The following is a 72089-nucleotide window of genomic DNA, read 5'->3' as shown; positions in this document are numbered from 1 at the left end:
CATTTGATCTTAGGTATATGTGTGAAATTAAGTTGTTAGTTTGTTTCAGGAAGAAGCTCCTTAGTCTGGTGAGTTGGAAAATGTAGGAGGCAAGACTTTGTGGGTTGGAGTGCAGGCAGATCTCACAGGATGATGTAAGTTGATTTAGAAATTCTGAATCTGTCTGTAAGTGAGGAAAGAAAGTTTTGAGAAATTGTAGTAAAGTTTGAGAATTGGGGTGAAACAACTTGTGGAGATAGAGGAGGAGGTCATTAGTGGGAGGTTGATTTGTTTCCTTTACTGTAGTAATAATAGGAGTAGAAATAAGTAGGGGGTGAGAGGAGGTGTTAGGAGATGAGTGTTGGACAGCAGCCAGAGTGTTGGAGAGCAGCCGTGCATGCTGCACGGTCAGCTCGGTTGCTACCCTTTGATATAGGTGAGTGGTTAGATTGATGTGAATGTCAATGGACAAGGCCTATAACTTTAGGCAATTTAGAAGTTTCTAGTAGTTTGATAATAAAGTGAGAGTTAAGAATAGGATTACCTTTGGTGTTACATAAGTCTCTCTCTTTTCACATAGCTGCATGGGATAATATGTGGAATGCATACTTAGAGTCAGTATAGATAGTGAGAGACTCATCTAATGCTAGGGTGAAGGCTCTGGTTAGTGTTATTAGTTCTGCTTGTTGGTTAGTGGTGGAAGTTAGTTGGTTAGTTAGGGAAGAGAGTGTGCCTCGATGATCTCACTGAAGGACACAATTGCATAGCCTGCTCTACGAGCTTTCTCATACATAAAGGAATTGCCATTTGAAAATCAGAGATTAGTATTAGGAAGAGGTCCTTCTTGTATGTTGGAGAGGCAAGGGAGAAGAGTGTTTAGTATTATAAGGCAATCGTGAATGGGTGATGAGTCAGAGGGAGTAGGCAAGAGGGATGCAGGATTTAGTGTGGGACATGTGTTAAAAGATAATGACGGGTCAGATAAGAGAGAGGTTTGAAGGTTAAGAATGTGGCATGGTGGCAGGGTTTGAAGATTTTTGTATGTCAAAAGATCAGATAGAGAATGAGGAGATAAGACTATAGCAGGGGAACCGAAAGTGACTTTCTTCAATTCTTGTATTAGAGTAACTGCAGCTGCCAATGCCTTGAGACAAGGGGCTCAATCTCGAATAGTGTGATCTAATTGTTTGGAGAGATAGGCAACTGGAGTAAAGGTGGGGCCTAGCTGATGTCCAAGTACATTGAGAGTAAACCCACGGTTTTCTGTGACATATAGGAGGAAGTGGCGAGAAAGATCAGGAAGGTGGAGGGCTGAAACTTCTAATAAAGCATGCTGTAGAGATTTAAAGGAAGTGGAAATGGAGGTTAGGAGAGGCTCATGAGGGTTACCTTGAGTAGCATTATATAAAGGAGCAGCTAGGAGAGAAAAGTTGGGAATTCATGCTCTGAGGTATTCAGTTAATTCTAAAAAGGTGAGGAGTTCTTGTTTTGTGGTGGGTAGAGGAAAGTCGTGAAGGCTTTTTTTGTCTATGGCAATAGCTTTGAAGCCTGGGGACAAAAGAACACCAAGATAAGTGACTCAAGCTTTCCCGGAATGTTCATTTGAGGAGTGGAAGCTGTGGGCTGGGCCATGGCAAGGTCAATGTGAATAGGGAACTCCAGCATTGAGAAACAGGTGAATCACCAGGAATGTAAGCTACCCAGTTCATGATTAGGGAAAACTCGCTTCCATAGGGGCACTCACCAAGTCTGGATGAGGCCAGGGTTGAGTGCTGGTTAGATCGCCTTGGCGGTTTGACACAAGCTGATGTGGTGAGCACCGGGTGTGCAAGAAGAAGACAGGGAGCCCCCAGGAATTAAAACCCCATGGAAGGGGTGGAAACTACTCTTGGGAGTGTTCCCTACTTATAGCCCACTTCTGACACTAGATGAAAGGGGGGCACTCGACTGGCAGAGCTCTCATAGACCACCAAGGCTTGTATGAAAGGTCTGTATTGATGAGGAATGCTGTAGAGCAACTGCAAGGAAGAGAGAAATGAGAGAGAGAAGAGAGAGGAGAGAGAGAGAGGAGAAAGGGAGAGGAGAGCTCGAGGGAGAGAGAGAAGAGAGAAAAGAGATAGAGAGAGAGATCAAAAGAGAGGCATACCTTTATATAAGTTCAGTTAGGGGAAGTCTTAGAATGGTGATGGGATGGTAGAATAGCCAATAAGGAGTTACTGCTTTGGCAGGAAGAGCCTTTAGGGGCAGGTCATAAGTTTGAAATTTTTGCTGGGTAATTGGAACAGGGAGATGAGGTAATGTTTTGCGACTGGGAGATAAGGAGATGTCTAGTAGGCCACTCCCTGTGCTTGGAAAGGAGCTGTAACTTTAAGAGTGAAACAACTAGTCTTGGTCTGTTAAAGGCAGTAAGGGACTTTTCTGGGGCAATTACCTAACATTAGGTGATTGTTGATGCTCCCTTGTTTCATGCGAGACACTCAGGAATCACTGGAGGCTTAAAGGAACAAATACCAAAAGAGAAAATAGTTCACGAAATGTAAAGAGAAAGAATTTATATTTTCTTTTAGTTGATTTGTTGTTTTTTTTTTTTTTTTAGACAGACTTTGTTGCCCTCGGTAGAGTGTTGTGGTGTCACAGATCACAACAGCCTCCAACTCCTGGGCTTAGGCAATTCTCTTGCCTCAGCCTCCCGAGTAGCTGGGACTACAGGCGCCCACCACAGTTCCCGGTGATATTTTGTTGCAGTTTGGCCAGGGCTGAGCTCAAACCCACCTCCCTCGGTACATGGGGCCAACCCACTACTCACTGAGTCACAGGCACTGCCCTGATTTGTTGGGATTTTTAATGGTTTGCAAAAAGAGAAATCTTTTGAGGTGAGGGAGCTGGAGGCAAGAGAAAGGAGGCAGGCTGAGAGATTTTAGTCCTTACTGTAAAACTGTGAATTTATATGCGTATATTTGTCTACATATATGTACACACACTTTTGGAGAATTGAAAATGATAATGTATATTCAAAGAGACTGAGTTCCAAGGTTCATGTCTACCATCCCCACACTCTGGGAGGCTGAGATGGGTGGATTGCTTGAGCTCAGGCGTTGGAGATTAGCCTGAGTAAGAGCAAGATCCTGTTTCTACTGAGAATAGATAAGTTAGCATGGTATTGTGGTGGTGGTGAGCCTATAGTCCCAGACACTTGGGAGGCTGAGGCATGAGGATTGCTTGACCCCAGGAGTTAGAAGTTGCTGTGAACTATGACATTCCTGAAGTCTAGACTGGGTTAATGGAGTGAGACACTGTTTTCAAAATACATATTTAAATAATAAAAATACTTATCATCCTTTTATTTTTGCATCTCCATTTTTTTTTTTGTAATTTCAGATTAATATGAGGGTAGAAATGATTAGCTTATATTGTTTGCGTTTGTGTGGTGAATTCCTTTTAGTAGATGTGTCCTTCACCTAAGAGGTGTGCCATATACCCTTTCCTGTGCCCCTTAGGTGAGAGCACACCAATCTCCCTCTTACCTCTCCTCTGATTTTTTTTTTTTTTTTTGAGACAGAGTCTTACTTGTTCACCCTATGTAGATTGCCGTGGCATCTTAGCTCACAGCCACCTCAAACTCTTGGGTTCAAGCGATCCTCTTGCCTCAGCCTCCCAAGTAACTTGGAATTCAGGCCCCAGCCACAATGCCCAGCTATTATTTTTTATTTTTAGTGACAGGGTCTCACTCTTGCTCAGTCTAGTCTTGAACTCCTGAGCTCAGGCAGCCCACCCACTTTGGCATCCCAAGTGCTGGGATTCACAGGTGTGAGCCACTGCACCATCCCCTCCCCTCTAATTTTTGTATTATTTTACTATAAAGACCAGCTATTCTTACAATTAGTAATTTATAACAATAAATTTGAGTTGAATTTTGGTTTTCTAACTTAGGCATTAAAAGCTCTAGAACCCTTTCAGCCTAGTTCCCTCCTGTATATTTTAACACTCTACAGGGAGGCTTACATTTCTCCTGCATTTTCCAAAAGTATGGTACACTGAGTCTAAATGTACCACTCTTGTTTCCTCAGTCTAACTCTTCTAGGTTGTTAGGCCTAGACTAAGGTGGAAAAATACCAGTTAACTCCTGGCAAATTTCTGGACCACAAGCCCTCAACAAAATGGAGTAAGTCTGGTTCACTTCCAAGATAGATGTGAAAGTACTGACTGACTTCTTAGTTGACTAACTCCCTGAGAAACATACCAGGAGGTACCAAATGTCCGCAGACTGACCTTTAAGAAATACCAAGTGGAGGGCGGTGCCCATGGCTCAATGGGTAGGGCGCCAGCCACATACACCCAGGCTGGCAGTTTGAACCCAGCCCAGGCCAGCTAAACAACAATGACAACTACAACAACAGCAACAAAAATAGCTGGTCATTATGGCAGGCACCTGTAAGTCCTAGCTATTAGGGAGGCTGAGGCAAGAGAATCGCTTGAGCCCAAGAGTTTGAGTTTGCTGTGAGCTGTGGTGCTACAGCACTCTACTGAGGGCAACATACTGAGACCTTGTCTCAAGAAAAAAAAAAAAATCAATCAATAAACAAAAAGAAATACCAGGTGGGGAAAGTATTGAAACAAAGACATATGACTATCTGCAAAATTGTGCTTCTGTACAATGCTTGCTAATCTACCTGGGTGCACCTGGGCAGCCTGTGTGCCAACCAGGATGCACACCTACAAACTCCCCTTAAAAATCTGACCCTTAAGCACTCGGGGTTGCTCCCTGAACCCCTGTGTTGGGTGTGAGCCAGTCATCCACCGGTTCTTCAATAAAGGGAGTCTGCTGTGAATTCAGCTTGTTTGGCAGTGTGGTCTTTGTGGAACTTCTGGCATAACATTTGTGGAACTCCTGTGCATAAGAAAGTCTTGCAGTAAAATCCTACATTTTCAGTTTCTTACTCTTTTTTCCAAATGCTAACTTTCCATCCAACTCACATTATCACTTTCTTTTTCTTTATTTCTCATTTCAAACACATTTTTTTGTTATTTGTCATTTCTTTCTTTTTTTTTTTTTTGACACAGAGCCTCAAGCTGTTGCCCTGGGTAGAGTGCTATGGCATCACAGCTCACAGCAACCTCCAACTCCTGGGCTTAAGTGATTCTCCTGCCTCAGCCTCCCAAGTAGCTGGGAGGGCAGGGCCCTGAGACAATGCCTGGCTACTTTTTTCATTATAGCCATCATTGTTGTTTGGTGGGCCCAGGTTGGATTCGAACCCTCCAGCTCAGGTGTATGTGGCTGGCACCTTAGCTGCTTGAGCCACAGGTGCCGAGCCTACTTGTCATTTCTTTATATAATAGTGGGTGATTGTTTTCTAAATTTTTTTTTTTTTTGAGACAGAGTCTCACTATGTTGCACTTGGTACAGTGCTATGGGGTCACAGCTCACAGCAACCTCCAGCTCTTGGGCTTAGGCGATTCTCTTGCCTCAGCCTCCCAAGGAACTGGGACTATAGATGTCCACCACAGCACCCGGCTATTTTTTGTTGCAGTTTGGCTGGACCTGGGTTTGAACCTGCCACACTTGGTATATAGGGCCGGCGCCCTACTCACTGAGCCACAGGCGCCACCCTAAAAGGCATCTTTAAAAGTCACTGACTATCACTGAGACTTTGGGAAATCATTCTCATGGTTCTCCCCATGGGCATGGTGTTTGGAAATAAACCATTCTCTTATTAAGCTACTATAACTGTGAGTTGGTCTTTTCAGTGAACCAACCTAAAGGAAAAGAGCAAATTTCACCATGATCCCTTCAGCAGTAAGGTTTGAGATATGTTACTGTCTGAGGATGATTTCAAATGGAAGCCCAGGGCTTAGCTTTGCAATGATACCAAGAAGAAGAAAAAGATGAAGTGCGGATTGCTTCATGGCTGCATATAAATTTCCATATGAAAGTGTGGTAGATCAATTGAATTGTGAATATTCCCAAATATCAGTTCCTTTGACACAGACTGGACAATCTGTGACAGTAGGTAACTTTGTCCTGTTTTGTATCATCTGGAATTTGGAGTTTAATGCTAAATCCTATGGACAGGGACTTGTAAACTTGTAGAGATGGTTGCAGATGATTGTTTACTAAATGGTTTCCTTTCGTGGAATAAATAATTAAATGACATCATTATTGTCTCACAAAATAGGTAATTTGGTTTTCATGTTGCCATAAGAAATGAAAAGTATCTTATGGGGCGGTGCCTGTGGCTCAGTGAGTAGGGCGACGGCCCCTAATGCCGAGGGTGGTGGGTTCAAACCCAGCCCCGGCCAAACTGCAACAAAAAAATAGCCTGCTGTTGTGGCGGGCGCCTGTAGTCCCAGCTGCTCCGTAGGCTGAGGCAAGAGAATCGCGTAAGCCTAAGAGTTAGAGATTGCTGTGAGCCGTGTGACTCCACGGCACTCTACCCGAGGGCGGTATAGTGAGACTCTGTCTCTACAAAAAAACAAACAAACAAACAAAAAACAAACAGAAAAGTGTCTTATAATTTCCTTCTATCACATAAACATCTACACTGAGTTTGCAGAATTTTGGTGGATTTCTCAAACACTTGATATTTTTCTCATCTATGAGTAAGTGAACAAACATGACTGGGGGAACCAAAAGTCTGAGTCTAGCGACTAAGACAAGGTCAATCTTGGTGTTCCACAAGATGATCATTGAGGGCCCAGGAATTCTTCCCTGCAGATTTTCAGACTGTTCACAGAAGCTATGGAAGAGCCCTTTATAGGGACAGATGTGTAGAGCCCTGAAAGCTGAGGATCCACAAGCAGATGTGGTTGAGGGAAGTGGAGGGTGATGATATGCACTTCCTGAGGTGTAGGTGGTATTGTTCTAGTGGTGCTTCTAAACATTGTGCAATAGAATAAAATTAAAATTCCATCTTATTGTCCAATAAAATGAATTCTTCATTATTGTAGGAAGTATTGCTTGGGGAAAGCAGGAAGTATAAGATCTGCAAGTATCACACACAAGGGCTTTCTTTGACAGAGAGGAGCACACAAGTGTGGAAAGAAGGTGGGTGATGAGGGCAGAATGGAGAATGGGGAAACAATCTGCCAGGTCAGGAGAGGTTTCTTCCTTCAGTCAGACAGTTCCTAAGAGGAGCAAAAGAGGGACTAGATATTGAAGTCAGGCTTAGAATTGGCCAAAGGTCAGCTTCCTGGGGGAACAAGAGTGACTTCAGCAAAATTTGATGAAGAAGTATTTAGTTCTGACTGGTGAAGAAAGAACTGTTCAGGTAATTGATTACGAGCAAGAAAGGGGAATTTGCAGAGCCTGTGCCTGGCCTTGTCATAGGTAAAATAGGGAGTGTCACCTGAGTCACTATGGGAAGTTTTATTTTTTACAGTGAGCTGCTCTTGAAAACACAGACCCTGGGAAATTTTTGTAATCAGAGCTCCTTCCCAGGTTGAATTATGCACCCCTATCTCTCTCACCATTATCCCCTGGTGCTATACATGTTTTCTGTCTATTTTTTTTCTTTCATTTTCTTTTATTATTTTTTCTTTGTGAGACAGAGTCTCACTCTGTCACCCTGGGTTTTACTATTTTAAGTTGCACACAAACTTTATGGACATCCTGTATAACCAAAGGTGCTGTCAGGTCTTCTTATTGAGGACTAATTATGGTGATTTAATTCATCTTTGCAATCTCTTAGGTTGTTTGAGATGAACTTCACATTCTGGTTTAATATGACAGTTTTTTCTGTCTACAATTATGGTGGGTTTTTCTGGAGTTGAAAATGACTCTGTTTTTAATTACATAATATTTTTACATGCCATCCAGAGTTATCACATATGACATAAACATAGATGATGCCGAGCCAGGCGCAGTGGCTCACGCCTGTAATCCTACACTTTGGGGGGCCGAGCCAGGTGGATTGCCTGAGCTCACGACCAGCCTCAGCCACAGCGAGGCCCTGTCTCTAAAAATAGTTGGGTGTTGTGGTGGGCCCCTATAGTCCGAGCTACTTCGGAGGCTGAGGGAAGAGAATTGCTTTAAGCCCAAGACTTTGAGGTTGCTCTGAGCTATGAGGCCATAATATCCTATCGAAGGCGACAAAGTGAGGCTCTGTCTCCTAAAAAAAAAAAACCCACAAAATATGATGCCCACTGAGTGTAACTCCAGAGGGCGCTGTCCATCTCAACCTTCCAGTCTACAACGCAAAATGTAGAGCAGAGTGCATTTTGTCCCAAATAATGAAGCGGCAATGGTCTCTGCCATTTTCCAGTCTCCCTTCTTGAGCAGTTGTAGTACATGGTGTCCCAAAAGTTGCCCCTACAGTCACCATACACAGGGAAAAAGAGAAATCATAGCTCTGTGAACTTTTATTTACAACAACAAAAGAAATTTTTTTTTTTTTTGAGACAGAGTCTCACTTTGTTACCCTCCATAGAGTGCTGTTGCATCACAGCTCACAGCAACCTTCAGCTCTTGAGCTTAGGTGATTCTCTTGCCTCAGATTCCCAAGAAGCTGGGACTACAGGTGCCCATCACAACGCCTGGCTATTTTTTTGTTGCAGTTTGGCCAGGGCCAAACTTGAACCTACCAACCTCGGTATATGGAGCCAGTGCCCTACTCAATGAGCCACAGGTACCACCCTATTTACAACAAAATTTTATAAAACATTTACAAACTATTCTCTATATATTGCCATCTCTTTGTAAAATTTTATAATGAGTATTTTGGAAAGGTATATTTAGCTACAACTTTTCCTATGTATGATGACTTTGGGGATAACCTATAGAGTTTTAGAATCTACTTTTATAGGGCAGCAATCAGCCATTACCTGTCTCTCATCTTTCAATTATCCTGATATCTTTAAACCTAAAACTGATCCAAAGACTATGTGGCTAGAAGCTCTACCTGGGTGACAGATGTGATTGAGTATACCTGAGACTGTCCTCATTCCTATTTTTCTGTTTCCATAATTCTCATGCATGTACACAGGGCACTGGCTGCACCCCTCGATGTGCCAGACCCAAATCTGCGGGTCCAAATTCTGAGTCCAGGTCCTTAGACACCGCTTCTCTCACCTCTGGAGAATTTAAAGTGCCAGCAAACTGTGCCATGCATCAAGATTGTGATTGGTGGTGTACTTTGCACCAGAGATATTTGTGTTGTTACAAAGTGTTGAGCAGAGGGGACCCTGTGCTGTGTTTGCTTTCTCCACCTGAGTGCTGCTACAGTCTAAAAGGAGGAACAGCAGCAACAGGGGGAATTGTTAAACAAGCCACTTCATAGACTCATTCAAAACCTGCAAAATTTTAACTGAACCCAAGATTGACTATTCCTTCATGAAAAGTCATAGTCACAATGCAAGAGTTGGTGGAAGAAAAAGCAGTGTATTCAAGAGCAACATGGGGGGGTGGCTGACTAATGTTGGAAAGACCATCTGATGTTCCTCAGCTGACCAGAAGGTGGTGAAAGGGGAAAAGAGCTTGGGGAAACTATGTGTAGGAGTTTTCTATGTGTAGGTCTAAATGTTTCATTGAAATGGTTTCTTGCCATCTGTCAGTCCAGCTGACATGAGCTAGACCAAAACTGAAATGGGGATTAACTTCTTACTATGGTTCATCCTTAATTCCTATGGGGGGCTTGACACCCGTAGCACAGTGGTTACTGCACCACCTACATGCACTGAGGCTGGCAGGCAGTTTGAACTCAGCCCGGGCCAGCTAAACAACAATGACAACTGCAACAAAAAATAGCCGGGCATTGTTGTGGGCACTTGTAGTCCTAGCTACTTGGGAGGCTGAGGCAAGAAAATCACTTCAGCCCAAGATTTGGAGGTTGCTGTGATTTGTGATGCCATGGCACTCTACGGAGAGCAACATTGTGAGACTTTGCCTGAAAAAAAATTCTGATGGTGATTCTGCAATCATCGTTCTATAGTTAATGGCTCAAAACAATTGGTGAAATTTTTGTTTCTTTTTTTGAGACAGTCTCACTTTTTCACCCTCTGTAGCTTGGTGTGGCATCACAGCTCACAAGAACTTCAAACTCCTGGGTTCAAGCCAACTTCCTGCCTCAGCCTCAAGAGTAGCTTATAATAGAGGTGCCCACCAAAACACCTGCTTATTTTTAGAGACAGGGTCTCACTCTTGCTCAGGCAGGTCTGGAACTCCTGAGCTCAGGGGATCTACCTGCCTCAACCTCCGTGAGCACTGGGACTATAGGTGTGAGCCATGGGCCCAGCCTTCTTCCTGAGATTCTTAAGTAAGGAAATAAATAGGCATTGTTTATATAAAGTGATTATTTGCTTGAAAGTAGATAGGTGCTGCTGTTGCAGAATCAGATACTTAGAATGGACATAATGGGAAATAACTTGTATGCATATTAAACCTTGAGAGGTGATGCTTAACTAAGTAGTCCTCAGCCCAGGCTTCCAGTCAGGATTTCATGGCCAGTTTGAAGCAGCACCTCATCAGTGACTCTGCCTTCCCACAGATTCTATGAGTCTGGGTTGTGTCATCCTGTGGTTTTCATTAAGCATCCGCATGTGATGCTAAGGTTAGGCAAGCATCAAGCATGAGGGTTTCCAGGTACATTTAAGTCAGTGGAGTATATTTATTTTTTCCAGAAAGAGGTCACAGGGCCCATATTTTCATTTCCATAGCAGAAATTGCTGGCAGGGGAGGGCACTGAAGGGCAAGAAATAAGAAATGTATACTTTGGTCTTTATGTGGAACCTCCTTCTCCCTGACTTCTATGATAAAGAACGGAAAAGGGCGAAATATTTTCTGTACTTCAAGGTCCCTCTGCCTGTGGATATGGTTGGTGGTAGTAGAGAGGGGGTTAGGATGATGTCTTTAAAGGCATATCATCAAGATGCAGGAGTAATATGTCCAGATAATCTCCCCCCGAGAAGGAAGTCAAGGCAAGGAGGAGAAAGAGAAAGAAATGATTGCTCCTTGGGTAAATGTGTCCAAGGTCCAAGACTGGGCCCACTTTTTCTCCTACAGTATCTTGTTCTTAGAATTTGGAAACCTTTACATCTTTTGTGATGTTCCTGCCTAATGGGTTTGTTTCAAATACAAGTTTATTTCTTATAACAGTCAAAGAGTTCCAAAAATTCTTCTCCTCTACATATATGGCCGAGTCTTTTTGTTCTCTTTATCCAGGTTTCATATGCCCTAAAAAATTCTGACCTTAAATTAATGTCCTGAAATAGTGAACATGTTCCTTTTCTCTCTGTTGAAAGTAGAAAAATGTGGATGCCCAAGATTCCCATTGTGGATGAGGCAGGGTCATTGGATATTAGCAAAGAAGGGGAATGTGTGCAGTTTAGCTTCCACCTGGAAGTTCCATCAGTTCTACATAGAATAAGATGAAGCACATGCACTTGTACAGAAGACGGCATTAACTGCCTGAAGTAACTCAATGTTCTGGGCACCAGAATAATTAGGAAAGCCTTGCATTTGGCTCAGCATCTGTAGCTCAAGTGACATATAACAGAGCTAGTAGTTTCGAATCCAGCCCAGGCCTGCCAAACAACAATGACAACTACAACCAAAAAAAGAAAATATATAGCCGGGTGTTGTGGCGGGTGCCTGTAGTCCCAGCTACTTGGGAGGCTGAGGCAAAACAATCGCTTAAGCCCAGGAGTTGGAAGTTCCTGTGAGTTATGATGCCACAGCAATCTACCCAGGGTGAGAGCTTAAGGCTCTGTCTCAAAAAAAGAAAAGAAAAAGAAAAAGAAAAGCCCGGCTTTCCAGAATGCTAAAAAGGACATATTTTAAAACACAATTAGAGATTAGAAAATATGCCAGGTATCTGTATCTGGAACTTTACCAAAAACAAGTTTTTTGTGTTTTTTTAACCTTTTTTTTTTTATTATGATTATGATTTACTTTTTCTGCCCTATCACAGCAGTAATATTGTTGGCACTTGTGAATGTGTGTCATCTTTGTTTATTGGTTCAGAAATCAACTGGGATAAATCCAGTGCTACAGTTCACTGCATGTTTGACAAAATATTATCATGGGATAGAAGCATTGTCATTCCTGTTGAGCTTGTTGGAAATTTAGATATTGAGGCTTGGCACATGTAGCTCAAGTGGCTAAGGCGCCAGAAACATACACCAGAGTTGATGGGTTGGAATCCATCCTGGGCCCTCCAAACAACAATGACAACTCCAACCAAAAAATAGCTGAGCCTTGTGGTGGGTGACTCTAATCCCTGCTACTGGGGAGGCTGAGGCAAAAGAATTGCTTAAACCCAAGAGTTTGAGGTTGCTGTGGGCTGTGACGCCATGGCACTCTATCCAGGATGACAGCTTGAGACTCTGACTAAAAAAAAAATTTAGAAATTGAATCTTCACCCCATATCTTCTGAATAAATTTCTACATTTTTTCAAGATCTCCAGTTCTTTAGTATACACATTAAAACTTTAGAGGTACCATTTAACTCACCGTGACATTTTTTTTTTTGAGATGGAGTCTCACTATGTGGCCTTCAATAGAGTGCAGTGGCATCACAGCTCACAGCAACCTCAAACTCTTGAGCTCAAGGGATTGTCTTGCCTCAGCCTTCCAAGTAGCTGGAACTTCAGGTACTTACCACAGTGCCTGGCTATTTTTTTTGTAGATATGATTATTGTTTAGCTGGCCCCTGCCTGGTTTGAACCCACCAGCCTTGGTGTATGTGGCTGGCACCGTAACCATGGTGCTATGTGTACCAAGTCCTGGATACTTTTTGTTGTAGTTGTCATTGTTGTTTAGCAGGCCCAGGCCAGCTTCGAACCCTCCAGCCCCGGTGTATGTGGCCGGAGCCCTAGCCGCTGAGCTATTCTACTGTCTTGCTGATTTTACTGTCTCTATATATGTTTTCACATTCCATTTTATTCTGTATCCAATTTTCTGTAATTTTAGATTTAAATATTCAGAACTATGTGTTAGAATTTCAATTTATGTAACAATTAATTCAGATAATGAGTAGGCATTCCATATTCATTAAAAGATTCATTTGAAAGTTCTAGTTTACTTTAAGCAAAAAGAAAATCAACAGCATTGTCATCACTTTACTCCACCTATATATTTTAATTTTTCCCAAATGCTTATTTTACAATATGAATTATCGGATTTTACAAAGTTTGTATTTTTTATTTAGAAATGTAAGGCTTTCAATTGTCTCTAAAGAGTGAATTAAACCTTTTCAGTTTTTGTGAAAATAGCAATATATTGATAACATAATAAAATTATCTTTACTGTTTTGAAATGTGTATTTATTAATATTTTTCTAATAAGTACCTCATATTGATAAATTGTACATTTTCCATGAAAGTTTATTGTTATATACTACCTAAAATATTCAATATACTGCTCTCATTCAAGTAAATGTTAACTAATATTAAGAAAAAATATGTGCTTTGGGTTAGTCCACAGTCACAGTGGAACACAATAGTTATCTAAAAGAGAGGGTTTTTTTTTTTTTTTTTGAGACAAGGTCTCACTATGTTAACCTTGTTAGAGTGAAATGGCGTCATAGCTCACTGCAACCTCAAACTCTTAGTCTTAAGCAACTCTCTTGCCTTAGCCTCCCAGGTAGCTGGGACTATGCTTGCCTGCTACAACGCCTGGCTATTTTTTTTTGTTATAGCTGTCATTGTCGTTTAGTAGGCCTAGGCTGAGTTTGAACCCACCAGCCCCAGTGTAGGTGGCTGGGACCCTACCCACTGTGCTACAGGCACAAAACCTAGAAAAGAATTTTTCTTTGAGATGGAGCCTCACTCTGTTGGCTGGGCTAGAATGCTGTAGCATCGTTCCAGCTTCAAACAACTTCCAAACCTGGGTTAAAGCAATCTTCCTGTCTCAGCCTCCCAAATAGTTGGAACCACAGGTGCCCACCACAACTCCTGGATTTTATACTTTTCTTCTTTTAATGGAGAATGGGGTCTTAGTGTTGCTTTGGCTGGTGTCAACCTTGTGAGCTCAAGCAGTCCTACCACCTTGGCCTCGGAAAGTGGTAGGATTACAGGTGTGAGCCACCTCAGGTAACCCAGAAATTTTTAAAAAATGGTTTAGCAATGTTGTACACAGAATTTAATGTCTAATTTTCTCATTCTTGTTTTAAAATTCCATGTTAGTGTGTTTCTTATCATTGTAGACTTTTAAACCTCAATTTATTTTGTGTTTGGTTTCACCTGTGTAGTATAAATTTGGATGAAACTTCCTCAACTCTTACATATATGTTAATATGTGGTTCAATTTAAAATGAATCAGCTATATGTCTTCTACTAACGATTGCTGTATGTTTTTTCTATGACTATTACCCCAAGTTTATTTATGGCTTATCTTGAATATTTCTTTTCCTGGTTGATTGTCAGTGGTTGTTGTGTCCCATCTAAGTTAATAGAATTAGTCTTACTCTTGGTCTGTGTTTATTGATGAATCTATATTTTCCTTTGGAGAGGAAAAACTTTTGTAATTTTCAGGTAATATTTGAGAAACATTATAACTATTTTTTTATCCCATTAAAATTTTAATTTTGGCCAAAACAAAGCTTACCACCTTCAATCTCTCTAAGTGTGTTTCTGTAGTATTAAAGTGTATTTGTTATACGCTTGTTATGCACAAGACCTCTATAATCTTTACATTTTAGAAAAGTAAAACTCAGTACCTTTTCCATAACCTCTGCTCATTTTACCCTCTCTCCAGTCCTTGACAAACTTTGTTCTGCTTTCTGTTTCTGTGAGTTTCACTACTTAAGATCCATCAGATTTAGTGTAACTGTGTAGTGTCACATTGTTCTGCCTTATTTTAGTTAACACAATAGTCTTAAAGTTTGTCCTTGTCCTTGGATGTGGCAAAATGTTGTGTTCCAGTGCTGGATTACACTCCATAGTCTATACATGACACGTATTTTTACATTTGTGTTGCTTATACCTCTTGGCTTTTTTTGCTTTTTTGAGACAGACTCTCACTCTGTCCCCCTGGGTAGAGTCCCCTGGGAGGAATGTGGTGACATCATGACTTATAGGAAACTCAAACTCCTGGCCTCAGGCAATCCTCCTGTCTCAGCCTCTCAAATAGCTGGGACTACAGGCCCACAACACTCTGCTACTTTTTCTACTTTTAGTAGAGATGGAGTCTTGCTCTTTCTCAGGTTGGTCTTGAACTCCTGTGCTCCAGCTATCCTCCTGATACCAGAATTTCATCTTCAGTAAGTCCTTGGTCTCGGTGATTTGAAGAATGAATTCACGGAAACACCAGTGCTCTTGGCAGAGAAACCAACCTAATTGGGGGTGGGGGGTGGGGGAGGTGGGGGGGTGGAAAGCTTGCTCTCTGTCTGTCTGTTTCCTGGGCTCCTTTTTCCAGGGGTCTGTATAGTCACATACGGTCCTCTGTAGTTACACTTAGTGGGACTAGGTGCGTGGGTCCTCATCAGTTACATTTAGCATGCATGGGTCCTCTGTAGTTATATTTAACCAGGACTGGGTAGCAAATGAATGACTACAATCCCTTTCATTCCCAGGCCTAGGAAACGTACACGAAATTGACCAGGCCTAGGATACTGGGGTTCCCTGTTCAGCAGCAAGTGCAAGGGGCAGAGGGAAACCTAAGGTGCTGGTGTCTCCCCAGCAGTTGTCCCACCCCTCCCGCCACTGGAACCTCCTGCAGGGCTCCCCTGCCTACCCTCCAGCCTGCTGGTTCCTCTGCCGCTGCCATTCCACAGATACCACCAGGGCGGAGGCAGCAGGTCCTCCCATCACCTCCCATGAGCTGGCTGGGGTCCACCTGACCTGTATTGCTCCCACCACAGCCCCCCAAAGTGCTAAGATTGCAGGCGTGAGCCACTGCCCCCGGCCACGTCTTGGCTTTTATGAATAATGCTGCGATGGAAGTGAGTGAGAACATGTATCTTCCCTGTTCTGCAGTGGATATTTTGGATATATATATACCCAGACGTGAGATTGTTGGATACCTTTTAATTTTAGTCTTCTGATAAACCTTCCTACATTGTAATAGTGTCTGCAACATTTTTCCTCACCAACATTTCAAAAATTGTTCACTTTCTTTTTATTGCGACAGAGTCTTACATAGTCGCCCTGTGCTCAAGTGATTCTCAGCTTCGCGAGTAGCTGGGACTACAGGCTCCCGCCACCACGCCAGGCTATTTTTTAGAAGCAGGATCTCGCTGTAGCTCAGGCTGGTCTCCAACTCATGAGATCCGGCATCCGCCACGTCGTGAGCCACTGGGCCCAGCCCCCAAAGTGTCCACTTTTTGTATAACCTTGACAAACTTTTTTTAGTGTTCATTGTGAGTATGATGTATCACTTCATTGTGATTTTGCTTTGCATTTCTCCAATAATTAGTACTTTAAGCATCTTTTCAAACACTTGTTGGCCATTTATTTATATTTCTTCTTTGAAAAATGTCAGTGAGGGGCGGCGCCTGTAGCTCAGTGAGTGGGGCACCGGCCCCATATGCCGAGGGTGGCGGGTTCAAGTTCAAACCCAGCCCCGGCCAAACTGCAACAACAAAAAAAATAGCCGGGTGTTGTGGCGGGCGCCCGTAGTCCCAGCTGCTTGGGAGGCTGAGGCAAGAGAATATCGTGAGCCCAAGAGTTAGAGGTTGCTGTGAGCCGTGTGACGTCATGGCACTCTACCCAAGGGCGGTACAGTGAGACTCTGTCTCTACAAAAAAAAAAAAGAAGAAAAAAAAAAGAAAAGAAAAGAAAAGAAAAATGTCAGTGACTTCCTGCTATCCCCAAGGTTTTGCCCCCCCAGAGACTTAGGGTTTTCTGAGCTTACCTGAGCAACAGTGAGATCCAGTCTCCAAAAATAGCCATGCATTGTGGCAGGCACTTAGTAGTCCCAGCTACTCGAGAGGCTGAGCCAAGAGAATCATTTGAGTACAGAGCGACAAAGTGAGACTGTCTCAAAACAAAACAAAAATACATCTCTAGAACATTTTTATTTCTCACAATTGAAATTCAATATAGGCAAAACTGTTACTCATTTTCCCCACTGTCTGGTCCTTTATAAACACTACTCTGTTTTTCTTTTGTTTCTACAAATGTAACTACTTCCATTATTTCATTTTAGTTTATTTTTGAGACAGCATGTCACTTTGTAACCCTTGGTAGAGTGCTGTGACATCATAGCTCCCAGCACTCCTCTTTCTCAGTCTCCCAAGTAGCTGGGCCTAGGCGCCCATCACAACACATGGCTATTTTTAGAGACAGGGTCTCACTCTTGCTTAGGCTGGTCTTGAACTCCTAAGCTCACACAATCCACCAGATTCAGCCTCCTAGAATGGTAGGATCAGAAGCATGAGCCACTGCGCCTGGCCTTAGTTTCGTTATTTTATATAATTTTATTCAAATGTATCTGGTTTGGGGGAGAACCTGTATTATTTTATTTATCATAATGTCAAGATTTATCTTTATTAGAGATGTTAGAAGATTTTATGATTTTTAGAAGCTGAGTAATACTTTATTATTTATATACCCTAAATTATATTTCCCATTTATATTTTGAGGCAGATGTGGATTTCTTTCACCTAATGAATTCCGTGAATAATGCTGCAATAAATATGTTGCAAATAGCTCTTCATTTGACTGTGTACCTGAGGGTTGAATATCTGTCCTACATTTTGTTTCATTATGTATATATTTTTTTTTTTTGAGACAGAACCTGAAGCTGTCACCCTGGGTAGGCATCACAGCTCACAGCAACCTTGAACTCCTGGACTCAAGCAATTCTCCTGCCTCCGCCTCCCAAGTTGTGACAGGCACCTGTCACAACGCCCAGCTATTTTTTGGTTGCAGCCATCATTGTTGTTTGGTGAGTCTGGGCTGGATTTGAACCTACCAGCTCAGGCGTATGTGGCTGATGCCTTAGCCATTTGAGCCACAGGTGCCAAGCCTCATTATGTATTTTATATATATGCAAAATAGTAAAAAGGAATTATATGCCTCTAACAAATAAGCCCTTGTATTATTATTTTGTATTCTTTTCCTTCTCTGGAAAGTTTGCCTTAAGTATATTGTATGAAATAAAAGTTTTTGCCTCAAAATATATTGTGCTCTGGGTGGGCACAGGGATGTACATCTATACTGCTAGCAATCTGGGAGGCTGAGATGAGAGGATGTCTTGAGCTCAGGAGTTGGAGACCAGATTGAGTAAGAGCAACATGCCATCTCTACTAAAAATAGAAGATACAGTTAGCTGACTATCATTACAGACACCATTAGTCTCTGCTTCTCAGAAGGCTGATTCAGGAGGATTGCTTGAACCCTGGAGTTTCAGGTTGCTGTGAGCTAGGCTGATGCCATGGCACTGCAACCTGGGCAACAGGGCGAGATTCTGCCTCAACACATGTGTGTATATATACACATACAGACACACACATATGTACATATACAAGTACATATCTTATTATTATAATCTCCCTTGCTCTGTTTTGATGAATATTTCAATTAAATATCTTTCTCTTCTGCATTTTTTTTTTTTTTGAGACAGAGTCTCACTATGTCGTCCTAGGTAGAGTGCTGTGGTGTCACAGCTCACAGCAACCTCCAACTCTTGGGCTTAAGCAATTCTCTTGCCTCAGCTTCCCAAGTAGCTGGGACTACAGGCACCTGCCACAACTCCTGCCTACTTTTTTTATGTAGTTGTCATTGTTGTTTGGCCAGGTTTAAACCCACTAACCCTGGTGTGTGAGGCCTTTGCCCTAGCCACTGAGCTACAGGCACTGAGCCTCTTTCCTGCAATTTTTTTATTCCATTTTTATCGTTACATGTAAGATGAGTATCATTTAGATCAGGCGTTCTCAAACTGCAGCCCGCAGACCACATAAAGTAGTGTGAATTGTACTTGTTCCTGTTTTGTTTTTTACTTCAAAATAAGATATGTGCAGTGTGCATAGGAATTTGTTCATAGTTTTTTTTTTAAACTATAGTCCAGCCCTCCAATGATCTGAGGGACAGTGAATTGGTCCCCTGTTAAAAAAAAAATTCGTCCCCTGAGGATGCCTGATTTAGATTGTATATAGATGGATCTTGATGTATTTGTTTACTTATTTATTTTTTGTTGTTGTTGCAGTTTGGCTGGGGCTGGGTTCGAACCTGCCACCCTTGGTAATGGGGCTGGCACCCTAATCACTGAGCCACACTGAGTGGCTGAGCCTGATGTTTTTATTTTTAAATCCCTATCTTTATTTAGTGTCTGTCAGTTGATTGTGACATGTTGTGCATGAATATTTACATAATTCTTAAAAGAGAGGACTTACTGTTGATTAACTGTTTTCTTTGATTCTTGCATCTGTTTTCCCCCTTCTGTCTTCATTTGTGTCTCATTGATTTCTGTAGTAACATGCTTTGCTGGTTTTATTATTTGAGTGTGTGATTATAGGTATTTTTAATTGTAGTTACCATGGCACTTACACATTTTCAAAATATATTTTAAATTGGGAACAACAGTTATTATTAGTTTTTAATTTTTATTATTTATTTATTCATTTTTTTCAGAGACAGAGTCTCAGTTTATCACCCTTGATAGAGTGCTGTGGCACCACAGCTCACAGCAACCTCCAACTCCTGGGCTTAGGCAATTCTTTTGCCTCAGCATCCGGAGTAGCAGGGACTACAGGTGCCCACCACAATGTCCAGCTGCAGTTTTTGTTGCAGTTTGGCCAGGGCCAGATTCGAACCTGCCACCCTCAGTATTTGGGGCCGGCACCTTACCAACTGAGCCACAGGCGCTGCCCAGTTTTTAATTTTTAAATGTTCTTTTTTACATCTGTTTTCAATTATTTTATTGATGTCAGCAATTACATCTTCTTATATTGTACATGTAGACCCATTAGGAGAGGGTTAGTGCTAACTTTCTGTTTGAACTCTCAAGTATGATTAAAAGTGTTCCATGCACCATCATTATAACAATACAGAATTTCACGGAGGTGTACTTATCTTTCCCTGAGTTATTTATTGTTGCATTATTTATTTATTTACTTATTTATTTTTGATACAGAGTCTTACTACATCACACTAGGTAGAGTGCTGTGGCATCACACGTTGCTGTGGCAACCTCTAACTCTTGGGCTTAAGCGATTCTCTTCCCTCAGCCTCCCACGTAGCTGGGACTACAGGCACCCGCCACAATTCCTGGCTATTTTTTTTTTTTTTTTTTTGTAGTTGTTGTTGCAGTTGTCATTGATTTTTGACCTGCCCAGGCTGGGTTAGAACCCACCAGCCCCGTTGTAAGTGGCCAGCACATTACCCACTGAGCTACGGGTGCTGAGTCATATTTTTACATAATTTAGTGTTGTTGTCTAGCATCATTTCATTGTCAATGAAAGGGCATTTCATTGTCATTGACATTTCATATGTGCCAGCTTTTAGCACCTGTTTATCATGATAAATATTTATCTTTTCTTCATGTAGAAGGGCAGTTTTGCCGAATATCGTATATGTGCTTTGGAGTTTTTGTTCTTTCAGCACTTTGACTATATCACTCAACTTTCTTTTTTTGATGTGGAAGTTTGTGTTGATTACTCACTGTAATCTCACAGGAGCATGCTTAGAGATGACATGTCTGTTTTCTCTTGGTGCTTTCAACATTCTCTTCTTGTGTGTGACTTTCAAGTCCTTGTTCTTCATCCGTCTTGTTATGGGACTCTTTGTGTTTCTCCTTACTAGAGTATGGTGAGCTTCATGATATTTTATATCTTTTTTCTTACATTTGAGACTGCTCAGTCATTTTCATTGTGTTCTTCAACTTCAGAATTTGTTTATTTATGCTTTTATTTTCTTCAATATCTTCATTTTTGTGATGTTACTTAGTTGTCTGTATCATTCCCATGTGACCCGTTTAGCATTATTCGGATAACGTTAAAGTAATTTTGACATCTTTATATTTTATGGTTGAATGCAGATTATTTCTTTTGTTTGAGTTTAGCACCCTAGAGTTTGTACATGTTAGAGTCTTTCACTGATTTTTGAGAATGAGAAAAGCCACTTTTCACAAACTTTGTGATATGGTTTCATCCTTTAAGATTCTGACACACATTGTACTAAGACAGCAAAGACCATTACATTCTGACAGTGTTCTGCCTGTGGAAGTGTGTGGTTATTTTTTTAGTTGAAGCATTTTTCCACATTTCTTCTTAAGAGCTTGTCATCACTTGCTATACCTGAATCTGTTTGTTGTCTTAGAGTCTCTCTGCTGCTGTAACAATATTTCACCTTTGGTTTCAGCATCTCCTGTCTGTCTTATAGACTATAGCACCATTCCTTTTAGCACCCTTGATCCTGGGAGACAACAACTTTTCTCTGGAAAGGCCTGAAAACAAGAAAGATTAACACTGGCATCACTCTTTTTCTTTTGAGGACAAAGCTGGGATTTGGGAGTTTAGTTCTATTTTCACCATGCTCTATTATGATGGGGTATAAGTCTTTTGTGGGTAAATATGACAAACTTCTTTATGTTCTATTTGTCTCTTTTAGTTATTATTAACATTTACTAAGTTTTTCTTTTATATATTTCATATTATATATATGCACACACACAAACTTATTTATTTGTCTATTTATTTATTTGGAACTGAGTTTCTGTCACCCTGGGTGGAGTGCTATGTTGTCATAGCTCATAGCATCCTCAATATTCTGGGCTAAAGACATCTTCTTGCTTTAGCCTCATGAATTGCTAGGACTACAGCATTCTTTTTTTTTTTTTTTTAAATATGGAATGCTCCATGAATTTGCGTGTCATCCTTGCACAGGGGCCATGCTAATCTTCTCTGTATTGTTCCAATTTTAGTATATGTGCTGCCGAAGCGAGCACGGACTACAGCATTCTTAACTACTACTTGTGGTAGAAATAGGGTCCACACTTGCTCAGATTCATCTCAAACACCTGTGCTTAATGATCCATTTACCTGAGTCTTCCAGAGTTCTAGGATTACAAAAGTGAGCCAATGTACCCAGGCTCTATGTTGTCTCTACAACTTCTTTCCACTCACTTGCTATGCTGCAAATTCCTAGCTGGTTCTTAGAATTCCTCAAAATGCAGTGTATACATGCCATATTTATTTACCTTTAAGATAATAGTGCCTATGTATTGTATTATGCTATCTTCCTAATGTTCTTGGCATGATTTTGTAGATAAAATGTGTAATGTGTATTTACTCAATTCTGACAAAAAGTCAGTGGCTAAAGTTGCTTTTGTTTAAATTTCTTTCAGCTGTATCTAACCATACAGAACAAAAGCATTTGGAAGATTTGGACACAAATATTTTATTCCCAGAGATAATCCTGAGAAGATATTGAGGTTGTGCTCCTGAAAATTTAAACTTAACAAAAGACTGGGCAAGTGTGTCTGAGGGTAAGCAGCAGAAAGTATGTGACAGTGGACTTGACCACTGTTTAATGTCTACTCATACCAAAATCTTCCAATGTAGTAAATGTTTGAAAGTCTTCACACAATTGTCAAATCTTAGTAGACATAAGATGATATATACTGTAGGGAAAACTTTTCACTGTATAAAGTATGGGAAAGCCTGTAACCCATGCTCACATGTTACAAAACATGAGATAATTCATATTGGAGAAAAACAGTACAAATGTAGCAAAGTCTTCAAATCTGCCTCAAGCCTGTCTAAGTATAAGAGATGTCATAATGGAGAGAAACTCTGCAAGTGTGAAAATGGTGGCAAATGTCTTAGCCACAGATCAAAATATTATAACTCTGAGAGCATTGATAGTGGAGGAAAACCCTACAACTATGAAGACTGTGACAAACTTACCAAACAGTACATACACCTTTTTATACATAAAAGAATTCAATCTGGAGAGAAATGCCGCAAATGTCAAGAATGTGGAAAAGGCTTTCACAGTTTTTTAATCCCTTCTGGATATCAAAGAATTCATTCTGGAGAGAAACACTACAAATGTCAACAATGTGGCAAAGCCTTTAGGTGGTACTCAACCCTGTCTGTACATCAAATAATTCATTCTGGAAAGAAACCCTTCAAATATCAAGAATGTGGCAAAGCCTTTTACCATAACTCAGACCTTTCTAGACATCAAATAATTCATTCTGGAGAGAAACCCAACAAATGTCAACAATGTGGCAAAGCCTTTAATGATAATTCAGCCCTTACTAAACATCACAGAATTCATTCTTCTGAGAAACCATACAAATGTCAACAATGTGGCAAAGCCTTTAATCGGTACTCATACCTTCCTAGACATGGAAGAACTCATTCTAGAGAGAAACCCTTCAAATGTCAAGTATGTGGCAAAGCCTTTAACTGACACTCACAGCTTTCTAGACATCAAAGAATTCACTCTGGAGAGAAACCCTACAAGTGTCAACAATGTGGCAAAGCCTTTAACCAGCACTCAAACCTTTCTAGACATCAAAGAATTCATTCTGAAGAGAAAGCCTACAAATGTCAAGAATGTGGCAAAGCCTTTCACCATAACTCAGATCTTTGTGTACATCAAAGAATTCATTCTGGAGAGCAACCTTACAAATGTCAAAAATGTGGCAAAGCCTTTAATCAGTCCTCATACCTTTCTATACATCACAGAATTCATTCTGGAAAGAAACCCTACATATGTCAACAATGTGGCAAAGCCTTTACTGTTAGTTCATCCCTTTCTAAACATCAAAGAATTCATTCTGGAGACAAACCATACAAATGACAAGAACATGGCAAAGCCTTTCACCACTACTCAAACCTTTCTAGACATTAACAAGTTCATTCTGGAGAGAATACCTAGAGATGTTAAGAATGTGGCAAAGATGTTCACTACTACTCATGCCTTTCTGATCATCAAAGATTTCATTCTTGAGATAAACCCTACAAATGCCAAGAAAGTGGCAAAGACTTTAATCAATACTCAGACCTTTCTGTACATAAAAGAATTTATTCTGGAGAGAATGAGTAAATGTTAATAATGTGGCTAAGCCTGAATCAGTATGTGAAACATTTGTACATAAAATAATTCATTCTGGAGAGAAACCTTCTAAATATGAACAGTGTGGCAAACCCTTTACGTCACATTCAAACCTCCCCATAAGTAAAATAAATCATACAGGAGAGAAATCCTTGAAATATGAAGAATGTTGTAGTACCTTTACCTGGTGTTGATAACTTGCTAGGCACAAAAGCATTCAAACTAGGGAGAAATCCCCCAAGTGTGAACAGTGTGGCAATTCCTTTAACTGGAACTCAAATCTTCCCACACATAACAAAATTCACATTGGAAAGAAATCCCACAGATGTGAATAATGTGGCAAAAGTTTCTACTTGTCCCTCAGCCCTTAGTAAACATAAGAGAAATCATCCCAGAGAAATGATGTGACAATATGAAGATGTGGCAAAGCCTAATGCCAGTAGTGACAGTTTTCAGTACATAATAGAATTCATGTTCAAGAGAAACTACAAATGTGAAGAACTTGACAGATGTTTAACTTCTGCTCAAACCATTGTATAAATGAACAATTTATAACAGAGGAATCTCCAACAAATGGGAAGAAAGTTTTGAATCCTATAACCAGGATTCAGTGCATTTCACACATTTCAGTACATAACAGAATACATAGAGAAATTGTACATATGTCAAGAATGTGACAATGTCTTTAAATATTTCTCTGTAGGATTTTCTTTTCTTTTCTTCTCACTTTGTCCTCCTCACTAGAGTGCTGTGCTGTCATAGCTCACAGCAACCTCCAACTCTTGGGCTTAAGCGATTCTCTTGGCTTCAGCCTCCCCAGTAGCTGGGACTACAGGTGCCTGCCAAAATGCCCTGCTATATTTTGTTGTGGTTGTCACTGCAGTTTTTGCTGCCGGGTCTGGGATTGAACCTGCCACTCTTGTTATATAGGGCTGGCGCCCTACCCACTAAGCTACAGGCTCTGCCCTTCTCATGCTTTTCTAATCACAATTCATATGAACAAAATTCTCTACAAATGTCAAATCATGTCTCAAAGCCTTAAAGTTGTGTTTGTCCTGTTAGGTAGGGCTGAGGAAGGACGGGGTAGATACCAGGAGATCCTTTGACATCATAAGAGGAACAAAATGAGCAGAGGGGGCTTCCAAGAATGACAAGCTGGTATTTCAAGAAGGCTTCCAAAAAGTGAAGTGATGTTTGCTCTACAAAAATGAGTCTCTGGCTCAGCGCCTGTAGCTCAAGCAGCTAGGGTGCCAGCCACATACACCAGAGCTGACGGGTTAAAACAGCTGGGGCCTGCCAAACAACAAAGACAACTACAACCAAAAAAAAACAGATTGTTAAGGTCTTGATAACCAGAGAGGGGAGGAAGAGTCAGTGATGGACAACTCAAGCTCAGTCCAAGGTCTACTTTCTGATGCTGGGGTGGCTGTTGGGGAGCTGTCTCTCTGTCACAGTAAACAAACTGATGTTAATAACATTAGAGCCACTCCTCTGCTCTCCCTGGATATTCAGGGCTTCCGTTTCCCTCTCCTATATCTGTCTTAAGAACAGAAGGCAAGGTGCCGCCTGTAGCTCAAGCTTCTCAGGTGTCACCCACCTACATCGGAGCTGGGGAGTTGGAATCCTGCCGGACTAGCCAAACAATGACAACTACAACCGAAAAAAAAGGCCCGCCCCGCGAAACTGCAACAATAAAATAGCCAGACATTGTGGCGGGTGCCTGTAATCCCAGCTACTCTGGAGGCTGAGGCAAGAGAATCGCCTAAGCCCAAGAGCTGGAGGTTGCTGTGGGCTGTGACGCCACAGCGCCCTATCTAGGGTGACAAAAAAAAAAACCAAAACATAAAAAACATAAAACCCCCCAAAAAACAACAACAAAAAAACATTAAAAAACACAAAAAAACCCCAAAACAAACAAACAAAAAACAAAAAGAAAATTATTTGCACATTATTTAATGAGTTCTGATTTATATAAAAAGACAGTCTTCTTCAAATGTTTTGTTTATTTCTATGTCCTCTATTAGGTGTTGTCTTCTGTTTTTTATCAACCTAAGTGTTCTTTGTTACACAGTCAGGGGACACTGGCCATCAATTCCCAAAATATTGTACTCGGCTTCCTCCTAACATTTTAAAATTTGAAGATCTTCTCTCTCAAGGGATGTCACTTCATAAGGGAGATCTCCTTTTTATATTTTCTATCAATTGTCTGTCTAGTAGAGCTACAATTTTAGCTAGAGATTGTATTCTCTTAGTCTTCCTCTGAAAACTGAGCAAAATTATTATTGCCCTGTTATATGCATTACTTTCACTTCTATATATTTGTAGATTTCAGAATCAAGTGCTTTGGAGTATCTGTGTATTTCTATGGTATTTTTATTTTTATTTTCATTTTCTTTTCTTTTTTTTTTTTTTGAGACAGAGCCTCACTATGTTGTCCTCCGTAGAGTACTCTGCTGTCACAGCTCACAGCAACCTCAACTCTTGGGCTTAAGCAATTCTCTTGCCTCAGCCTCCCAAGTAGCTGGGACTACAGGCAGCCGCCACAATGCCTGGCTATTTTTTGGCTGCAATTGTCATTGTTCTGTGACAGGTCTGGCTGGATTCAAACCTGTTGGCCCTGGTGTAGTGGCCAGTGCCCTGGCCACTGAGCTACAGGCTCTGAGCCTCCTGTAGTATTTTTATAAATAGTCATGGTCTATGAACTTTTATCTGCAATAAATATCTACAATTTTGTCACTTGAAGTTTCTATGCTAAATATTGTTTTTATGGAGTGCAATGGGTGGATCATGTCAATTCTATGGTTGTTGAAGTGTAGAATTTCAGTCACAAAAATTAAGAAAATTATTTTTATTTCACATAAAGTAATTATGTAGGCTGGCCTATGTCCTATGCTTGTAATCTGAGACCTCTGGGAGGGTAAAGGTGATGAACTGCATGAGCTTAGAATTTCAAGCCCAACCCCACAATAGGGAGACCCAGTCTCTACTAAAAATAGGAATACTTGTCATAGGTAATGGTGCACACCTATAGTCACACTTAGTAGGGAGGCTGAGATATATGGATAGCTCAAGGCCAAGAATTTGACGTTGCCATGAGCAATGACACCACAACACTCTACTCAGGGTGACAGAGTAAGTCTGTCTCAATAAAAAAAACAAAATACATTATTTATTTTTGTTAGGTATAACAGGATTTTTCATAAGAATTTATGAAATTATTGATATAGTCAGTGTAATATCTACAAACTAAATAACATGATGTGTTATACTTACTTTATAACATGTGATGAGGGTGACTGAAGTTGGTTTTTCCAAGTAAAGGCAAGATGATAAAACTTTTGGAATTATCTTGATTGGTAGTACTTGTGATGGGTTTTATTATATGAATATTTCCACTATTGTGCAAGTATGTGTATGTCTATCATAATGCTTAAATAATGAAAAAAGTATTTTAATATAATTATTGAACTCGGCTGGGCATCCGTAGCTCAGTGGTTAGGGCACCTGGCCACAAGCACGGGGGATGATGGGTTTGATCCAGCCTGGGCCTGCTAAACAAAAATAGCCGGTGTTGTGGTGGGTGCCTGTAGTTCCAGCTACTAGGGAGGCTGAGGTAAGAGAATATCTTGAGCCCAAGAGTTGAAGGTTGCTGTGAGCTATGATACCAGAGTGCACTATAGGGGGGGACAAAGTGAGACTGTCTCAATAAAAATAAATAAATAAATGAAACTATGTAACATATTGCTCATTATCCCTTTTTCATTACAAATTTTATTCCTGCACATTGTAATAGTAAATTTTGAGGTTTGCACCAGGTGTGACAATGGCAGGCAAATGAGTAGCAGATAGTTTGACATTAGAATTGAAAAGAGAGCAGTCTAAATGTCCCTCTGTGTGTGACAGTGAAGTTACTAAAAGTCTTTGTGCAAGATTGTATCTGTCAGTGGTACTGAGAGATGCCATTCTTACCTTCATGACACTAGTGTATTTTCCTAACAATCTGTGAGTTACAGCAGTGTGTCTTCTAGACATTAAAGTGGAAGGAACCCTATGATCTGCCAGGGCCACACCCAGGTGCTGAGTCCTGCCCAGGTGCTGAGCCGGCCCAGCCTTTACCTGCCACTTCTCCTGGCTCCACAGCCCTGGTTACCCAGCTCAGCCCCCAGGTGTCTGCTGCTTGGTGCCGTCCACAGTGGGAGGAGAAGTTGGTGCTGTGCTCATCTGTGCTTTTTTTGGAGCCTCACGGCCCAGCAGTTTAGATTAATTAGTGAGGTTCAGTAATCCCTGGAGTTTGTGGATGTACTTATCTGACTTCTGGTACGTCTCAAAAACCCAGATGTCACACTCAACCTCCTCTGCCAGTCATGATAATCACATGTCGTATGTGATTACGATACACTACCATGCTTTGTAGTGTATTTGGAGAGGTATGTAACTAAAATATTAAGGTTTCCTCTTGGGCCCCCCTTGTTCAGTATATGATTTCTGGAAGATAGATAGGCATCTACCCAGTAGTGGGTGAAGCATCTATCAGTAGACACTTTTTGCTCTCAGCCATCTGCTCACTCTTCAGGCACTGTCTCTCCCACACTTGGACCTGAGCAGAGATGATGATATGGAGTAGAATGTTCCCTTGCTTGTGACAACAAAAAAGTGTGGTTCAGGCCAGTTACATCCCTGAGGGTAGACTGAGAGCCCTCAGAGCTACACTTCAATGTGAGGGCAACTGGCCATATGCTATTCTGAGTACAGCTGTGTTCTACACTTAACACATGGAATGAATTTTAAAGATACATAAAGTAATTAATTAGTATCTTTTTATTGATCAGTTATAAAAACAATAATATTTTGGACATATTAGGTCCATTAAATAATAACAATCAGTTTAACTTATTTCTTTATCTTTTATGTGGCTCCTAGAAAATTTGAAGCAACACACGTGTCTCTCATTTTATTTCTTTTGGACAGACTGAATTAGAGCACTGCATTCCCTTTCAAAGCTCAGGCTGCCCCTCAAAAGACCAGAGTTCAGGAAAATTAAAAAAAAAATTCCAAACTGGGCAGTGCCTGTGGCTCAAAGGAGTAGGGTGTTGGCCCCATATACCGGAGGTGGCAGGTTCAAACTTGGCCCCAGCCAAAAACTGCAAAAAAAACCCCTCAAACTTCAAAATAATTGTTGGTGTCCACAGGATGGTGCCTAAGGTGAAGAAGGAAGCTGCTGTCCCTCCCAAAGCAAAATCCAAAGAAAAGGCATTGAAGGCCAAGAAAGCAGTGCTAAAAGGCAACCACAGCCACATAAAAAAGAATATTCCTACATCATTCACATTTCAGTGGCTGAATAAACTGTGGCCACTCCAAAGGAAGCCCAAATACCCCAGGAAGAGCTGCCCCAGGGGAGACAAGCTTGATCACTATGCCATCATGCACTTCTCCCTGACCACCAAGTCTGCCATAAAGAACAGAGAAGAAAACACCACACTCGTGTTCACTGTGGCTGTCAAAGCCAATAACCACCAGATCAAACAGGCTATGAAGATGTTCTATGACATTGGTGTGGCCAAGGTCACAGGACCATTGCTGAAAAGGCCTGATGGAGAGAAGAGACATATGTTCCACTGGCTCCTGATTATGATGCTTTGGATGTTGCCCATCAAATTTGGATCATGTAAAGGCTAATTATAAATACAGGGTGGAGGTAAAGTTCATGTGCAATTTGAATAGTAAAATATTTTAAATTTAAATAGTAAACAATTGAAATTTAAATGGTGAAGTTTTAAGTTTAAATAGTAAACTATTTAAAATTGTACACAAATTTTATGTCCACCCTGCATATAAATTTTCACCAAAAGGAAATATATATATATAATTTTTAATATGTTGTTTCCATGAGTGGAAAACATGTGTTTACCATGTGTGTATATATGAACACATACGTATGTATTGTTAAAATTAATAAAAGGCTATAATTTGTGTCCAGGACTAAGTACAAATATGTCTCAGGCAGAGCTGCATCCCAGAGAAGGCAGGAAGCCATGTGTAAAAAGAGCCACAGAGAACGTTAGGTAAAGCCCATGTTGTAGCTGAGCCCTTCACCCGGCAGGTGCACCGTGTACCCTACATTGTGCCTGTGAGTTGGAAGCTTAAACACCACTTCCGGCATGAAGCCTCCTGCAATGCCAACCCCCTCACTGGAGACTAGATCTAATTTTACCCTTCTCTGAACTGCCATAGCCTTTGCTTAGAACTCCCAATGTTGTTCATCTGTCTATCAGGTGACTGAAGTTATTTCTGTACATGTTTTTAGCTAAACTCCATGATGTACATTCAAAATGCCTTCAAAGCAGAGTCCAACTCCTTTTTATTTTTTTTTGAGACAGAGCCTCAAGCTGTCGCCCTGGCATCACAGCTCACAGCAACTTCCAACTCCTGGGCTCAAGCGAGTCTCCTGCCTCCGCCTTCCAAGTAGCTGGGACTACAGGTGCCCACCACAACTCCCGCTATATATATATATATTTTTTGGTTGCAGCCATCATTGTTGTTTGGTGGGCCGGGGCTGGATTCGAACCCACCAACTCAGGTGTATGTGGCTGGCGCCTTAGCAGCTTGAGCCACAGGCGCCGAGCCTGCTTTTTTTTTTTTTTTTGTAGAGACAGAGTCTCACTTTATCACCCTAGGTAGAATGGCGTGGCATCACACAGCTCACAGCAACCTCCAGCTCCTGGGCTTAGGCGATTCTCTTGCCTCAGCCTCCTCAGTAGCTGGGACTACAGGCGCCCGCCAAAACGCCGGCTATTTTTCTGTTGCACTTCAGCCGGGGCCAGGTTTGAACCCGCCACCCTCGGTATATGGGACCGGCACCCTACTCCCTGAGCCACAGGCGCAGCCCCTAACTCTTTTTTAAAATAGGTGCTCAAGCCTAGCACAACTGAACACTCAGTGAACAGACTTTCATTCCTTTAGTCGAAATTTGTGAAACAGGTACTCTTTAGCAGGAGTATATTCCAGTGGCCCTGGAATATGGAGATGAATAAAGTCACAGTCCCTGCCCTTAATAGATAAAAGGAAAAGGAAAACATAAAAAGCGCTGTGGTCAAGAAATTGTTAGCACAAGCAAGATGGGGAGCTGGACCAGGTGACAACGCATGGCTGTGTCCCAGGCTTTCCTACCTGTGGTAGGAGCTAGTAGTAGCTCATGGAGGTCGTCTCACTTGCAGACTGCTCTACCTCACTACCTCCACCTAGTGGCCTTGATGGTGCCCTCGGCCTGCCCTTGAAGCTTGGTTGAGGGCTCTTGGAGGAGGAACTTCAGCTCAACGCTGAGCTCAGCCAGCTGCAGTTTTCAGAGCCAGTGGGCATCATCTACAATCCTGTGGAGTATGCGTGGGAGCCACATCGCAGCTATGTGACTCACTACTGCCAGGGCCCAAGCGAGTGCTTTTCCTGGGGATGAACCTGGGACCTTTTGGCTTGGCCCAGACTGGGGTCCGGGACTGGTTGGGCATCATGGGTCCTGTGCTGACTCCTCCCCAAGAGTACCCAAAATGACCGGTGCTGAGACTGAAGTGTCCAGTCAGAAGTGAGCAGTGTCCGATTCTGGGGCTTTTTCAGAACTTCTGTGGACAGCCCGAGGTCTTCTTCTGTCACTGCTTTGTCCACAGTCTGTGTCCACTGCTCTTCCTGACTCCCAGGGTGTGCAACCTCACCCTTGCGGAGCTGCCTGCCAAGCAGTGAGAACAGCTTCTTGGGATCTGTGATGTGGTCCTTTGCTGGCAAGTGCAGCTGCTGGGGGTGTGGCTGGTGGTGGGAGTAGGGCGACTGGCAGAGAAATGGGCAGGGTGGTTTCTCTCAAGGTTAATGCCAGAAGTCCAGGTGGAGGGGCTGCTGTACCCCTCTCCCTGTAACCCACAGGCCAACAAGGGCTGGGAGGCTAAGGAGAGACTAAAGGAGTTGGGGCTGCTGTCCTTACTATCAAAATGAGAACCCCTGGGGCCAGGTATAGGTCATGTTCAAGGTTCTAAGTCATTCTTGGGCAAGCAGATGACAAGACACCTCCTGGACTAGAGCCAAATGGTCTTCTTGGGCCTCCTGGGGGCTGGGAAACATGTTCTCTGAACTGTTGACTGTCTAGCAACCTGTCCTGGAAATTTTGACACTACTCCAGTTAGCCCTCCTGATCCCTGCTTTTTTCACCACCGTTTGAGCATTGCCCCTTTGTGGTATCTCACTCCACAGAGAATCAGAAGGGGGGCTTTGTCTCACTTGCAGACAGCTCTACCTCACCATTTCCTTGGGAAACTATTCAGCGGAGAGTGACCTGAACAGTGACTTCTAAGGTCATATTTGCTGTTTCAGAGGAAATACCTTACCAGGATCCTTACCCATCCTTACAGAAGAGCGTCCTGCTGCTGACCCCTTCTGTCACTATGGTCAGGGAAAAGCATAGGACATGATATTAAGACGGAACTAATTATGGGAAGCTAAGGCTGGACCAGACAGAGAATTCAGTGTTGTGGAATGGGAAAGACAGAAGGCCTGGATTTTCTTTTTCTTTTTCTTTTCTTTTTTCATTTTGAGACAGAGTCTTGCTTTATTGCCTTCAGTAGAGTGCCAAGGCGTCATAGCTCACAGCAACCTCAAAATCTTGGGCTTAAGCCATTCGCTTACCTCAGCCTCCGAAGTAGCTGGGGCTAAAGGTGCCCGCCACAGAACCCAGCTATTTTTTTTTTAGAGAGACTTGCTCGTGCTCTTGCTCAGGCAATCCACCGCCTTGGCCTCCCAAGTGCTAGAATTACAGGTGTGAGCCACTGCGCCTGCCCTGAGAAGACCTGGATATTCATCCCAGCTTTGATGGACTTATGAATTTTATGATGGACAATTGGTTAGCCTCAGGATTCCTCCACACAAGTAGGGGATGCCTACTAGTGGGGTAGATGTGAGAATTAACCGAGATAACTCTGGCTAGCGCCTTGCACGGGCCTGGCTCACGGCTGCTCATTACAGACTCTTCTTGCATTCTTGCCTCTGGTTTGGGGAGTCACTGCACAGCACTACAAGGAGAGACCCTCTGCACTCTGAGGATTTTGCTAGGGAGAGTTTGAGCTTCCCTCTGTGGCCAGGGTGTGTAACAAATTCTTGCCCTGCCAGAGATGGACCATGAACCAGTGACCATGAAAAAACATAGCCTGCAAGTTTTTTTATTTAAGCATTAAAAGCTCCTAAACAGGCTCATGGACTGTAACACAGTGGTTATGGCGCCAGCCGCAAACACCGAGGCTGGCGAGTCCGAACCCGGCCTGAGCCAGCTAAACAACAATGACAAATGCAACAACGAAATAGCCAGGTGTTGTGGCGGGCGCTTGTAGTCCCAGCTACTGGGAGACTGAGGTAGAATAATCGCTTAAGCCCAGGAGTTTGAGGTTGCTGTGAACTGTGACTACGCCCTCTACCGAGGGCGACAGCTTGAAACTGTCTAAAAAAAAAAAAAAAAAAAGCTCCTAAACAAAACAAAACAAACAAAAAAGTAACTGTTAGCATTGTGGCCTCATTCAGACTTTTCTCCGAGGGCAGTGCTGTCACTCAAGGACAGAGAGGTGGGGCCTGAGGTATTAACCAATCAGAGATGCTCCAATATGAACTGTCCAATGAGATGCACAACCGCAAGGAATGAGGCAATTCCTGGGATCTTGAGCCCGGCTGTCTCTAGAGCTGGGCGCAGATCTGGGGTTCCCTGTTCAACTGTTGCTACTTCAGGAGCATCCAGGTGTCTGTGCAACATCCTTTCACCCTGTGACCTGCAGGTACTGGGGCATCCCTGAAGCTGGGAAATGGTGAGTCTAGGAGTCTGGGTGTCCTAGACACCCAGGGGGAGGGGCGTGGTTGGAGCCGGAAGTGGCTGTGGGGGGACTGGGCAATTTCACTTCAGTTTTACGTCTTCAGATTGATGATTGCCACTGGTACCCCTTGGCCCTCAGACTCCTGTGAGCAAAGGGTGGAGCGGGGCGGCAGCTGGGACTCTGTTGCTCCGCCCCTTCCTAGAGTGGTTACTTGGACCCTGGCCCAGAGCTCTCTCTGAGCTGCTGTGAGTCCCTCCCACGTGGGGACAATGGAAGGGTCCTCAGGGAAGAATCCCGATTGAGAGGGTGGGGCTTGTTCCTGGGAGGGGCTGTAGTCAGTTGGGGCCCCAGTCCGGGCATTCTCTTATTAAACAGAAATTGTTACACATAAACAAACTTTCAGTTGCTGTTGTACCCAACTCAGTGGAATTATGGAGAAAACGCCAGCACACTGACTTCAAATTAGGTATGGGGTCCTTTATGGACTAGCCCACCGAGAAGGGTTTTAACACCTCAAATTTCTTGGCACCCGCATGACACGTGAAGGGAATTTTTTTGCCTTTCTTTCAGTTGGGGTGGGGGGGAGGAATGGAATCCTCAGGTGAAGTGAGGCTTTTGCAAGGTTCTACAGGGTTGGGGAAGATTGAAATGCGGTTTTACTAGGGTCTGCTGCAACTCTGGGCTAATCCCGTCTGTGCCGTATTTGTTTGTTTAACAGCCCATTTCTGCAAGGCCTATGTGCTGAAGGGGGTGCTGAAGGGGAGGCGGGGAAGGAGAGTGCAAACTGGGGTCCGTCTGGCCTTTCACTGTGTGTCTGTAGCAGCCTGCGTCCCTCCCAGGTGGTGACGATGGAAGAGTCCTCAGGAAGAATCCCAGTTGGGTGTGTGGGGCTTGTTCATGGGAGGGGCTGTAGTCCCTGGGGCCCCCCAGTTCCTCCATTCTCCTGTTAAATGTAAACTTAGGGCCGGGCTCGGTGGCTCAGGGTGTTGCTGAAGGGAAAGTGGCTCTGTTGCCTGTCGTTATTATTAAACACGGAGACAGGGAGATGGTTCGTGAAAGGTCGTTATTATCGGAAAGACCAGCAATTCCAGAGAACAGTGAGAGTAATTTTTTAAACTTTGTTTTGTCTATGTAGCACATTTAAATAATTTATATGGGGAATAATTTCAAAAGTATACTAAAAATATATTATACTTATCTGATTAACAACATGTAGGCAAGTTAAATATATATAACAATTTAAATAACTAATGAAAAAAATTATCAGAAAAACCCATTAAACATGCTTTTAGCTTGTTCTGTATAGTGCCTGATTATGTCCTCTGTTTTTTTAAAGATTATTATCTTTATTCCCTATTTCTGGTTTGGCCTGTTTGACTGACTTACTGTTTCTATTTTTTCTTAACTTAAAAAAAAAATTATTAATTTTTATTTTCTTTCTTTCTTTCTTTCTTTTTTTTATTTTTTGAGACAGAGTCTCAAGCTGTGGCCCAGGGTAGAGTGACTTTGTCGTCATAGCTCACAGCAACCTCCAACTCCTGGGCCCAGGCGATTCTCTTGCCTCAGCCTCCCAAGCAGCTGGGACTACAGGTGCCCGCCACAATGCCCAGCTGAAATTTCACTTTTTGCATACACATTTGAGCTTTTTACTTTGATATCCAAAAACCTCATTCAGTGGGGTTAGTGGTTAATGGTTCAGTGTTATGTTGTGTTGTTTAGGCATTGCACAAAGTCCGGTGATTAACAATACATTTGGAGGCATTTTCAAGGGCATTCTAAGTTCACAAATAGCTAAAAAAAGATTGTGGGAGTGTCTGTCTCTACCACAGTACCTGTAATCCTAGCGCTCTGGGAGGCTGAGGTGGGTGGATAGCTTGGGCTCAGAAGTTGGAGACCAGCCTGAGCAAGAGGAAGACCTCATTAAGAATAGAAAAATTAGTGGGAGGTCATCTTTCATTAAGAATAGAAAAATTAGTGGGAGGTCATGGAGGACACCTGTAATCCCAGCTATTTGGGAGACTAAGAGAGGAGAATTGCTTGATCCCAGGAGTTTGAAATTGCTGGGAGCTATGACGTCCATGGCACTCTAACCAGAGCAACAGAGTGACACTCTGTCTCCCCCCCCAAATAAAAATAAACTTAGGTACTATTAAAAGGATAAAGAGTTTAATTTAGGCTTGGCAACTGTAGTTCAAGTGGCTAGGGCGCCAGCCACATATACCAGAGCTGGTGGGTTCCAATCCAGCCCGAGCTTGCTAAACAACAATGATAACTACAGCAACAACAATTAAAAAAAAAAAAAAATAGCCGGGCATTCTGGTGGCACCTGTACTCCCAGCTACTTGGGAGGCTGAGACAAGAGAATCGCTTAAGCCCAAGAGTTGGAGGTTGCTGTGAGCTGTGATGCCACCGCACTCTACCCAGAGCGACAGCTTGAGGCTCTGTCTCAAAAAAAAAAAGAGTTTAATTTATTGGAAATAATTGTAAAAATTAATAATTATAAAAACAAATTGTAGCTTAGGCATGATGAGTGCTTTTGAAAATGGAAAGCTTTTTGGAAATCATAGTCCAGAAAAAAACAACAATTAAACCAGAAATCTTTTTACAGCTCTCAGCACATGCTGATGAAAATCATGATTTCTTTTCTGTAGTGGTTCTTCATATATTATGGGAAATGTTGAAGAAACAAGCGATAATGATTAAAATTTTATTTTATTTTATTGTATTTTATTTTTTTGAGACAGAGTCTCAAGCTGTTGCCCTGGGTAGAGTGCAGTGGCATCATAGCTCACGGCAACCTTCAACTCTTGGGCTCAAGTGATTCTCTTGCCTCAGTTTTTCTGTTTTTGATAGAGACAGAGTTTTGCCTTTGCAAGTTTGAGAACCTCTCCCTGTCTCTGCATACTGGCTAACAGTGACAGGCAGCCAGACCCTCTTCCTCCAATAGCAGTCTCTCTCACTAATGCAGAGGCCAAGGTAAAACCTTCTGCTTAATTCTTTGAGGATTTCCTGGATACCATCTCACACATGGAAAATTAATAACTGAAAAGGCATACAAATGTATTAATGTACTACATATGTGGGGAAATCATAGAGAGAAATCATAGAGAGAACAGTCCCTCTAGGGCTGTTCTCCAATTTGTGAGCTCAAGCAGTGCACTCCCCTTGGTCTCCCAGAGTGCTAGGATTACAGGCATGAGTAGCTGCGCCAGGCTGATGATTGAAATTTCTAATAAAAATGACAAATAATGATGCAGAAGTCATTTATTTTTCTTCTCTTTCAAACAATACCCATTGATTTCTTTTAGAATTGCTATTCCAAGCCCATTATTCTAAAATTTTTAATAGTGCCTACTAAAAGATTTAATAGTGCCTGTGGCTCAAGCGGCTAGGGTCCCAGCCACATACACCTGACCTCGTGGGTTCAAATCCAGCCTGGGCCTACCAAATAACAATGACTGCCACAATCAAAAAAATAAAAAATAAAAAAAAATAGCTGGGCATTGTTTTGGATGCCTGTAGTCCCAGTTACTTGGGATGCAGAGGCAGGAGATTTGCTTGACTCCAGGAGTTAGAGGTTGCTGTGAGCTATGATGTTCCTGCACTCTAGACTGGGTTAATGAAGCAAGACACTGGCTTCAAAATATATATTTAAACAATAAAAATACTTATCCTTTTATTTTTGTATCTCCACTTTTTTTTGTAAATTTCAGATTAATATGAGGATAGAAATGATTAACTTATATTGTTTGTGTTTGTGTGGTGAATTCCCCTTAGTAGATGTGCCCTTCACCTAAGAGATGTGCCATATACCTTTTCGTCATGCCCCGTAGATGAGAGCACACCAATCTCTCTCTCTCACCTCCTCTCTGATTTTCTTTTTTTTGAGACAGAGTCTCACTTGTTCACCCTTGGTAGATTGCCGTGGCATCTTATCTCACAGCCACCTCAAACTCTTGGGTTCAAGCGATCCTCTTGCCTCAGCCTCCCAAGTAGCTGGGATTACAGGAGGTGGCCATGATGCCCAGCTATTTTTTCATGACAGGGTCTCACTCTTGCTCAGGCTGGTCTTGAACTCCTTAGCTCAGGCAGCCCACCCACTTTGGCATCCCAAGTGCTTGGATTACAGGTGTGAGCCACTGCACCCACCCCTCCCCTCTAATTTTTGTATTATTGCACTATAAAGACCAACTATTCTTACAGTTACTAATTTATAAAAATAAATTTGAGTTGGATATTGGTTTCCTCACTTAGGAATTAAAAGCTCTAAACCTTTCAGCCTAATTCCCTCTTGTATATTTTAACACTCTACAGGGAAACTTGCATTTTCCCCACATTTTCCAAAAGTATGGCACACTGAGTCTAAATGTACACTCTTGTTTCCTGATCCTAATTCTTCTAGGTTTTTAGACCTAAATGAAGGTGGAAAAATACCAGTTAACTGCTGGCAAATTTCTGGGCTGCAAGCCCTCAACAAAATGGAGTAAGTCTGGTTCACTCCCAAGATAGATAGGAAAGTACTCACTGACTTCTTGGTTGACTAACTCCTGATAAGCAGACTGGGAGGTACCAACTGTCCCCAGAGTGACCTTTAAGAAATAGTAGGTGCGGGGCGGTGCCCAAGGCTCACTGGGTAGGGTGTCAGCCACATACACCCAGCCTGGCTATTTCTAACCTGGCCTAGGCCAGCTAAGCAACAATGACAATTGCAACAACAACAACAAAAATAGCCAGGCATTGTGGCGGGCACCTGTAAGTCCTAGCTTGAGTTTGAGGTTGCTGTGAGCTGTGATGCCATGACACTCTACTGAGGGCAACATAGTGAAACTCTGCCTCAAAAAAAAAAAAAAAAAAAGAATAAATGAATGAATGAATAAATAAATAAATAGAAATACCAGGTGGGGAAAGTACTGAAATAAAGATGTATGACTAACTGCAAAATTCTGCTTCTGTACTATGCTTGCTAACCTACCTGGATACACCTGGGCAGCCTATGTGCCAACCAGGATGGCTGCCTACAAAACCTGCCTTAAAAACCTGACCCTTAAGCACTAGGGGCTGCTCTCTGTACCCCTGTGTTGAGTGTGAGCCAGTCCCCTGCTGTCTCTTCAATAAAGGAACTCTGCTGTGTGAATTTGGCTTGTTTGGCAGTGTGGTCATTGTGGAACTCCTGTCATAACATATGTAGAACTTCTGTGCATAAGAAGGTATTATAGGAAAATCCTAAGTTTTCATTTTCTTTCTCTTTTTTCCGAATGCTAACATTCCGTCCAACTTAGATTATCATTTGTTTTCTTTTTCTTTATTTCTCATGTCAAACAGATGTATTATTTTTGTTATTTGTCATTTCTTTATATAACAGTATATGAATGCCTTTCAGTTTGAGAGCAGTCTCTTAGTATACCCTTCATGGAAACAGCTAAGCCATTGGGACTTTTTATACCAGCCTCAGCTTTCATTTCTGGGACACATTATTGTTAGTCAATGAAGTACTAGTATTTTGGGGAAAATGCACAAATTATTTTTACCTTTTGGATTCTCAGATATTTCAACAGAGGAAAATTATCTCAAAAGATAAGGCTACCAATCCCCAGCAAGGTTGTTTGAAAACCTGCAACACAGGCTTGGTGTCTGTAGCTCAATGGTTAGGGCATCGGCCACATCCTCTGGGGCTGGTGGGTTTGAACCAGCCCAGGCCTGCTAAACAACAACAACAACAACAACAAAAAATAGCTGGGCTTGTGGTGGGCACCTGTAGTCCCAACTACTAGAGAGGCTGAGGCAAGAGAATTGCTTGAGCCCAAGAGTTTGAGGTTGCTGTGAGCTATGACACCACTGCACTCTACCAAAGATGACAAAGTGGGACTCTGTCTCAACCGGAAACAAAAAACCTGCAACACAGCTCACACTTCATATGCATTGAAGGCTAGAGTGCAGTTTCTCCTGGGAGGATGGCCATTGAGCAATTCTGTGAGCAGGCTGAATGTGGACGGATGGCTCAAGGGATAGATAGGGTGACCTTACATGAATGAGGCATGTCTGTATTTCGTCATGAAATATTTGAAAAGCTTTCAGTCATTTCAGTATTTGAAAAGCTTTGTTTCTTTATTTCAGCTGCAATTTTTCATTAAGTGTAAAATGCAATATATCAGGCTCTGCGCCTGTAACTCAAGTGGGTAAGGTGCCAGCCACATACGCCAGAGCTGGTGAGTTCAAATCCAGCCTGGACTCGCCAGACAACAGTGACAACTACAAACAAAAAATAGCCTTGGCACTCTACCCAGGGTGACAGCTTGAGGCTCTGTCTCATGAAAAAAAAAAAAAAAAAGGCAATATACCAATAGAACTTAAAAAATAAGAAAATTTTCCTGAAAATGCAAGATAGAATCAGAGTTCAGGAAAGGGAATTAAATATGTAGAGATATATTCCATTTTATTAAACAAATTGTTTTTTTTTTTCTTCAAGTGAGTGTAGTGAAGGAGCTAAGTAAATTTCACCCCCAAATATGAGTCCTTGGTATAAAGAATATTTTCAGTCAAAAGGTCATTTTTTTTTTTTTTTTTTTTTTTTTTTTTGTAGAGACAGAGTCTCACTTTATGGCCCTCGGTAGAGTGCCGTGGCCTCACACAGCTCACAGCAACCTCCAACTCCTGGGCTTAAGCGATTCTCTTGCCTCAGCCTCCCAAGTAGCTGGGACTACAGGCGCCCGCCACAACGCCCGGCTATTTTTTGGTTGCAGTTCGGCCGGGGCCGGGTTTGAACCCGCCACCCTCGGTATATGGGGCCGGCGCCTTACCAACTGAGCCACAGGCGCCGCCCCAAAAGGTCATTTTTGATGAGAAAGCACTTGCTTTTCCTTTCTAAAACCTGAGTAACCTGATTTAGAATCAGAAAAGGGGCTGCTGTACTCCTTATTACATAGACCTGGCCCTAAGGTCATTTGGAGCTCAAAACCTGTCTCGCAGATTAATCTGCAAATGAGTCTGTTTCCACCCATCAACACACATTCCCCCTAGCAACCAAATGCTGCACCTATACTTTCCCTCACTCTTTCCCCTCCCTTCTAAAAGGCATCTTTAAAAGCTACTGACTATCACTGAGACTTTGGGAAATCATTCTTGTGGTTCCCCCCAGGGGCATAATATTTGGAAATAAACCATTCTGTTACTAATCTACTGTAACTGTGAGTTGATCTTTTCAGCGAATCAGCCTAAGGGGACAGGGCAAGTTTCACCATGATCCCTTTAGTAGTAAGGTTTTGAGGTATATTATTGTGTGAGGGTGATTTCAAATGGAAGCCCAGGGCTTAGCTTTGCAATGATACCAAGAAGAAAAAGACAAAGTTTGGATTGCTTCATGGCTGCATATAAATGAATACATTTCCACGTGAAAGTGTGGTAGATCAATTGGTGAATTGTGAATATTCCCAAATATCAGTTCCTCTCTTACATAGACTGGAGAATCTGTGACAGTAGGTAACTTTGTTCTGTTTCATATTATTTGGAAGTTGGAGTTTAATGCTAAATGCTATGTATGGGGACTTGTAAACTTGCAGAGATAGTATCAGATGATTGTTTACTAACTGATTTGTTTTCATGGAATAATTAAATGACATCAGTTTTGTCTCACAAGATAGGTAGTTTTACTTTTTATGTTGCCATAAGAAATGAAAAGTGTGCGCAGTACCTGTGGCCCAATCAGTAAGGCGCCGGCCCCATATACCGAGTGTGGCGGGTTCAAACCCAGCCCCGGCTGAACTGCAACAAAAAAATAGCCGGGCATTGTGGCGGGTGCCTGTAGTCCCTGCTACTCCAGAGGCTGATGCAAGAGAATTGCTTAAACCCAAGAACTGGAGGTTGCTGTGAGCTGTGTGATGCCACAGCACTCTACCGAGGGCCATAAAGTGAGACTCTGTCTCTACAAAAACAAAACAAACAAAAAAATGAAAAGTGTCTTACAATTTCCTTCTATCATATAAACATCTACACTGAGTTTGCAGAATTTTGTTGGATTTCTCAAATACTTGATTTTCTCATCTACAAGTGAACAAACTTGACTGGGAACCAAAGGTCTGAGTCTAGTGTCTAAAACAAGGTCAATCTTGGTGCTCCACAAGATGATCATTGAGGGCCCAGGAATTCTTCAGGTTTTCAGCCTGTTCGCAGCAGCTATGGAAGAGCCCTTTATAGGGACAGATGTGTAGAGCCCTGAAAGCTGGGGACTCACAAGCAGATGTGATTGATGGAAGTGGAAGGTGATGATACGCGCTTCCCGAGGTGTAATTGGTATTGTTCTAGTGGTGTTTCTAGACATTGTCCAATAGAATAAAATTGAAATTCCATCTTATTGTCCAAAAAAAATGAATTCTTCATTATTGTAGGAAGTATTGCTTGGGTAAAGCATGAAATACAAGATCTGCAAGTATCACACACAAGGGCTTTTGACAGAGAGGAACACACAAGTGTAGAAAGAATGTGGGAGATGAAGGCAGAATGGAGGGTGGAGAAATAATCTGCCAGGTCAGGAGATGTTTCATCCTGCAGTCAGACAGTTCTTAGGAGGGGCATAAAGAGGGGCTAGATATTGAAATCAGAATTAGAATTGGCCAAAGGTCAGCGTCCTCTTCAGCGTCCTGAAGAGTAACTTCAGCAAAATTTAAAGAAGAAGTATTTTGTTCTGATGAAGAAAGAACTGTTCAGGTAATTGTTTATGAGCAAGAAATGGGAATTTACAGAGCATGTGCCTGGCCTTGTCATAGGTAAAATAGGGAGTATCACCTAAGTCATCATGGGAAGTTTTGTCTTTTGCAGTGAGCTGCTCTTGAGAACACAGAGCCTGGGAAATTTTTGTAATCAGAGCTCCTGCCCAGGTTGAATTACATACTCCAATCTCTCTCACCATTATCCCCTGGCCCTATACATGTTTTCTTTCTGTTTTTTTCTTTTTCTTTTCTTTTCTTTTTTTTTTTTAAGTTTTTCTTTGTGAGACAGAATCTCACTCTGTCACCCTGGGTATTACTATTTTAAGTTGTACACAAACTTTATGGATACCCTATATAACCGTTGATGCTGTCAGCTCTTCTTATTGAGGACTAATTATGGTGATTTAATTCATCTTTGCAATCTCTTTGGTTGTTTGAGATGAACATCACATTCTGGTCTAATACGACATTTCTTTTTGTGTCTACAATTATGGTGGGTTCTTCAAGAGTTCGAAATGACTCTGTTTTTAATTATATAGCATTTTTACTCACCATCCAGAATTACCAGATATGACATAAACATATATGATGCCGAGGCAGGCACGGTGGCTCACGCCTGTAATCCTACACTTTGGGGGGCCAAGCCAGGTGGATTGCCTGAGCTCACGGGTTCAAGATCAGCCTCAGCCAGAGCAAGGCCCACTCTCTAAAAATAGTCAGTTGTTGTGATGGGCACCTATAGTCCCAGGAACTTGGGAGGCTGAGGGAAGGGAATCGCTTTGAGCCCAAGAGTTTGAGGTTACTGTAAGGTATGAGGCCACAATACTACTGAGGGTGACAAAGTGAGACTCTTGTCTCTCAAAAAAAAAATAGGTGATGTCCACTGACTGCAGAGGGTGCTGCCCATCTCAACCTTCTAGTCACAATGCATAATTGTAGAACAAAGTGCATTTTGTCCCAAATAGCGAAGCTGCAATGGTCTCTGCCAATTTCCAATGTCCCTTCTTGAGCAGTTACAGTACATGGTGTCCCAAAAGTTGCCCCTACAGTCGCCATACACAGGGAAAAAGGGAAATCGTAACTCCGTGTACTTTTATTTACAGCAAAATTTTATGAAACATTTACAAACTATACTCTATGTATTGCCATCTCTTTGTAAAATTTTGTAATGAGTATTTAGTAAAGGTATTTTTAGCTATAGTTTTTAATATGTATGGTGACATTGGAGATAACCTGTAGAGTTTTAGAATCTACTTTTATAGGGCAGCAATCAGCCATTACCTGTCTCTCGTCTTTCAATTATCCTGGTATCTTTAAACCTAAAACTGTCCCAGAGACTCTGAGGCCAGAAGCTCAACCTCGGTGACAGATGTGCATTGAGTATACCTGAGACTGTCCTCATTCCTATTTTTCTGTTTCCGTAATTCTCATGCATGTACACAGGGCACTGATTGAACCCCTGGATGTGTCAGACCCAAATCTGCAGGTCCAAATTCTGAGTCCAGGTCCTTAGACATGGCTGACTTCTCTCACCTTTGGAGAATTTAAAGTGCCAGCAAACTATGCCATGCATCAAGATTGTGATTGGTGGTCTTCTTTGCACCAGAGATATTTGTGTTGTTACAAAATGTTGACCAGAGGGGACTCTGTGCTGTGTTTGCTTTCTCCACCTGAGCAACAGGGGGAATTGTTAAACAAGCCACTTCATAGACTCACTCAAAACCTGCAAAATTTTTTTTTTTTTTTTTTTTATTGTTGGGGATTCATTGAGGGTACAATAAGCCAGTTAAACTGATTACAATTGTTAGGTAAAGTCCCTCTTGCAATCATGTCTTGCCCCAATAAAGTGTGACACACACTAAGGCCCCACCTCCCTCCCCCCATCCCTCTTTCTGCTTCCCACCCCCATATCCTTAATTGTCATTAATTGTCCTCATATCAAGATTGAGTACATAGGATTCATGCTTCTCCATTCTTGTGATGCTTTACTAAGAATAATGTCTTCCACTTCCATCCAGGTTAATACGAAGGATGTAAAGTCTCCATTTTTTTAATGGCTGAATAGTATTCCATGGTATACATATACCACAGCTTGTTAATCCATTCCTGGGTTGGTGGGCATTTAGGCTGTTTCCACATTTTGGCGATTGTAAATTGAGCTGCAAGAAACAGTCTAGTACAAGTGTCCTTATGATAAAAGGATTTTTTTCCTTCTGGGTAGATGCCCAGTAATGGGATTGCAGGGTCGAATGGGAGGTCTAGCTTGAGTGCTTTGAGGTTTCTCCATACTTCCTTCCAGAAAGGTTGTACTAGTTTGCAGTCCCACCAGCAGTGTAAAAGTGTTCCCTTCTCTCCACAATCACGCCAGCATCTGCAGTTTTGAGATTTTGTGATGTGGGCCATTCTCACTGGGGTTAGATGATATCTCAGCGATGTTTTGATTTGCATTTCTCTAATATATAGAGATGATGAACATTTTTTCATGTGTTTGTTAGCCATTCGTCTGTCGTCTTTAGAGAAAGTTCTATTCATGTCTCTTGCACACTGATATAAGGGATTGTTGGCTTTTTTCATGTGGATTAATTTGAGTTCTCTATAGATCCTGGTTATCAAGCTTTTGTCTGATTAAAAATATGCAAATATCCTTTCCCATTGTGTGGGTTGTCTCTTTGCTTTGGTTATTGTGTCCTTAGCTGTACAGAAGCTTTTCAGTTTAATGAAGTCCCATTTGTTTATTTTTGTTGTTGTTGCAATTGCCCTGGCAGTCTTCTTCATGAAGTCTTTCCCCAGGCCAATATCTTCCAGTGTTTTTCCTATGCTTTCTTTGAGGATTTTTATTGTTTCATGCCTTGAATTTAAGTCCTTTATCCATCTTGAGTCAATTTTTGTGAGTGGGGAAAGGTGTGGGTCCAGTTTCAGTCTTTTACATGTAGACAACCAGTTTTCCCAACACCATTTATTGAATAGGGAGTCTTTCCCAAAAGGTAAGTTCTTGTTTGGTTTATCAAAGATTAAGTGGTTGTAAGAAGTTAGTTTCATTTCTTGGTGTTCAATTGGATTCCAAGTGTCTATGTCTCTGTTTTTGTGCCAGTACCATGCTGTCTTGAGCACTATGGCTTCGTAGTACAGACTAAAATCTGGTATGCTGATGCCCCCAGCTTTATTTTTGTTACTAAGAACTGACTTAGCTATACAGGGTTTTTTCCGGTTCCATACAAAACGCAGAATCATTTTTTCCAAATCTTGAAAGTACGATGTAGGTACTTTGATAGGAATGGCATTGAATAGGTAGATTGCTTTGGGAAGTATAGACATTTTAACAATGTTGATTCTTCCCATCCATGAGCATGGTATGTTCTTCCATTTGTTAATATCCTCTGCTATTTCCTTTCTGAGGATTTCATAGTTTTCTTTACAGAGGTCCTTCACCTCCTTCTTTAGGTATATTCCTAGGTATTTCGTTTTCTTTGAAACTATGGTGAAGGGAGTTGTGTCCTTAATTAGCTTCTCATCTTGACTGTTATTGGTGTATACAAAGGCTACTGACTTGTGGACATTGATTTTATATCCTGAAACATTACTGTATTTTTTGAAGACTTCTAGGAGTCTTGTGGTTGAGTCTTTGGGGTTCTCTAAGTATAAGATCATGTCGTCAGCAAAGAGGGAGAGTTTTACCTCCTCTGCTCCCATTTGGATTCCCTTTATTTCCTTGTCTTGAATTGGCTAGAACTTCCAGCACTATGTTGAATAGTAAAGGTGACAGAGGACAACCTTGTCTGGTTCCAGTTCTAAGAGGAAAAGCTTTGACTTTTACTCCATTCAGTAAAATATTGGCTGTGGTTTTGTCATAGATAGCTTCAATCAGTTTTAGAAATGTGCCACCTATGCCTATACTCTTCAGTGTTCTAATTAGAAAAGGATGCTGGATTTTATCAAATGCTTTTTCAGCATCTATTGAGAGGATCATGTGATCTTTATTTTTGCCTCTGTGAATATGGTGGATAACGTTTATGGACTTGCGTATGTTAAACCAGCCTTGCATCCCTGGGATGAAGCCTACTTGATCATGATGAATGACTTTTTTGATGATAAGCTGTATTCTATTGGCTAGGATTTTGTTGAGAATTTTTGCATCTATATTCATGAGTGAGATTAGTCTGAAATTCTCCTTTGTTTGGGTCTTTTCCTGGTTTTGGTATCAGGGTGATGTTTGCCTCATAGAATGTGTTGGGGAAGATTCCTTCTTCCTCAATTTTTTGGAATAATTTCTGCAGTCCAGGAATAAGCTCTTCCTTGAATGTTTCATAGAATTCTGGAGTGAAGTCATCTGGACCAGGGCATTTTTTGGTTGGAAGATTTTTTATTGTTTCTTTGATCTCAGTGCTTGAAATTGGTCTGTTCAGGAGGTCTATTTCTTCCTGGCTAAGTGTAGTGAGAGGGTGTGATTCCAAATATTGATCCATTTCCTTCACATTATCAAATTTCTGGGCATAGAGTTTCTGGTAGTATTCAGAGATGATCTCTTGTATCTCTGTGGGATCTGTTGTTATTTCCCCTTTATCGTTTCTGATTGAGGTTAGTAGAGATTTTACTTTTCTATTCCTCGTTAGTCTGGCCAATGTTTTATGTATTTTATTAATTTTTTCAAAAAACCAACTCCTTGTTTCATTAATTTTCTGAATGATTCTTTTGTTTTCAATTTCATTGATCTCTGATTTGATTTTGGAGATTTCTTTTCTTCTACTGAGTTTGGGCTTAGATTGTTCTTCTTTTTCCAATTCCATAAGATCTCTTGTGAGATTGTTGATGTGCTCTCTTTCTGTTTTTCGAATGTAGGCATCTAAAGCGATGAATTTTCCTCTCAAAACTGCTTTTGCAGTATCCCACAGGTTTTGGTAGCTTGTGTCTTCATTGTTGTTATGCTCAAGGAAGTTAATGATTTCCTGTTTTATTTCTTCCTGCACCCATCTGTTATTCAACAGAAGATTGTTTAATTTCCATGCCTTTGGGTGGGGTCGAGCATTTTTGTTAGAGTTGACTTCCACCTTTAGTGCCTTATGGTCTGAAAAGATACAAGGTAAAATTTCAATTCTTTTGATTCTGTTGATATTTGTTTTGTGTCCCAGGATATGATCAATTTTGGAGAATGTTCCATGGGGTGATGAGAAGAATGTATATTCTTTGTCTTTGGGGTGGAGTGTTCTATATGCGTCTATCAAGCATAGTTGGTCTAAGGTCTCATTTAAATCTCTTATATCTTTGTTTAATTTCTGTTTAGAGGATCTGTCCAGCTCTGTAAGAGGTGTGTTAAAGTCCCCTGTTATGATTGTATTATCAGATATCATATTGCTCAGACTGAGTAAGGTCTGCTTCAAGAATCTGGGAGCATTTAAATTGGGTGCATAAATATTTAGAATTGAAATGTCTTCTTGTTGTATTTTTCCCTTGACCAATATAAAGTGACCATCTTTGTCTTTTTTTGACTTTAGTTGCTTTAAATCCACATGTATCTGAAAATAAGATTGCAACTCCTCTTTTCTTCTGAATTCCATTTGCCTGAAAAATTGTCTTCCAACCCTTGACTCGGAGTTTTAATTTGTCTTTTGAAGCCAGGTGTGTTTCTTGCAGACAGCAAATGGATGGCTTGTGTTTTTTACTCCAGTCAGCCAATCTATGTCTCTTCAGTGAGGAATTCAAGACATTAACATTTATGGAGATAATTGATAAGTGTGGTAGTGTTCTATTCGTCTTATTTGGTGAGAGTCCTTTGCTTGGTTTTATCTTTTGCATCTGTGTGGAGGTTAGGTTCTGTCATTTGATTTCTGAGTTCTTACTTTGCTGCTGATCCATTGTGGTGGTCAGTGTGCAGAACAGGTTGAAGTATTTCCTGTAGAGCTTGTCTTGTTGTGGCGAATTTCCTCAATGTTTGTATATCCGTGAATGATTTGATTTCTCCATCAATTTTGAAGCTTAGCTTAGCAGGGTACAGAATTCTGGGCTGAAGATTGTTCTGTTTAAGTAGATTAAAGGTAGATGACCATTGTGTTCTTGCTTGGAAAGTTTCATTAGATAAGTCTGTGCTCACTCTGATGGATTTGCCCCTGTAGGTCAACTGGCGCTTACTCCCGGCAGCTTGCAGAATCTTTTCTTTTGTCTTGACTTTGGACAGGTTCATCACATTGTGTCTTGGAGAAGCTCGGTTAGAGTTGAGGCGACCTGGGGTCCGATATTCCTCTGAAAGCAGTGTGTCAGAATCTTTGGTGATGTTTGGGAAATTTTCTTTTATAATATTCTTTAGTATGGCTTCCATTCCTCTGGGGCATTCTTCTTCCCCTTCTGGAATTCCTATAACTCGTATGTTGGAACGCTTCATAAAGTCCCATAATTCTGACAGTGAACGTTCTGCTTTCTCTCTCTTCTTTTCTGCCTCTTTTACTATCTGAGTTATCTCGAAAACTTTGTCTTCTACCTCTGAAATTGTTTCCTCTGCATGGTCTAACCTGTTGCTGATACTTTCCATTGCATCTTTAAGTTCCCTGATTGACTGTTTCATTTCCTTCAGCTCTGCTATATCCTTTTTATATTCTTCATATCGTTCATCTCTGATTTGATTCTGTTTTTGGATTTCCTTTTGGTTATTTTCCACTTTATTAGCAGTTTCCTTCATTGTTTCCATCATTTCTTTCATTGTTTTCAACATGTGTATTCTAAATTCCCTTTCTGTCATTCCTAACATTTCTGTATAGGTGGAATCCTCTGCAGTAGCTACCTCATGGTCCCTTGGCGGGGTTGTTATGGACTGGTTCTTCATGTTGCCTGGAGTTTTCTGCTGATTCTTCCTCATGAGTGATTTCTTTTATCTGTTTCCTTGCCCTAATTTTCCTTTCACTTCCTCTTGCTCTTTAAGTTCTTGTGCCTGTGGACTAAGGTTTACAGGACCAGAAGGGTGAGAAGGTTTAAGAGCAAAAAAGGGATGAAAGAAAGGAGGAGCGAGTGATAAGAAAAAAAAGAAGGATAGAGAAAGGAGAGGGGGTGGGAATAAGGAATATTGACAAAGAGAATAGAGGTACAGAAAGAGGGAGACAGGGCAATATAGGTGTACAGTAGGGTACTTTGATACAACCTTAAAAAACCCCACCTTCTGGGAGTGCCCAGTTGGGTGGTTCCCTTGAGGTCAGCAGCTCTTTGCTAACCTGATCAGACACAGTACCCCACCTCCACCAAGTAGAGAGGAAAGACAAAAATGCTATAAATCAAACCAAAACAAGCAAACAGAAAACTTTACGGGGATACAATTGGGTGAAAAACCAAATGATAGCAGTAGAAACACTAGCAAAAATGAAGTTGTAGTTACTAAAAAAGGCAGCAATGGGAAATTATAATTAAACTAGAAAAATTGAGAAAGAAAAGGGATCTGTATAGAAAAGATTGAAATTAAAAAACAAAAGAACATCAACAACGTCAAAATAAACAAACAAAAAAAAAAACAACCAAACAAAAAAAAAGAAAAAAATACACAACCAAAAACAAAGCAGTTTGTATATGTTATTGAATATAGTCTGGGCAACACGTGGTCTTCTGGGGTATGAGATGTTAGTCACAGTTCTAATACGACTGGAGGCTGCTGATTTCTCAAACCCCAGCAGGTAGACTCCCTAAATCTCTCTTCAGCCCACTTAAAAGGCACTTTGAACTTGTAAACTTGCTGAGCAGAAACTTTCCCAGCTTTCTCGCTGGAATCACTGCTGAAGTGGCTATCCACTTACCAGTGTGCCAAAACCGGTCTCACTCTGCCCCTGAGGGTTAGGGCTGCAAGGCGGCTCAGACCCCACCCTTAGGCTACTTGGTTGCTGGGTTACAAGCTCCCACCCGTTTCTAGCTCTGCGACCCTGAGGGCGGAGCTTGCCGGGGCAGATCACTGACAATGGTTCTGTGTGACCCACCACCAAACACTATTAGCTCCGTCTGGCTCAGCGGCTCAGACTGGGGCCCTAGACAACGGCCAAAGTTCTCCGCACTCCCGCTCAGGCCTTCCCCAGGGCAGTTCAACTCAGTGCCAAGCCCAAGGACATCAAAACAGTTCACAGGTAAGGCCTTTCTGGTTTGCAGTCTCGCTGCTACTGAACTTACAGTTGTGGGCGGGTTTAGACGGATTGAACACACGCGACCACTTGCCGTTTTTCCACTGTTTTAGTCCTCCTCTTGGGGTCCAGAAGTCTCTCGCTGACTCCCTGTATCCTCATAGGAGTGATGATAGGCAGTTCCCACCAGCCAGAGATGCCTGGAATCCTATCTCCCCAGACTCACGGTGCCCAGATGCAAGGAAGCTGTTACTCGGCTGCCATCTTGCTCCGCCTCCCCAGGTAGTTGTCAAAACCTGCAAAATTTTAACTAAACTCAAGATTGTCTATTCCTTCCTGAAAAGTCAAAGTCACAATGCAAGAAAAAGCAGTTTATACAAGAGCAATATGGGGAGATGGCTGACTAATGTTGGAAAGACCACCTGATGTTCCTCAGCTGACCAGAAGGTGGTGAAAGGGGAAAGGAGCTTGTTAAACAATGTGTGGGAGTTTTCTATGTGTAGTTCTAGATGTCTCATAGAAATGGTTTCTTGCCCCCTGGCAGTCTAGCTGACATGAGCTAGACCATAACTGAAATGGGGGTTAACTGGTCACTATTTTCCTTCCTTAATTCCTATGGGGTGCTCAACACTGGTAGCATACTGGTTATGACACCAGCCACATGAACTGGGGCTGATGGGTTTGTACCTGGCCTGGCCCAGCTAAGCAACGATGACAGCTGCCACAAAAAATAGCCAGGCATTGTTGCTGGCACTTGTAGTCCTAGCTACTTGGGAGACTGAGGCAAGAGAATCACTTAAGCCCAAGAGTTGGAGGTTGCAGTGAGCTGTGATGCCATGGGACTATAACAAGGGCAACATTGTGAGACTGTCTCAAAAAAAAAAAAAAAATTCCCATGGGGATTCTGCAATCATTGTTCTACAGTTAATGGCTCAGTTAATGGTGAAATTTTTGTTTCTTTTTTTGAGACAGAGTCTTACTTCGTCACCCTCCGTAGCATCGTTTGCCATCACAGCTCACAGCAACCTCAAATTCCTGGGCTCAAGGCAACTTCTTGCCTCAACCTTATGAGTTGCTGTTAATAGAGGTGCCCACCAAAATGCCTGCTTAGTTTTAGAAACAGGGTCTCACTCTTGTTCAGGTAGGTCTGGAACTCCTGAGCTCAGCCTCTGAGAGTGCTGGGACTATAGGTGTGAGTCATGGGCCTAGCCTTCTTCCTGAAATTCTTAAGCAAGGACATAAATAGGCATTGTTTATATAAAGTGATTATTTGCTTGAAAGTAGAGAAGGTGCTGCTGTTGCAGCATCAGATACTTAGAGTGAGCATAATGGGAAATAACTCATATGCATATTAAACCTTGAGAGGTGATGCTTAACTAAGTGGTCCTCAGCCCAGGCTTCCAGTCAGTATTTCATGGCCAGTTTGAAGAAGCACCTCATCTGTGACTCTGCTTTCCCACAGATTCTATGAGTCTGGGTTGTGTCATCCTGTGGTTTTCCTGAAGTGTCCCCATGTGATGCTAAAGTTAGGCAAGTATCAAGCATGAGGGTTTCCAGGTACATTTAAGAGAGTGGAGTTTATTTTTTTCAAGAAAGAGGTCACAGGGCCCATATTTTCATTCCCATAGTAGAAATTGCTGGCAAGGGGAGGGCACTGGAGGGCAAGAAATGAGAAACGCATATGTTGGTCTTTATGTGGAATCTTCTTCTCCCTGATTCCTATGATAAAGAACAAGAAAGGGTGAAATATTTTCTGTACTTCAGGTTCCCTCTGCCTGTGGATATGGTTGGTGGTAATAGTGAAGAGGTTAGGGTGATGCCTTTAAAGTCATATCATCAAGATGCAGGATTAATATGTCCAGATAATCTCCCCTGAGGAGGAAGTCAAGGCAAGGAGGAGAAAGAGAAAGAAATGATTGCTCCTTGGGTAAATGTGTCCTAGGTCCAAGGCTGTGCCCACTTTTTCTCCTGCATTATTGTGGTGGAATTTGGAAACCTTTACGTCTTTTGTGATGTTCCTGCCTATTGAGTTTGTTTCAAATACAAGTTTATTTCTTATAACTGTCAAAGGGTTCCAAAAATCCTTCTTCTCTACATATATGGCAGAGTCTTTCTGTTCTCTTCATCCAGGTTTCTCATAGAATTTCTAAAAAATTCTTACTTTAAATTAATATCCTGAAATGGTGAAAATGTTCCCTTTCTTTCTGTTGAAAATAGAAAAATGTGGATGCCCAAGATTCCCTTTGTGGATGAGTTTGGGTCATTGGATATTAGCAAAGAAGGGGAATATGTGCAGTTTAGCTTCCATCTGGAAGTTCCATCAGTTCTACATAGAATGAGATGAAGCACATGCACTTGTACAGAAGACGGCATTAACTGCCTAAAGTAACTCAATGTTCTGGGCACCAGAATAATTAGAAAAGCCTGGCTTTCCAGAATGCTAAAAAGGACATATTTAAAGACATGATTAGAGACTAGAAAATGTGCCAGGTATCTGTACCTTGAACTTTGCTAAAAACTAGGTTTTTATTTTTTAAATGGTTTTTATCAGATTATAATTTACTTTTTCTGCCCTATCACAGCAGTAATATTGTTGGCACTTGTGAATGGGTGTCATCTTTGTTTATTGGTTCAGAAATTGACTGGGATAAATCCAGTGTCTACAGTTCCCTGTATGTTTGACAAATTATCATGGGACAGAAGCATTGGCATTCCTGTTGAGCTTGTTGGAAATTTAGAAATTGAGAGTCAGCGCCTATAACTCAAGTGGCTAAGGCTCCAGCCACATGCACCAGAGCTCACAGGTTTGAATCCAGCCCAGCCCACCAAACAACAATGACAACTACAACCAAAAAGTAGCATTGTGGGGAGTGCCTGTAATCCCAGCTACTTGACAGGCTAAGGCAAGGGAATCACTTAAGCCCAAGAGTTTGAGATCTCTGTGAGCTGTGACGCTATGGCACTCTGTCTAGGGCGACAGCTTAAGACTCTGTCTTAAAAAAAAAGCAAATTTAGAAATTGAATCTTCACCCCATATCTTCTGAATAAATTTCTACATTTTTTTCAAGATCTCCAGTTCTTTAGTGTACACATTAAAACTTTAGAGGTACCATTTAACTCACCATGATTTTTTTTTTTTTTTTGTGAGACTAAGTCTCACTGTGTGGCCCTCAACAGTGTGTGGTGGCATCACAACTCACAGCAACGTCAAACTCTTGAGCTTTAGCAATTCTCTTGCCTCAACCTCCCAAGTAGCTGGGACTACAAGTACTCGCCACAATGCCTGGCTATTGTTTGAGGTAGATTGTCACTGTTGTTTAGCTGCCCTGGGCTTGTTTCAAACCCACCAGCTTCGGTGTATGTGGCTGACACCATAACCACTGTGGTATAGGCGCCGAGTCCCGGCTGTTTTTTGTTGTAGTTGTCATTGTTGCTTAGCTGGCCAGGGCCAGGTTCAAACCTCCCAGCTCCAGTGTATGTGGCCAGCACCCTAGCCACTGAACTACAGGTGCTGAGCCTCTCCATGACATTTTCATATAAAAAACGTACACAACTTACACTACATGATGTAAATAAGGCATAAAAATATACATGCCAGTATTGGTGGCCTTTCATTTCTGTTGTGTCAACCAAAAAAGTGTAGTGTGTCCACTGGTTTGGTGGGTGTTATGCCGTCCCCTTTCCTCCGTGTTAGACAACACATGAGGGAATATGTCTCTTCCATACTTACCTTATTAGGTGACTCCAGTCTTTCATGTAAGTCAGAATAAGTTGTCTTCACTCATGTAACTAAAAGTGAAATTCAGTCCCCCTCTGGCTTCTTAGTTAATATGTTTGTTTTTCAGGAACTGTTGACATTCAAGGACGTGTCTATAGAGTTCTCTATGGATGAATGGGCCTGCCTGGACCCTGCTCAGCAGACTTTGTATTGGGACGTCATGTTGGAGAACTACGGACACCTGGTCTTCCTAGGTGAGGATAACTGAAATACACAGTTCCTGGTCTACACTACACAGTTCATATTCTCTCTTTCTAGAAGGTTTTTATTCAGTTTCTTCTTTGACTGCATGAGTATCCGTTTCTTGTTTCTAAGGACAATTTAGGGATATCATGGTATAGAAAAGAAAATACCAGAGATGGTTTATTTTGGCATTAATCTTAGCCTTTTTTTGGCTGATTTATATCCTTCACTAGATTAATAGTAATTTCAGAAATTTAGTGGCATAGATTATTACCCACACCTTTAAGTCTGATTTCTAGCACCAAATTTTATTTCAGTACTACTCGGTAATGGAGTTAAGAATCCTCCAACTTTAAATACTTTTTAAAGATTCTAAAGCTTCCATAAGGAATGTCTATTTGGGGATTATTCTTTCAGGATGTTCTAAAGTGTTCTTTTCTCTATTTTAGCAAGGTAATAGATGTCCACATGAAGAATTCCAACAAGAGTCATGTTCCTTTTTTCTAATACAACAGGTCTTACTCTATCTAAGCCCGACTTCATTGCCTGTCTGGAGCAAAGCAAAGAACCCTGGAAGTTGAAGACACACCAGACAGTAGTCAAGCCCCCAGGTAGGTTGGAGTGAATGCAACAGATAACAGTGGTTGGAGGTCCAAAGTTCAAGGAGGAAACCACACTATATAATATGATTAGGGAAGCTCAGATTAATTGGGAATGATTTCTGAGAATCCTGGGCTTCTTTCTCTTGTTCTTACATAAGGGCACTTCTGTATTGGTTATTTTTATTTTTATTTCCTTATTGACACAGCGTCTCACTCTCTTGCGTCACACTAGAGTGACCTGGCATCAGCCTTGCACAGAGCAACTGGAGGCTGCTGGGTTCAAGTGATTTTTCTCTCTCAGCGTCCCAAATGCCTGAGACTACAGGTTTCTCCCCAATGCCTGGCTAATGGCTTTCCTATTTTTTAGTAGAGAGGGGGGTCTCACACTTCCTTAGGCTGGTCTTGAACTTGTGAGCTGAAGCAATCCTCCCAGCTTGGCTTCCCAGGGTGCTAGGTTTATAGTTGTGAGCTACTATACCTGTCTAAGTAGTCCTTAATTTCCAGAAGGACTTTACTTTTCAGTGATATTCTTTCTAGGTTATAGTGAGAATAAAAGAACTTTCTATAGATGGAATGTGACTGCAGGATGTGACTGCTCTTCCATTGCTTTTAAGGACATAAAATATTTGTGTATTTTTTTAGTATCTCTGTGAAAATTTTTTTTAATATTCTTTAGGTGGGGTGTGGTGGCTCACATCTGGAATTCTAGCACTCTGGGACCCAAGGTAGGATGATTTTTTGAGCTCAGACGTGTGAGACCAGCAGAAACAAGAGTGAGACCCTGTCTGTACTAAAAATAGAAAAATTAGCTGGGCATTGGAGTGGTGGCTTTGGTTCCCCCAGCTGGGTTTGGGTAGGCGGGGGTGAGGCTGGAGAACTGCTTGAACCCAGGAGTTTGAGGTTGCTGTCATTTAGGCTGATCCTGTGACACTCTAGCCTAGGCAACAGAGTGAGCCTGTGTCTGAAAAAAAAAGCTTGTTTTTCTTTAGCATCATATCCAAAATATGTGCGTGAAGTGGTGATATTAGTGTTTGGTTCAGAAATTCCAGGAATAGCACAAAGGGTTGTTGTATGTTATCTGCTTTATACTTAGTTATACTATGAAATTTTCAGAGAAGGTTTTGCACAAATTATAGTCAGTAATTTTTATCAGAACACTAAGAATCTCCCTAAAAGTAAGAAAATCTAATTTTATGTAACTTCAAAATTTTCTTTTTATATGGATTGTCATGAATACTTTTAATTTCTTTGTGTTCTCATTGCCAACCTTAATACAGTCTCTATATTTCCTTTTTTGTTTCTTTTTTTGAGACATAGTCATGTGCCATGGCATCATAGCTCAAGGAACCCTAAACTCTTGGGCTCAAGCAATCCCCTTGCTTTAGCCTCCCAAGCAGCTGGGACTACAGGCCACCTCCACTTCTGCAGTTTAGCAATTTTTAGTACAGTTGGTATCTTCCTCTTATTCAGGCTGGTCTTGAACTCCTGAGCTCAAGTCTACCTGCCTTGGCCTCCCTGGGTGTTAAGATTAGAGGCGAGAGGCCCCACATCCAGTAGTTACATTTCTTTTTTTTTTTTTTTTCAGATTTATTTATTTATTTATTTATTTATTTATTTATTTTTGGCCAGGGCTGGGTTTGAACCTGCCACCTCCGGCATATGGGACCAGCACCCTACTCCTTGAGCCACAGGTGCCACCCAGTTACATTTCTTAAATAGACTATGTCATTGGGGAGTTTAGAGAATTCCTGAGAATATATTAATGTCTCTGCTATTACAAAATAAGTCTTTTTTATAATTACCTCTGGATTAGGATATGCTTATTCATACAGACACACACACACACACATACAGCAGCAGTCCTCTGAGAGTTGACCACTCAAAGGGATTGTAACAAACTTGTCAACATACAGAGGTGATTAGCATAAGGGACTAGGCCTGCTGTACTAATACACATATGTGGTGCGTGTCTGGTCTGTGAACATCAGGTCAACTTTAGGAGGTGGTCAATGTAGGGAGATGGCCAACTATGGAGGTTCTAGTGTGTATATGTATATAAATATACACAAATAGTTAGATAAACACATACACACACACATATAGTTATATAAACACATACACACAGTACATAGATCTGCAGGTCTATCTCCATGGTCATGAGTGTACATCTTCCTCCAGGTCTCTGGATGGGTAGGACCACTCCCAGATCATGGGTAAGAGAAGTTGTAGGTGACCACATAGTCACTTCAGAATTCTCAGTGGGACCAAGTTGAATAGGCCATTCTCCAGGCAATAACCAAGATCAGGGTATTTTAGTTTGCAAGTAAATGATGCTCTGCCTTCTCTAAATGACCCCTCTTGAGAACAGTAGGAGAATTTCACAGCCTTCTCCCTGGATCCTAAAGCTGTCGTAAAATCACTTTTTGTGGGATGGTGTCTCACTGTATTGCCTAGGCTTGTCAAAGTGTTGGACTGATGTGATCCTCTCAACTCAGCTTCTAAGTAGGTGAGATGACAGATGTGTGTCACTGTGCTCAGGTGTCATTAAAATATTTTTCTCTGTATATGGCTCCCAAATATTTGTTACCATGCAGGGCGGACATGAACATGAGACTTCTACCATCTTGCTGATTTTACTGTCTCTATATGTGTTTTCACATTCCATTTTATTCTGTAATTTTCCGTAATTTTAGATTTAAATATTCAGAACTATGTGTTAGAATTTCAACTTATGTAACAAATGATTTAGGTAATGAGTAGGCATTCCATATTTATTAAAAGACTCACTTGAAAGTTCTAGTTTACTTTGGGCAAAACAAAAATGAACAGAATTGTCATCACTTTCCTCCACTTTATCTAAATTATATTTTAATTTTTTCCAAATGCTTATTTTACACAGTATGAATTATCATATTTTACAAAGTTAATTTTTTTTTTTATTTAGACATGTAAGGCTTTTGATTGCCTCTAACGGGTGAATTAAACCTTTTCAGGTTTTGTGAAAATAGCAACATATTAATAACATAATAAAACTATTTTTACTGTTTTGAAATGTGTATTTATTAATATTTTCTAATATTAATATTTCTAAGTACCTCATTGATAAATTGTACATTTTCCATGAAAGTTTATTGCCATATACTACGTAAAATATTCAATATACTTGTTCTCATTAAATAAAATGTTAACTAATATTAAGAAAAAATATGTGGGGTGGCGCCCGTGGCTCAAATGAGTAGGGTGTCAGCCCCATATGCTGGAGGTGGCGGGTTCAAACCCAGCCCCAGTCAAAAACTGCAAAAAAAAAAAAAAAAAAGCTGTTTTGGATTAGTCTACAGTCATAGTGGAACATTGTAGCTATTTGGAAAAGAGAATTTTTTTTTTTTGGAGACAGAGTCTCATATGTTACCCTCAGTAGGGTGCTATGGTGTCATAGCTCACAGCAACCTCAAAGTCTTGGGCTTAAGTGATTCTCTTGCCTCACCCTCCCAAGTAGCTGGGAGTACGGGTGCCCGCTACAACGCCTGGCTATTTTTTTGTTGTTGTTGTAGTTGTCATTGTTGTTTAGTAGGCCTGGGCAGAGTTTGAACCTGCCAGCACCAGTGTATGTGGTTGGCACCCACCCACTGTGCTACAGTCGCCAAACCTAGAAAAGAGAATTTCTGTTTGAGATGGAGCCTCACTCTGTTGGCTGGGCTAGAATGATGCTGTAGCATAATTCCAGATTCAAACAACTTCCAAACCTGAGTTGAAGCAATCCTTCTGTCTCAGTCTCCAGAATAGTTGGATCTACAGATGCCCATCACAACTCCTGGAGATACTTTTCTTTTAGTGGAGAATGGGGTCTTAGTGTTGCTTGGGCTGGTGTCAAACTTCTGAGCTCAAACAGTCCTCCCACCTTGGCCTCCAGAAATGGTAGGATTACAGGTGTGAGCCACCTCAGGTACCTCAAAATTTTAAAAAATGGTATAGCAATGTTTTAACCAGAATTTAATGTCTAATTTTCTTATTCATGTTTTGCAATTTCATGTTAGTGTGTTTCTTATCAATGTAGGCTTTTAAACCTCAATTTATTTTGTGTTTGGTTTCATCTGTGTAGTATAATTTTGGATGAAACCTCTACTTGTACATATATTTTAATGTGTGGTTCAATTTAAAATGAATCAGCTATATGTCTTCTACTAATGATTGCTGTATTTTTTTTTATGAATATTACCCCAAGTTTATTTATGGCTTATCTTGAATATTTCTTTTCCTGGGTGATTGTCAGTTGTTGTGGTGTCCCATCTAGGTTAATAGTCATGGAAATAGTCTTACTCTTGGCCTATGTTTATTGATGAACCTATATTTTCTTTTGAAGAGGAAAAAGCTTGTGTAATTTTCAGGTAATATTTGAGAAACTTTGTAACTATTTTTGTTATCCCATTAAAATTTTACCTTTGGCCAAAACAAAGCTTACCACCTTCAATCTCTCCAAGTGTGTTTCTGTAGTATTAAGTGTATTTGTTATACACTTAACATATCTTGTTATGCACAAGATTTTTATAATCTTTACATCTTGGAAAAGTAAACTCAGTACCTTTTCCATACCCTCTTCTCATTTTACCCTCTCTCCAGTCCTTGACAGACTTTGTTCTGCTTTCTGTTTCTGTGAGTTTCACTACTTAAGATCCATCAGATTTAGTGTAACTGTGCTGTCACATGGTTGTGGTTTATTTCAGTTAACATGATAGTCTTCAAGTTTGTCCTTGTCCTTGGATGTGGCAAGGTGTTCTCTTCCAGTGCTGGATAATACTGCATAGTCTGTACATGCCACATATTCTGACACTTGTGTTGCTTATACCTGTTGGCTTTTTTTTTTCTTTTTTGAGACAGACTCTCACTCTGTCCCTGGGTAGAGTCCCCTGGGAAGAATGTGGTGACATCATGACTTACAGGAAACTCAAACTCCTGTCCTCAGGCAATCCTCCTGTCTCAGCCTCCCAAGTAGCTGGGCCCACAACACTCTGCTACTTTTTCACCTTTTAGTAGAGAAGGAGTCTTGCTCTATCTTAAGCTGGTCTTGAACTCCTGTGCTCCAGCTATCCTCCTGATACAGCAAGTTCCTCTTCAGTATGTCTTTGGTCTCAGTGATTTGAAGAATTAATTCACAGACCATAGATCAGTGGTAAGACAGGATTTATTTATAGAAAAGAATACAGAAACACCATCACTCCTGGCAGAGAAACCAACCTAGTAGGAAAAAAAGCTCCCTCTCTGTAGTCACATAGGGTCCTCTGTAGTTACACTTAGTGGGACTCTGGTAGTTAACATTTAGGTGCTTGGGTCCTCATCAGTTACATTTAACCAGGACTGGGTAGCAAATGAATGGCTACAATCCCTTTCATTCCCAGGCCTAGGAAACTTACATGAAGTTGACCAGGCCTAGGATACTGGGGCTCCCTGTTCAGCAGCAAGTGCAAGGGGCAGAGGGAAACCTAAGGTGCTGGTGTCTCCCCAGCAGTTGTCTCGCCCTTCCGCCACTGGAACCTCCTGCAGGGCTCCCCTGCCCACCCTCCAGCCTGCTGGTTCCTCTGCCGCTGCCATCCCACAGACACCCCCAGGGCAGCAGGTCCTCCCCTCAGCTCCCGTGACCTGGCTAGGGCCCACCTGACCTGTATCGCTCCCACCACACCCCACAAAGTGCTAAATTTGCAGGCGTGAGCCACTGCCCCCAGCCACATCTTGGCTTTTATGAATAATGCTGTGATGGAAATGAGTGAGAACATGTATCTTCCCCGTTCTGCAGTGGATATTTTGGATATATACCCAGGCGTGAGATCACGGGATCAAATAATAACTTTTAATTTTCGTCTTCAGAGAAACCTCCCTACATTTTAATAGTGTCTGCAACATTTTTCCTCACCAACATTTTAAAAAGTGTCCACTTTCTTTTTATGGAGACAGAGTCTGACATAATCGCCCTGTGCTCAAGTGATTCTCAGCTTTGCTAGTAGCTGGGACTACAGGCTCCCGCCACCAAGCCTGGCTATTTTTTAGAAGCGGTGTCTCGCTGTAGCTCAGCTGGTCTCCAACTCATGAGATCCGGCATCCGCCCACGTCAGCCTCCCAATGTGCTGGGATTACAGGCGTGAGTCACCGGGCCCAGCCCCCAAAGCATCCACTTTTTGTATAACCTTGACAAACTTTTTTTAGTGTTCATTGTGAGTATGATGTAACACTTCATTGTGATTTTGTTTTGCATTTCTCCAATAATTAGTAATTTAAGGATCTTTTCAAATGCTTGTTGGCCATTTATTTGTATTTCTTTGAAAAATGTCAGTGAGCTCCTGCCATCCACCTGGTTCTGTCCCCCAGAGAGTTTGGATTACAGACATGAGCCACTGCTCCCCATCTCTTTTTAACTTTTTGAAGTAGGTCACCTCAGTCAATTTTGTTTGTAGTTTTCACCTATACAGGGTGTCCCCAAATTTGTCAGACATACATGCATAGGGAAAGTGGGAAATTGTAGCTAAATGTACCATTATTTACAAAATATTCATACCATAGTTTTCCGTCATGTTTTCTACCTGTTAAAATAAAAATATTAAAAATAGGAAACTGAGATTATATTTTATATCTATAAGTTACTTGGGACACTTCGTATATTGTAATGTTGTATGGTATTATTCAACTCTGTATACTTTAAGACATTGAGAACAAAAGATAAATATAAATCAACCGTGTGTGTACTGGCAATTTCATTTTCTTTCTGTTTGTTTACCTATATATCACTTACTTTTCATTTTCATATAGTACATTTTCTCTTGGTTGCTGGCCAATATTTATTTTAACCTATAGGTGAATACTTAACTTATTAAAACTGTCTTAATTATAATACGTATTTATTGGTGATGATATATTGTTTGTATGAATCATTTGTGTAATTTCAAGATAATTTTTGAAAGACCATATGTACCTTTATTTTTGGTATTATTGTTTATTTTTATCTTGTAAAAAACGCATAACATTTGGGAGAGCTAGCTGGGTTGATTGCTCTCAAAATGTAAATAACTAAAAAACATGTAAAATTGACAATTTTTAATTCCACAGTTCAGTTGTGTTAAATACATTAATGTTGTTATGCAAAATATATCTCTAGGGCCTGGCACAGTGGTTCATACCTGTAATCCCAGCATTTTGGGAAGCAGAGACTGGCAGATTGCCCAAGCTCACGGGTTTGAGGCCAGTCTGAGCTAGACAAGACCCTGCCTCTAAAAATAGGCTCGTACTTGTAATCCTAGCACTCTGGAAGAACAAGGTGGGTGGGTTTTCTGAGCTCACAAGTTTGAGACCGGCCTGAGCAACAGTGAGACCCCTTATCCAAAAATAGCCAGGCATTGTGGCAGGCACCTAAAAGTCTCAGCTACTTGGGAAGCTCAGGCAAGAGAATCATTTGGGCGCAAGGCAACAAAGTAAGACACTGTCTCAAAAGAAAAAAAAAAACCTAAAATACATCTCTAGAACATTTTTATTTTGCACAATTGAAATTCAATATAGGCAAAATTGCTGCCCATTTTCCCCACTGTCTGGTCCTTTATAAACACTACTCTATTTTTCTTTTGTTTCTACAAATGTAATTACTTTCATTATTTCATTTTATTTTATTTTTGAGACAGCATATCACTTTGTGCCCTTGGCAGAGTGCTGTGGCATCATAGATCATAGCAACCTCAGTTTCTTGGGCTCAAGCATTTGTCTTTCTCAGCCTCCCAAGTAGCTAGAACTAGGCGCCCATCATAATACCTGGCTATTTTTAGAGACAGGGTCTCACTCTTGCTTAGGCTGGTCTTGAACTCCTGAGCTCACACAGCCCACCAGATTCAGCCTCTTAGAGTGGTAGGATTACAAGCATGAGCAGGCTGAGCGCCTGTACTGAAGCAGCTAAGGCACCAGCCACATACACCAGAGCTGGCGGGTCCGAATCCAGTCCAGGCCTGCCAAACAATGACAACTACAACCAAAAACAAAAAATATCCGGGCCTTGTGGCAGGTACCTGTAGTCCCAGCTACTTGGGAGGATGAGGCAAGAGAATCACTTAAGCTTAAGAGTTGGAGTTGCTGTGAACTGTCATGCCATGTCACTCTACCCAGGGTGAGAGCTTGAGTCTCCGTCTCAAAAGAAAAAAAAAGAAGGAAAGAAAAAAAGAAACATGAGCCACTGCGCCTAGCCTTACTTTCATTATTTTATACAATTTTATTCAAATGTATCTGGTTTTTGAGAGAATCTGTATTATTTTATTTATCATAATGTCAAGATTTATCTTTATTAGAGATGTTAGAAGATTTCCTGGTTGTTAGAAGCTGAGTGATACTCTATTATTTATATATCCTAAATTATATTTCCCATTTATATTTTGAGGCAGATGTGGATTTCTTTCACCTAATGAATTATGCAAATGATGCTGTGATAAATATGTGTGCAAATAGCTCTTCATTTGATTGTGTACATGAGGGCTGTAAATCTGTCCTACATTTTGTTTCATTATGTATTTTATACATACAAAATAATAAAAAGTAATTATATGCTTCTAACAAATAAGGCCTTATATTATTTTGTATTCTTTACCTTTTCTGGAAAGTTTGACTTCAAGTATATTTTAATAAATAAAACAGGTTTTACCTCAAAATATATTGTGCCCTGGGTGGGCACAGGAGCATATAACTATACTGACAGCAATCTGGGAGGCTGAGATGAGAGGATGTCTTGAGCTCAGGAGTTGGGGAACAGCCTGAGTAAGAGGAATACCCCATCTCTACTAAAAATAGAAGATAAAATTACCTGATTATCGTTACAGACACCATTAGTCCCTGCTTCTCAAAAGGCTGATTCAGGAAGATTGCTTGAACCCAGGGTTTCAGGTTGCTATGAGCTAGGCTGATGCCATGGCACTGTAGCCTGGGCAACAGGGTGAGACTCTGTCTCAACACACGTGTGTGTATGTATACATACAGACACACATGTGCATATATACATATATATATCTTATTATTATAATCTCCCTTGCTCTCACTTGATGAATAATTCAATTAAATGTCTTTTTTTCCTGCAATTTTTTTTTTTCCTTGAGACGGAGCCTTAAGCTCTCACCCTGGGTAGAATGCCATGGCATGACAGCTCACAGCACCCTCCCAGTCCTGGGCTTAAACGATTCTCTTGCCTCAGCATCCCAAGCAGCTGGGACTACAGGTGCTTGCCACAACTCCTGGCTACTTTTTTTTTTTGTTGTTGTAGTTGTCATTATTGTTTGGCAGGCCCCGGGCCAGGTACAAATCCACCAACTCCGGTGTGTATGGCTAGTGCCCTAGCCACTGAGCTACTAGTGCCAATTTTTTATTCCATTTTTATCATTACATGTAAGATGAGTATCATTTAGATACTATATAGATGGATCTTGATTTTCATATTTTTTAAATCCCTATCATTATTGAGTGTCTGTCATTGGATTGTGACATTTAGTCCATGGATATTTACATAATTTTTGAAAGAGAGGACTTACTGTTGACAACTTATTAACTGTATTCTTTGATTCTTGCATCTGTTTTCCCCGTTCTGTCTTCATTTGTGTCTCATTGATTCGTGTAGTAATATGCTTTGCTTTTTTTAATTATTTGAATGTGTGATTTTAGGTATTTTCATTATAGTTACCATGGCAAGTACACATTTTCAAAATGTATTTTAAACTGGTAACAACAGTTATTCCTAGTTTTTAATTTTTAAATGTTCTTTTTTTTACATCTGTTCTAAATTATTTTATTGACATCAGCAATTACATCTTGTTATATTGTACATGTAGACCCATTAGCAGAGGGTTAGTGCTAACTTTCTGTTTTTGTCTTTGAACTCTCAAGTATGATTAAAAGTATTTCATGCACCATCATTATAACAATACAGATTTTCACATAGTTGTACTTAGTTATTTTCCCCAGAGTTACTTATTTTGACATAATTCAGTATTGTTGTCTAGGATCATTTCATTCTCAATGAAAGGGCCTTCCTTTGACATTTATGTGCCAGCTTTTAGCATCTGTTTATCATGATAAATATTTATTTTTTCTTCATTTAGAAGGGCAATTTTACTAATATCGTATATGTGCTTTGAAATTTCAGCACTTTGACTGTATCATTCAACTTTTTTTGATGTGGAAGTTTGCATTGATTACTCCACTAGTAATCTCACAGGAACATGCTTAGAGATGACATGTCTATTTTCTGTTGGTGCTTTCAAGATTCTCTTCTTGTGTGTGATTTTCAATCCTTGATCTTCATCTGTCTGTATGGGACTCTCTCTGTTTCTACTTGCTAGAGTATGGTGAGCTTTGTGATATTTTATATTTTTTTTCTTACATTTGAGATTGCTGGGTCATTTTCTTTGTGTTCTTCAACTTCAGAATTTGTGTTTATTTATGCTTTTATTTATTTCGATATCTTCATTTTTGTGATGCTGCTTAGTTGTCTGTATCATTGCCATTTGACCCATTAAGCATTATTCAGATAACGTTTAAGGTAATTTTGACATCTCGATATTTTATGGTTGATTTCAGATTATTTCTTTTGTTTCCTTGAGTTATATCATCCTAAAATTTGTACATGTTAGACTTTTTCACTGATTTTTGAGGATGAGAAAAGCCACCTTTCACAAAGTTTGTGATATGGTTTAATCCTTCAAGAATCTGACACAAATTGTACTCACAAAACAAGGACCATTACATTCTGACAGTGTTCTGCCTGTGGAAGTGTGTGGTTATTTTTTAGGTGAAGCATTTATCCACATTTCCTTTTAAGAGCCTGTGGTCACTTTCTGTATCTGTCTGTCCTAAATCTGTCTGTTGTCTTGGAATCTCTTTGCTACTGTAACAATATTTTACCTTTGGTTTCAGTACCTCCAGTCTGTCTTATAGACTATAGCACCATTCCTTTCAGCACCCTCGATCATGGAAGACAGCAACTTTTCTCTGGAAAGGCCCTGCAAACAAGGATTAACACTGGTGTCACTCTTTTCTTTGAAGGACAAAGCTGGGATTTAGAAGTTTACTTCCATTTTCACCATGTTCTATTACAATGGAGTAATGTCTGTGGTGGGTAAATATGACAAACTTCTTCCTGTTCTATTGGTCTCTTTTTGTTATTATTAATATTTACTAGCTTTTGGCTCGGTGCCTGAAGCTCCGTGGCTAGGGCACCAGCCATGTACACTAGAGCTGGCAGATTCGATCCAGCCTGGGCCTGCCAAACAACAATGACAACTACAACCAAAAAATATAGAGATATATATGTATATATATTTACTAGCTTTTTAAACTATTTTATATTATAAATATGCACACACACATTTATTTGTCTATTTATTTATTTGGAACTGAGTTTCTGTCATCCTGGGTGGAGTGCTGTGTTGTCATAGCCCATAGCATCCTCAATTTTCTGGGCTCAAGAGATCTTCTTGCCTCAGCCTCATGAATTGCTGGGACTACAGGTATGTGCCACCAGGCCTGACTACTATTTGTGGGAGAAATGGGGTCCATCGTTGCTAAGGCTGATCTCGAATACCTGTGCTCTAGTGATACACTCACCTCAATCTCCCAGAGTTCTAGGATTACAAACATGAGCCAATGGCAGGGTGTATGTTGTTTCTACAACTTCTGCTCACTTGCTGTGCTTAACATTCCTACCTGGTTTTTAGAATTCCCTGAAATGCAGTGTATACATGTAATATTTATTTACCTTTAAGATAATTAGTGCCTGTGTACTTACTGTATTATGCCATCTTCCTAATGTTTTTGGCATGATTTTGTAGATAAAATATGTAATGTGTATTTACTCAGTTCTGATAAAAAAAAAAGTCAGTGGCTAACATTGCTATTGTTTAAATTTATTTCAGGTATATCTAACCATCCTGACCAAGACCATTGGCAAGATTTGGACACAAATACTTTATTCCCAGACATAATCCTGAGAAGATATCAAAGTTGTGCCCCTGACAATTTAAACTTAACAAAAGACTGGGCAAGTGTGTCTGACTGTAAGCAGCAGAAAGTATGTGACAGTGAACTTGACCACTGTTTAACGGCTACCCATACCATAATCTTCCAATGTAGTAAATGTTTAAAAGTCTTCACACAATTGTCAAATCTAAATAGACATAAGGTGATATGTTCCATATGCAAAACATTTCACTGTATAAAGGATGGGAAAGCCTCTAACCCATGTTCACATGAGATAATTCATATTGCAGAAAAACAGTACAAATGTAAAGAAGGTAGCAAAGTCTTCAAATCTGACTCAAGCCTGTCTAAGCATAAGAGACCTCATACTGGAGAGAAACTCTTCAAGTGTGAAAATGATAGCAAATGTCTTGGCCACAGATCACAATATTGTAACCATGAGACTATTGATAGTGGAGGAAAACCCTACAACTATAAAGACTGTGACAAACTTACCAAGGAGTACTCACACCTTTCTGGACATAAAAGAACTCAATCAGGAGAGAAACCCTGCAAATGTCAAGAATATGGAAAAGGCTTTAACAGTTGTTTAACACTTTCTGTACATAAAAGAATTCATTCTGGAGAGAAACCCTACATATGTCAAAAATGTGGTAAAGCTTTTAACCGGTACTCACAGCTTTCTAAACATCAAAGAATTCATTTTGGAGAGAAGCCCTACAAATGTCAACAATGTGGCAAAGCCTTTAACCAGTACTCATACCTTTCTAGACATCAGAGAATTCATTCTGGAGAGAAACCCTACAAATGTCAACAGTGTGACAAAGCATTTAACCAGTACTCAAACCTTTCTAGACATCAAAGAATTCATTCTGGAGAGAAACCCTACAAATGTCAACAATGTGGCAAGACCTTTCACTATTACTCAGGTCTTTCAGTACATAAAAGAATTCATTCTGGAGAGAAACCTTACAAGTGTCAACAATGTGGCAAAGCCTTTACTGTTAGTTCAACCCTTACTAAACATAAAAGAATTCATTCTGGAGAGAAACCCTATAAATGTCAACAATGTGCCAAAGCCTTTAGCCAGTACTCACATCTTTCTAGACATCAAATAATTCACTCTGGAGTGAAACCCTACATTTGTCAACAATGTGGCAAAGCCTTTAACCAATATTCAGCCCTTTCTGTACATCAAAGTTCTCATTCTGGAGAGAAACCCTACAAATGTCAACAATGTGGCAAAGCCTTTCACCATTACTCTGGCCTTTCTCTACATAAAAGAATTCATTCTGGAGAGAAACCTTACAAATGTCAACAATGTGGCAAAGCCTTTCACTATTACTCAGGCCTTTCAGTACATAAAAGAATTCATTCTGGAGAGAAACCTTACAAATGTCAACAATGTGGCAAAGCCTTTGCTGTTAGTTCAACCCTTACTAATCACCAAAGAATTCATTCTGGAGAGAAACCCTACAAATGTCAACAATGTGGCAAAACCTTTCACTATTATTCAGGCCTTTCAGTACATAAAAGAATTCATTCTGGAGAGAAACCTTACAAATGTCAACAATGTGGCAAAGCCTTTACGATTAGTTCATCCCTTACTAATCATGAAAGAATTCATTCTGGAGAGAAACCCTACAAATGTCAGCAATGTGGTAAAGCCTTTAAGCAGGACTCACATCTTTCTAAACATCAAAGAATTCATTCTGGAATGAAACCCTACATTTGTCAACAATGTGGCAAAGCCTTTAACCAATATCCAGGCCTTTCTGTACATCAAAGTTTTCATTCTGGAGAGAAACCCTACAAATGTCAACAATGTGGAAAAGCTTTTAACTGATACTCACACCTTTCTGAACATCAACTAATTCACTCTGCAGAGAAGCCCTACAAATGTAAGCAATGTGACAGAGCCTTTAATCTTAGTTCAACCCTTAATAAACATCAAAAAAATTCCTTCTAGAGAGAAGCCCTACAAATGTCAACAATGTGGTAAAACCTTTAATCCTAGTTCAAAGCTTACTAATCATCAAAGAATTCATTCTGGAGAGAAACCCTACAAATGTCAGCAATGTGGCAAAGCCTTTCACCAGTCCACACACCTTTCTCAACATCAAAAAATTCATTCTGGAGAAAAACACTACAAATGTCAACAATGTGGCAAAGCCTTTACTGTTAGTTCAACCCTTACTAATCACCAAAGAATTCGTTCTGGAGAAAAACCCTACAAAGGTCAATTATGTAGTAAAGCCTTAACCAATACTCAGGCCTTTCTGTACATAAAAGAAGTCATTCTGAAGAGAAACCTTACAAATGTCAACAGTGTGACCAAGCCTTTAACCAGTACTCACACCTTTCTGAAAATCAGCGTATTCATTCTGGAGAGAAGCCCTACAAATGTCAACAATGTGGTAAAACCTTTAATCTTGGGCGGCACCTGTGGCTCAGTGAGTAGGGCGCTGGTCCCATATGCCGAGGGTGGCGGGTTCAAGCCCAGCCCTGGCCAAACTGCAACACACAAAGAAAAAAAAAACCTTTAATCTTAGTTCAAACCTTACTAATCATCAAAGAATTCATTCTGGAGACAAACTCTACAAATGCCAAGAATGTGGCAATGCCTTTAACCAGTACTCACACTTTTCTTGACATCAAAGAATTAATTCTGGAGAGAAACCCTACATATGTTAACAATGTGGCAAAGGCTTTACTGTTAGTTCAACCCTTATTAAACATCAAAGAACTTATTCCATAGAGAAACCTTACAAGTGTCAACAATGTGGCAAAGCATTAATAGTACTCACACTTTTTTAGACATCAAAGAATTCATTCTGGAGAGAAACCCTAGAAATGTTAAGAATGGGGCATAGCCTTTCACCAGTACTATTGCTTTTCTGAACATCAAATATTTCATTCTCTAGAGAAACCTTACAAATGTGAACAATGTGTCCAACCCTTAACTAGTACTCAAACCTTTCTGTACATCAAGTAATTCATTCCTGAGACCAACCACAATTGCCAAGAATGTGGCAAAGCCTTTAACCAATACTCGGGTCTTTCTGAACATCAAAAAATTCATTCTGGAGAGAAACCCTACGAGTGACAACACGGTGGCAAAGCCTTTAATCAGTATTTGAACTTTTCTGCATGTAAAAGAGTCCATTCTGGGGAGAACCCTTATAAATATGAACAGTGTGTCAAACCCTTTAATTCACGTTCAAACCTCACTGTATTTAAAATAAATAATAAAGGAGAGAAATCTTTGAAATATGAAGGATGTTGTAGTACATTTACCTAGTGGTGATAACTTGCTAAGCACAAAAGAATTCACACTGGTGAGAAATCCTGCAGCTGAATAGTGTGGCAATTCCTATAACTGGAACTCAAACCTTACTATGCATAACAAAATTCACATTGGAGTGAAATCCTACAGATGTGAATAGTGTGGCAAAGGTTTTTACTGGTCTTCAGCCCTCACATTGGAGTGAAATCCTACAGATGTGAATAGTGTGGCAAAGGTTTTTACTGGTCTTCAGCCCTTAGTAAACATAGGAAAAATCATCCCAGAGAAATAATGTGACAATATGAAGACGTGGCAAAGCCTAATGCTAGTGGTCACAGTTTTCTGTATACAGTAGAATTCATGTTGAAGAGAAACTCTACAAATATGAAGAACATAACAAATGTTTATTTTGTGCTCGAACCATTATATAAATGAAAAATTTATAACAGAGAAATCCCTGACAAATGTAAAGAAAGTTTTGAATCCTATAAGCAGGATTCAGTACATTTCATGCATTTTAGTACATAACAGAATTCATACAGAAATTGTATATATGGGAAGAATGAGACAATATCTTTAAATGTTTCTCATGCTTTTCTAATCATAATTCATATGAACAAAATACTCTACAAATTGCAGTCTCAAAGCCTTAAAGTTGTGTTTGTCCTGTTAGGTAGGGCTAAGAAGAGACAGGGTCAGATGATACAGGAGATCCTTTGTCCATCATTAGAGGAACAAAATGACCAGAGGGGGCTTCTGTGAAAGACAAACTGGCATTTCAAGAAGGCTTTCACAAAGTGAACTGATATTTGCTTTACAAGAATGAGTCTCAGAGGTAGAGAGGCAACAATATGGAGATAAGGCCAAGGCCACAAAAAGGGATGTTTGGATCATGGGTTCAAGTAATGTGACTGTAAGCTCAAGTGACCTATTTTCATTAACATAGTACAATTTACACCAGTTCTATCACCCTTCACAAATTCAATGATAACTTCTGGAAATTGCCTTACAGGAATAGAAAATGGGAAGACTCTCCTTTCTGGAAGTTTTCTCCCTTTCCAGGAAAAATGAATATTTACCCCCCACACCACTTAACATAGAATTGGAAAATTTATATAAAAGCAAAGCATCTTACTAAACCCACAGTCTTCTCCACTTGAAAGATGTGTTCATTTTCTGGAGTGTACTGTTCTCTAATAAACTTTGATCTTTTGCATACACATATCTACTTATTCTGCTCATTTGTTCCACTGTCTTGGTACCAGTAACCATTCTTTGGCCCTTGGAACAAAAAAACAGGGAACATATACCTGATGTCTGGTCCCCATATGTGACATTTTGGTGCCAAAATTTGGGAGGAAAATAGACATCTTTGGCAAGATAAGTTAATAGAACAATAAACATTGTTAATTCACTCTGCCTGCTCATATTGCTTATTACACCTACAGGTCTCACGCTGTCTTTGCTTTCCAGGTAATGTAGCTCCTTATGTACCCCTGCTTCATCTCTTTTTTTTCTTCATCTCCACAATGCACTTCATCCCCCAGTTAGGCTGATATTCATAAGCTTAAAAAGGTGCCTCAGGCTCCACAACCATAATGTTAAACCAGATTGTTAAGGTCTTGATAACCAGAGTGGGGAGGAAGAGTCAGTGAGAGAAAGCCAGGCCAGCAGCAGGCCCCAAGAGCAGAAGGAAGTTTTGAAATGGTTGCACCACAAGGGAAGA

General features: G+C 40.9%; 1 protein-coding gene, 1 non-coding gene and 1 pseudogene across 4 annotated transcripts; 2 read left to right on the top strand and 1 right to left on the bottom strand.

Moving 5' to 3' along the window:
• Positions 1-21689: 21689 nt before the first annotated feature.
• Positions 21690-21796, bottom strand: LOC128573154 (U6 spliceosomal RNA). The gene has a single exon (XR_008376324.1). It is a non-coding gene; the product is annotated as a U6 spliceosomal RNA (small nuclear RNA).
• An 8111-nt stretch (positions 21797-29907) lies between these two features.
• LOC128572586 (single-strand selective monofunctional uracil DNA glycosylase-like) lies at positions 29908-31893 on the top strand (annotated as a pseudogene).
• A 1704-nt stretch (positions 31894-33597) lies between these two features.
• On the top strand, positions 33598-71804 carry LOC128572818 (zinc finger protein 724-like). Of its 3 annotated transcripts, XR_008376257.1 has the most exons (6): positions 33598-33743; positions 54378-54504; positions 55009-55104; positions 67014-69231; positions 69316-70533; positions 70599-71804. XR_008376257.1 is itself a non-coding variant. In XM_053572930.1 (4 exons), exons 1-4 carry the CDS (start codon positions 33741-33743, stop codon positions 68921-68923), a joined length of 2136 nt encoding a protein of 711 aa, XP_053428905.1. In that variant the 5' UTR covers positions 33598-33740; the 3' UTR covers positions 68924-71804. The 3 variants fall into 3 exon arrangements, 1 of the variants encoding a protein (XP_053428905.1); XR_008376256.1 differs by having other exon boundaries at positions 67014-70533; XM_053572930.1 differs by having other exon boundaries at positions 67014-71804.
• The last annotated feature ends 285 nt before the right edge of the window (positions 71805-72089 follow it).

Source organism: Nycticebus coucang, chromosome 20 (genome assembly GCF_027406575.1).
Source record: "Nycticebus coucang isolate mNycCou1 chromosome 20, mNycCou1.pri, whole genome shotgun sequence".
NCBI classification, from domain to species: Eukaryota; Metazoa; Chordata; class Mammalia; order Primates; family Lorisidae; genus Nycticebus; species Nycticebus coucang.
The sequence above is the reverse complement of the archived record's forward strand: the minus strand, read 5'-3'. Positions and strand labels throughout refer to the sequence as shown.

Bases quoted from the DNA above. Each gene is read 5' to 3' on its own strand.
- LOC128572818 (XM_053572930.1), top strand. The intron at 54,505-55,008 runs GTGAGGATAACT...CTAATACAACAG, and splicing joins CGGACACCTGGTCTTCCTAG to GTCTTACTCTATCTAAGCCC. The intron at 55,105-67,013 runs GTAGGTTGGAGT...AATTTATTTCAG, and splicing joins GACAGTAGTCAAGCCCCCAG to GTATATCTAACCATCCTGAC.